Genomic DNA, 72,089 nt, shown 5'->3' with positions numbered 1-72,089 from the left:
CAATTTGAGATTTTAGCCAAAAATAAAATATATATATTTTTTAAATTATATTTATATATATATATGTATATATATGTATATATATATATATATATATATATATATATATATATATATATATATATATATATATAAAATAAAAAACATTTTTTAAATATATATATATATATATATATATATATATATAATAAAAAAATACAAAATGTATATATATGATTACAAAAAATAAAAAAAATATATATATATATGTATACACATACATACATACATATATATATATATATATATATAACAAAACATTTTTTAAATACATATATAATAAATAAAAAAAATATGTATAAATATGATTTTTTTTAATATATAATATATATACAGTTTATATATATATACACAGTATATATATAATAAAAAATGTTTTAAATATATATATATAATTTAAAAAAATATATATATATATATGATTTAAAAAAAAAAAAAATATATATATATATATATATATATATATATATATATATATATACATATATACATACACACTACCGTTCAAAAGTTTGGGGTCACCCAAACAATTTAGTGGAATAACCTTCATTTCTAAGAACAAGAATAGACTGTCGAGTTTCAGATGAAAGTTCTCTTTTTCTGGCCATTTTGAGCGTTTAATTGACCCCACAAATGTGATGCTCCAGAAACTCAATCTGCTCAAAGGAAGGTCAGTTTTGTGGCTTCTGTAACGAGCTAAAGTGTTTTCAGATATGTGAACATGATTGCACAAGGGTTTTCTAATCATCAATTAGCCTTCTGAGCCAATGAGCAAACACATTGTACCATTAGAACACTGGAGTGATAGTTGCTGGAAATGGGCCTCTATACACCTATGTAGATATTGCACCAAAAAGCAGACATTTGCAGCTAGAATAGTCATTTACCACATTAGCAATGTATAGAGTGTATTTCTTTAAAGTTAAGACTAGTTTAAAGTTATCTTCATTGAAAAGTACAGTGCTTTTCCTTCAAAAATAAGGACATTTCCATGTGACCCCAAACTTTTGAACAGTAGTGTGTATATATATATATATATATATATATATATATATATATATATATATATATATATATATATATATATATATATATATATATATATATATATATATATATATATATATATATATACACGATCATATATATATATATATATACACGATCATATATATATATATTTACATACATATACATATATATATTAGGGCTGCAACAACTAATGGATTATAAAAATAGTGATGATTAATTTAGTCATTGATTGGTTGCATCTCTGCTATGTGCATGCGGCTACATCTCATGGGGTGGCAGTAAGCCAGCCAATGATGTGTCATGTGCAGCTCACGTGACCACGCCGTCTCCTTTGCCTGGAAACATTCTAAAAACTGGCGTAGGAAAACAGTACCGATACGATTGTTCAGCAGAGAAACATCTTGAGGTTATTGCTTCAACGGAGAAAAGTGTACGAGCTAAGTCGTCAAAAGTGTGGGAACACTTCACTTTAAAGACTTCAAAGAAGAGCGTTTCCTGCAAAGTGTGCAGCATTGGACCTGGCCTGGCACGGAAGTACAACATTGGACCTGGCCTGGCACGGAAGTACAACATTGGACCTGGCCTGGCACGGAAGTACAACATCGCTTCGGGAGCACTTGAAGAGGAAACATGTTGGAGCCGTGGATGAAGAGAACTCACGCTACGTAACTTTTTAAGTCCATAGTCCGGGTACATTGATGCGATGAAATGTTAACATTGCAACACACGCCAATACGGCCGGGTTAACTTATAAAGTGCATTTTTAAAATTCCCGCCACACTTCCGGTTGAAAAACTCTTTTGGATATGATTTATGCGCGTGACGTCACAAAATCCACGGAAGTGGTTGGACCCCGTCGAACCCGATACAGAAACCTCTTGTTTTCTTCGACAAAATTCCACAGTATTCTGGACATCTGTGTTGGTGAATCTTTTGCAATTTGTTTAATGAACAATGGAGGCTGCAAAGAAGAACGTTGTAGGTGGGATCGATCGGTGTATTAGCGGCTAAGTACAATACTGTAATATCTGTGATATTTGCATTAGTGTACTGTGTCTTTAAGGGTTTGGGGAACGCGCATGCGTGAGTGAGTTGGCGGAGAACTTGAGTGTGTGTGAGCGTGAGTTGTGGCTAACAGCAGCTCGTGTATGTGTGCGCGTTACTTTTTGAACTACAACCAGTTACCGCTTGTTAATAAAGCGATTGAGCAGCGCATCCTCGTCTGTGTGACTCCTTCTCCACTGCGGGGCTAAGTACAATACTTACAGCAACACAACAAGGACTACTTACTACGCCTAGCCGATGCTTGCCGCCAAACCCACGGATGAAGTCCTTCGTCGCGCCGTTGATCGCTGGAACGCAGGTGAGCACGGCTGTTGATGGGAAGATGAGGGCTGGCTGGCGTAGGTGGAGCGCTAATGTTTTTAGCATAGTTCTGTGAGGTCCGGTTGCTTAGTTGCTAAATTAGCCTTAGCGTCGTTAGCAACAGCATTGTTAAGCCTTACCAGGCTGAGAATTTTTAACCGTGTAGTTACATGTCCACGGTTTAATAGTATTGTTGGTCTTCTGTCTATCCTTCCAGTCAGGGGTTTATTTATTTAGTTTCTATCTTCATTTGAGAACGATGCTATCACGCTAGCTCAGTAGCTAAGTGTGTCACCGATGTATTGTCGTGGAGATAAAAGTCACTTTAAATGTCCATTTCGCGTGCTCGACTCTCATTTTCAAGAGGATATAGTATCCGAGGTGGTTTAAAATACAAATCCGTGATCCACAATAGAAAAAGGAGAGAGTACATAGTTCTGTGAGGTCCGGTTGCTAAGTTGCTAAATTAGCCTTAGCGCCATTAGCAACAGCATAGTTAAGCCTTACCAGGCTGAGAATTTTTAACCGTGTAGTTACATGTACATGGTTTAATAGTATTGTTGATCTTCTGTCTATCCTTCCAGTCAGGGGTTTATTTCTTTTGTTTCTATCTTCATTTGAGAACGATGCTAGCACGCTAGCTCAGTAGCTAAGTGTGTCACCGATGTATTGTCATGGAGATAAAAGGCACTGAATGTCCATTTCGCGTGCTCGACTCTCATTTTCAAGAGGATATAGTATCCCAGGTGGTTTAAAATACAAATCCGTGATCCACAATAGAAAAAGGAGAGTGTGGAATCCAATGAGCCAGCTTGTACCTAAGTTACGGTCAGAGCGAAAAAAGATACGTCCATCACTGCCTCTCAAGTCATTCACTGTAACGTTCCTCATCTACGAATCTTTCATCCTCGCTCAAATTAATGGGGTAATCGTCACTTTCTCGCTCCGAATCTCTCTCGCTCCATTGTAAACAACGGGGAATTGTGAGGAATACTAGCTCCTGTGACGTCACGCTACTTCCGCTACAGGCAAGGCTTTTTTTTTATCAGCCAGCAAAAGTTGCGAACTTTATCGTCGATTTTCTCTACTAAATCCTTTCAGCAAAAATATGGCAATATCGCGAAATGATCAAGTATGACACAGAATGGATCTGCTATTCCCGTTTAAATAAATAAAAAAATCATTCCAGTAGGCCTTTCACTTTCAGAGTGTTAGGACCTTCTTGTAGAGTGCATGTGTCTGTGTTGTTTTGAGTGGCAACAAGCATTCATGAGTTCAGCTTTTTAGTGAGTAACGTTAACGTTATGCCTTTGTTGCAACGCGGGGCTGATAATGTGTCCCCGGCACATTTGACTCTGTTTTGAGAGAGAAAACGCACGCTTACCAATTCCGAAATAAACGTAACGGACAGAAATATCTCAGGTTGGTTTCATAATGGATCAATGTAGCCGGGCCGATAAAGCTATATAAATATATTTAGATTTGAGTGACGCTTTAGTATAACTAAACGTTATGAAGGTGCTGGAATATTTCATGCTATTATTCAGAGGCAGCCTGAAATGAATCCTTCATTATTCACAACAATATCTGATTCAGTTCTGATCTGATGAGTTACATTTCTGTGTTATTATTGGTGTATGCTGCATACCCAATGTCCATTTATTTCATTTAGCTTTTCTTTAAAGGCCTACTGAAATGATTTTTTTTTTATTTAAAGCAGATCCATTCTATGTGTCATACTTGATCGTTTTGCGATATTGCCATATTTTTGCTGAAAGGATTTAGTAGAGAACAACGACGATAAAGTTCGCAACTTTTGGTCGCTGATTAAAAAAGCCTTGCCTGTAGCGGAAGTAGCGTGACGTCACAGGTTGAAAGGCTCCTCACATTTCCCCGTTGTTTACACCAGCAGCGAGAGAGATTCGGACCGAGAGAGATTCGGACCGAGAAAGCGACGATTACCCCATTAATTTGAGCCAGGATGAAAGATTCGTGGATGAGGAACGTGAGAGTGAAGGACTAGAGTGCAGTGCAGGACGCATCTTTTTTCGCTCTGACCGTAACTTAGGTACAAGCTGGCTCATTGGATTCCACACTCTCTCCTTTTTCTATTGTGGATCACGGATTTGTATTTCAAACCACCTGGGATACTATATCCTCTTGAAAATGAGAGTCGAGAACGCGAAATGGACATTCGCAGTGACTTTTATCTCCACGACAATACATCGGCGAAGCTCTTTAGCTACGGAGCTAACGTGATAGCATCGGCCTTAACTGCGGATAGAAACAAAATAAATAAACCCCTGACTGGAAGGATAGACAGAAAATCAACAATACTATTAAACCGTGGACATGTAACTACACGGTTAATGCTTTCCAGCCTGGCGAAGCCTAGCAATGCTGTTGCTAACGACGCCATTGAAGCTAACTTAGCAACGGGACCTCACAGAGCTATGCCAAAAACATTAGCTATCTACGTACGCCAGCCAGCCTTCATCTGCTCATCAACACCCGTGCTCACCTGCGTTCCAGCGATCGACGGAGCGACGAAGGACTTCACCCGATCATCGACGCGATCGGCGGCTAGCGTCGGGTAGCGCGTCTGCTATCCAAGTCAAAGTCCTCCTGGTTGTGTTGCTGCAGCCAGCCACTAATACACCGATCCCACCTACAACTTTCTTCTTTGCAGTCTCCATTGTTCATTAAACAAATTGCACAAGATTCACCAACACAGATGTCCAGAATACTGTGGAATTTTGAGATGAAAACCGAGCTTTTTGTATTGGATACAATGTGTCCCAATACTTCCGTTTCAACGTTTGACGTCACCCGCATACGTCATGGTGCACTTTATAAAAAAACATTTTTGTATCATTTTCCTTGTTTTATTTGGCAAGTTGAAAGAACATGGTGCCAGTATGCTGGTTTTTCCCCCAATAAAATACTGGAAAGGATAGAAATGTAGTTTGTCTCTTTTATCCGATTATTAATCGATTAATCGAGATAACAATCAACAGATTAATCGATTATCAAATTAGTTGTTAGTTGCAGCCCTAAACTGGATAAATATAATTCACACACACAAATTAAGTCGTTATTGGGATGTTTCAAATGGCTGGAATAAGTATGAACAAACGTAACGAGAGTTGATAAAAGTAGAACAACTAAAAGGTTACTCGTAGTGTTGTTAGCATGTTGCTAACAGAGTAGCTCTATGCTAATGGAGTTAGCATCCAGCAGCTAACTGGATAAATATAATTCACACACACAAATTAAGTCATTATTGGGATGTTTCAAATGGCTGGAATAAGTATGAACAAACGTAACGAGAGTTGATAAAAAGTACAAAAACTAAAATAATAGTAGCATCCAGGCGTGTAGTTAGCATGTTGCTAACAGAGTAGCTCTATGCTAATGGAGTTAGCATCCAGCTAACTGGATAAATATAATTCTCACACACACAATAAGTCATTATTGGGATGTTTCAAATGGCTGGAATAAGTATGAACAAACGTAACGAGAGTTGATAAAAGTACAAAATCTAAAAAGGTTACTAGTAGTGTAGTTAGCATGTTGCTAAGAGAGTAGCTCTATGCTAATGGAGTTAGCATCCAGCAGCTAACTGGATAAATATAATTCACACACACAAATTAAGTCATTATTGGGATGTTTCAAATGGCTGGAATAAGTATGAACAAACGTAACGAGAGTTGATAAAAGTAGAACAACTAAAAATAATACTAGCATCCAGGCGTGTAGTTAGCATGTTGCTAAGAGAGTAGCTCCATGCTAATGGAGTTAGCATCCAGCAGCTAACTGGATGAATATAATTCACACACACAAATTAAGTCATTATTGGGATGTTTCAAATGGCTGGAATAAGTATGAACAAACGTAACGAGAGTTGATAAAAGTACAAAAACTAAAAGGTTACTCGTAGTGTTGTTAGCATGTTGCTAACAGAGTAGTTATATGCTAATGGAGTTAGCATCCAGCAGCTAACTGGATAAATATAATTCACACACACAATAAGTCATTATTGGGATGTTTCAAATGGCTGGAATAAGTATTAACAAACGTAACGAGAGTTTATAAAAGTAGAACTAAAAATAATAGTAGCATCCAGGCGTGTAGTTAGCATGTTGCTAAGAGAGTAGCTCCATGCTAATGGAGTTAGCATCCAGCAGCTAACTGGATAAATATAATTCACACACACAAATTAAGTCATTATTGGGATGTTTCAAATGGCTGGAATAAGTATTAACAAACGTAACGAGAGTTTATAAAAGTAGAACTAAAAATAATAGTAGCATCCAGGCGTGTAGTTAGCATGTTGCTAAGAGAGTAGCTCCATGCTAATGGAGTTAGCATCCAGCAGCTAACTGGATAAATATAATTCAAACGCACAAATTAAGTCATTATTGGGATGTTTCAAATGGCTGGAATAAGTATGAACAAACGTAACGAGAGTTGATGAAAGTAGAACAACTAAAAAGGTCACTAGTAGTGTAGTTAGCATGTTGCTAATGTAGTTAGCATGGTGGGTCAGGTGACAACAGTTAATACCAGCGATCCTCGTCAGCCACTCACACGGTGACGTGTCCGCAGCCTCGCACTACCACAGGGTCCGGGGCGTACTTGAGGAGTTGTTCCTCCGCGGCCCTGTCCTCGTCCTCCTCCTCTTCTTCCTCCTCCTCCTCTTCCTCGTAGATCTCGTCAAAGTCCTCCATCATCCCCGCGCTGCTCCGCGGGAGAGACACGGCGCCGCCCGGGGATGCAAGCCTGTCTGCCCCGACGGAGAAGGAGAAGGACAAGGCGCCAGGAGAGAAGAAAGCGAGGCGACCCAGCGATGGAAGTTCACATCTTCTTCAGCGGCGAACATTAACATCAACATCAACATCCGCAGGCAGGCGCCACATGACACCGGAAGCGCCACATGACACCGGAAGCGCCACATGACACCGGAAGCGCCACATGACACCGGAAGCGCCACATGACACCGGAAGCGCGGCATCACTTTGTGTTCCGCCGGGCAAATACCTCCTTCATCAACCCCCTGGCGCTGTTTTCTACTGTTTTTCTACTTATTTGGATTATTATTATTATTTATCAATAGCTTGTAAATGTTGCAATTTATAAATAAAAGTTTATAAGTTAAAAAAAAAAAAACATTGTCACGATAACAAACGAGAAACGTGCGTTGTTTTTGCACATCGACGAGCGACATATATAATTAATAGCAATTAAAGGACTAATTTACACTTTCATATTATAAAGTTCTTCATAAACGTCTGTGTTTAAAAAAAAAAATAAAAAAAAAGATTGGCCGGAAGTGATTTCACGAATAATAAATATTAAATATACACGGTTTTTAATTAGCCACAAAATACTAAATTCTGGATTTCTTTCATTTTATTTTTTTAAATAAAAATGCATTTCCTACGTTATCTGCTAACATTGCCTTTTTTGAATGGCTTGACTAAAATGTATTTAATATCCAATTAAAAAAACAAAAAAAATTGCATTTTTGTTCTTAATTTAATCAATGTATTATATAATTGGAGCACTATGAGATAATGCAACGCCTTATATTATATCTTGTTTACCTAGGGATTATTTTGAATTATTTTGAAAAGGCATGACCGGAAATTAGTTAGGACCTTTCAACGATAGACATATATATTTAACAACAATTAAAGGACTAATTTACACTTCCATATTAAAAGATTGGCCGGAAGTGATTTTACGGATAATAAATATTAAAAATATACACTGTTTTTTATTTGCCCCCAAAATACTAAAATCTGGATTTTTTTTTGGAATAAAAATGCATTTCCTACATTATCTGTGTGGGCCCAACCTTGCCTTTTTTGAATGATTTTTGTTCTTAATTTAATCAATAGATTATATAATTGGAGCACTATGAGATAATGCAACGCATTATATATTTTATTTACCCAGGGATTATTTTGAAAGGCATGACCGGAAATTAGTTAGGACCATTATTTAATCAGGAAGCTTGGCCGGAAATGACTTCACGAAAACTAATTAATAAAATATACACTGTTGTTTCTTAATTGCCCCTAAAATACTAAAATCTGGATTTTTTAAAATAAAATGCATTTTCTACATTATCTGCGTGAGCCCAACCTTGCCTTTTTGAATGGCCTGACTAGAAATAATTTAATATCCAAACAGTGCAGTATTAAACATTGCATTTTTGTTTTTAATTTACTCAACAGATTACATAATTAGAGCACTATGAGATAATGGAACGCCTTATATTCTATTTTATTTACCTATGGATTGTCTTATTTTGAAAGGCATGACCAGGAAATTAGTTTGGACATTTATTTAACCAGGAAGCAGACACATTGAAATTCAGAATCTTTTTACCGAGGGTGTCCTGGGATAATTACCTCTACTCTGTACAAAAAAAAAATACTAATTGTATTTTTGTTTTTGATTTAGTCAATATATAATAACATTGCAACAGTGTGAGAACATACAGCGACTTAGTAATTGTTTTGGTTAGGATTATCTTATTTTGAAAGGCCTGACTGGAAAATAGTTAGTGACCTTAATTTAACCAGGAAGTAGACCCGTTGAGATTCACAATCTTTTCCAAGAGGGTCCTTAAACATTTAAAAAATATATTATTTGTATTTTTGTTCTTAATTTTGTCAATATATAATAACATTGTAACTGTATGAAAAAATACAGTGCCTTGTTATGATTTTTCTATTATGATTATTTACGTATGGATTGTATTATTTTGTAAAAGGCCTGACCAGAAATAATTTAATATCCAAACGCTGCAATACAGCGCCTTGTTGTTTTGGTTATGCTTATTTACATATGAATTGTCTTATTTTGAAAGGCCTGACTGGAAAATAGCTAGTGATCTTAATTTAACCAGGAAGTAGACCCGTTGATATTCACAATCTTTTCCAGGAGGGTCCTTCAACATTTACCTGCACTCTGTACAAAATAATACTACTTGTATTTTTGTTCTTAATTTAGTCAACGTATAATAACATTGGAACTGTATGAAAAAATACAGTGCCTTGTTATAATTTTTCTATTATGATTATTTACCTATGAATTGTATTATTTTGAAAAAGGCCTGACTGAAAACGATTTAATTCTAAAATATTGTATCCAGAAATATTATATATATAAATATTATACCTTATTCTGTATCAGAAAATACACCGAAATGTCACTTTGTCGCGTACCAACGTGTCTTATTTTGAAATACATGTCCGGAAATGTTACCAGAACCGCGGAAGTAGGACGAGAACCGAATCATAAAGCACGGGTGGTGTAAGTACAGACATAAAAGTGTTTTTGTTGAACAATGTCGTTAAAATAGCTTATAGTCTGTTTGAGTATTAGCTGGCGATGATAACAAGAAACTATATGTTGTTACAGCCTTGGATAGGTTCTCAACCTTACGTCCGGGTGGACGGAAGTGCGGCCATAATTTGATTAAACTGTTGGATTTTCAAATTATGACGAGCCATTTAAAGACGATGCTGCAAGTATTCCGGGAGTTGGTTCCGGTGGTGACGAGCGGGACGTTCCTCATCATCCTCACGTCGTGTGCTGTGTTCGGCAGCGTGGACTACTTCCGCTTGGCTCCAGGGAGCCTGAGTGTGGGCTCCGGTGTTTTCCTCCAGGGCCAAGTTCACAGAGTCCTCACCTACCCCTTCTACCACAGGAGCCTCGGCCAGCTGCTCCTCAGCATCTGCACCATGCTGTTCCTGGGTGGCGGTCTGGAGAACGGCGTGGGGACTGTCCGCTTCCTGTTGGCGTGCGTCCTGATGTCCGCCGTCACTGGCTTGCTGTACGCCTTCCTGGATGTGCTGCGGGACAGCCAGGCGCCCACGGAGGGCTTGGTGCCCACGGCCCTGGCCTGCGTGGCCCTCACCACCGCCCGCACTAAAACGACCAAAGGGTACCTTTGTGGGGTCAGCGTCCCCGCCGTGGTCCTCCCATGGGTGCTGGTCCTCGTCACCGGCGTCCTGGTCCCTCACACCGTGCCGCCGTGCAGCATCGTGGCCGCCCTGGTGGGATGGAGCCACGGCAGGGGATGGTTCTCCCTGGTGGACATCTCCGAGTCCGGGGCGGCTCTCGTGGAGAAGAGCACACCTTTCCGCCTGTTGAGGGGCGTCGGCGTGGTTCTGTTTGTGCCGGCTTCCGCGGAGGAGAGGAGGAGAACTCTGCTCCCGCAGATAAACCCGCCGCCGGGCTCCTACCCGGTGCAGGCCTACGCACCTGTGACAAGTGCCACCACCGTGGCTGCTGGGAGCACAGACACCATGCATGAGGGGTGGAGGAACTCCCCCGGTGCGGTGGTCGGTCCAGGACATCTCCCAGCAGGCGGGGGACACGCTTTGCAGGAAAGCTGCGAACACAGCAGTCACGCTCTTCTTCAGTTCTAGTCACTTTTTTTGTGTGCACTATTGACATGATTGAACCATCTTCACCCTGATCAAAATGTCCCATCGGCAATCCATCCATTTTCTTCCGCTTATCCGAGGTCGGGTCGCGGGGGCAGCAGCCTAAGCAGGGAAGACCAGACTTCCCTCTCCCCAGCCACTTCGTCCAGCTCCTCCCGAGGGATCCAGAGGCGTTCCCAACAGGTGTAAAAGAAAGGGCATCTCTATCCTCCTTCAAAACCACACTAAAACATCTCCAGGCAACTTCAACCCTTGACTAACACCCCCCCCCCCCCCCCCACCTCCCCGGATTGTAAATAACCAAATGTAAATAATCTAATGTACATACTCAGGGCCGGCCCGTGGCATAGGCCGTGTAGGCAAATGCTAAGGGCGCCGTCCATCAGGGGGCGCCAAGCCAGTGCCACAAATGTTGGAGAAAAAAAAAAAAGTTGGTACTATTATTTCTAAATACAAAAAATAATCCCACGTTAATTAAAATGCAAAGTAAAGCTTATTTAATAGAAATATTATTTGTTACAACATTACGCCCCCATGCACGGTGCGCCCCCTCCCTTCCCGTATCATGACTCTTACCACATCAAAAAAATCAACACAAGATGTCAAAACGGCCAAAACTGTCAGGTGCCCAGGGAAGAAAAAAGAGAAGAGGAGGAGAAACGAGAAAAAGACAAGAGGTAGCAGGTAGGTAACGTTAGCCTACATTAAATAGTAACCTGGCTTTTTAGCATTAAGCTAATGTTACACGATTCGGCAATTGCTAATCAATAAATAGCTAGTTCTGTTTTAACGTCGGGTTAATATTGTGGAGGGGGGCTAAATTGTTATGGAAAATAATAATGTAACGTTAGGTAATTACAGTACTCTCACCTTACATTCCTCAGGGACATTTGTATGAGATCTTTTTAAGCAGGTGTTTTTTGTTGACATTGTTATTGCCTTCTGTTTAGCTAATGTTTGCCCTGCAGGTAATAGTCACTTTTCCACCCCTTTATATATTAGGTATAGTTGTAAGCCTAGTTGTTAAAGTGCACATCATTAATGTTAATTAAGCAATATCACATGAGAGGGAATGCTGTTTTTTTTAATTGGAGCACTGCTGTGATTCGGTTAAAGATAATCATAATGTAACATTCTCATATATGTTAATTTGCTTTAAGTAAAAAAAAAAGGTCAAAGACAAAGCTATTCGGTTTCTTGTGAGTATATACACTTCACTGCCGATGTGGGGGGGCGCCACCTAAAATCTTGCCTAGGGCGCCAGATTGGTTAGGGCCAGGCCTGTATATACTTGTTCTTATGCTTTCTGAGCTCACTATGTTGTCTGCTCGCTGTACATATCCTACCAAGTCACACCTACTGTTTCAATGTCCTTTTCACTGATGATGCAATTGTTGATGACTGAAGTGCTGATATCAACCAAACCCTCCTCATCCCACCCCCCGGATTGTAAATAAATTAAATAATTCAATGTATATACTCTGATGATTAACTTGTGTGATGACTGTATTATGATGATAGTATATATTTGTACCATTAAACAAGTTGAAAAACTTATTGCGGTGTTACCATTTAGTGGTCAATTGTACGGAATATGTACTGTACTGTGCAATCTACTAATAAAAGTTTCAATCAATCAATCAATCCCAGGCCAGCCATTCTTGTTCTTAGAAATGAAGGCTATTCCACAAAATTGTTTGGGTGACCCCAAACTTTTGAACGGTAGTGTATACTCCGAAAAATACGGTACATCTTTGAAAAAAACTGTAAAAATGTAAGAAAAAGGAGCAAAGATATAATTTAATGGAAACAATCTGAAATGTTTAAACTAATACTTAGTCATGTGTCTTTAAATATACACTACCGTTCAAAAGTTTGGGGTAACCCAAACAATTTAGTGGAATAGCCTTCATTTCTAAGAACAAGAATAGACTGTGGAGTTTCAGATGAAAGTTCTCTTTTTCTGGCCATTTTGAGCGTTTAATTGACCCCACAAATGTGATGCTCCAGAAACTCAATCTGCTCAAAGGAAGGTCAGTTGTGTAGCTTCTGTAACGAGCTAAAGTGTTTTCAGATGTGTGAACATGATTGCACAAGGGTTTTCTAATCATCAATTAGCCTTCTGAGCCAATGAGCAAACACATTGTACCATTAGAACACTGGAGTGATAGTTGCTGGAAATGGGCCTCTATACACCTATGTAGATATTGCACCAAAAAGCAGACATTTGCAGCTAGAATAGTCATTTACCACATTAGCAATGTATAGAGTGTATTTCTTTCAAGTTAAGACTAGTTTAAAGTTATCTTCATTGAAAAGTACAGTGCTTTTCCTTCCAAAATAAGGACATTTCAATGTGACCCCAAACTTTTGAACGGTAGTGTATACTTTTGTTTTTAGCATTATTTACAAAGAATATATCAAAATGGGCCCCTCCATATGTGACTTTTCAATGTTAGAAGCTTTTGAAATAAGAATAAACATTTTAAATAAACAAAATGTAGATATCTAAAGAATAACATACTAACTTATGAATTATTTAGTAATATGACAACAATAAACACTGTTAAATTAATATTTTTGTACATGCAGAATGTTTGAGACTAGGTTATGCAGTGACACAATCATGTTATTTTATTCTTACATGGGGGGAAAAAACATGTAAAAATTTAAGAAAAAAACAGCAAAAATAATCAATATGTAATGAGAAAAAGAGACTTTAATGTGTCTGCTAAAACTTAGACTTGTGTGTTTTCAAATAAAACCATATCTACCTTTAGAAAAACATAAAAAATGTTTAAAAAAAAATAAAAAAAAAAGGGGCGGGGAGATTTTCATTTAGTGAAAAAAGCTGAAATTTAAAACTAATAATAATATACTTAGTCACCTATAACACGACCAATGTTCCCTGTAATTGTTCATGTGTGTGAGAAAACACAAAAAGTCCCTGAGCATTGAGTGGAGGCCATGTGAGCAACATCAGACGTGGCTACACCAGCAGCACACCTGTCCCAAACCTGACTAAATAACAACTTCAATCTCCACCCATCCATCCATTTTATACCGCTTGTCCCTTTCGGGGTCGCGGGGGGTGCTGGAGCCTATCTCAGCTGCATTCGGGCGGAAGGCGGGGTTTACCCTGAACAAGTCCCCACCTCGTCGCAGGGCCAACACAGATAGACAGACAACATTCTCTTATTGTTATAATCAAATGACAGCAGTCATTTCTAATATAAGTGTTTAGGCCCACTTACAATGACAATAACAACAAATATTGCTTTTCATGAACTGTGTACTTGTATTGTTTGTCTGGGTGGAGGTCCTGCTTTGGAAATAATGTGTACCCCTTTCAGACATTGCATTTAGTTCCCATTCAAACATCCACATGTTGCACAATGAGATGTAAGCAGGGGATCATGTGTACATTCCTGCAACTTCCTGTTTGTAAAAAAATATATTTTTATTAGTATTTATTTAATATACTAACAGCATTTCATGATTAATATTTATAAATGAAGATTCCTAATAAATGACACTAGAACAAGCACACATTTGATTGGTAAATCATAGTGTAACGACCTGGAATGACACTTTATGTGTGGTGTTGGAGTTGTCCGACTTTTTGTGTGTCTGTAAACGCATCGCTGGCTAAGTGCCATATGTGCATGTGTTGGCGCAAGTGAGAAAGAGCGAGCGGCTGCTGTTGATATAACAAAGTTGCTTTTCTGTCTGGTTTGTACTGCAGAAAATGACCACTTTTGCTAGATATAATTTTTTTTTACTAATGTTTTGGTGATGTGTTTATGGCCGACAATAAAGAGTTTTGCTCAGTACAGTGATGGATGGAATTCATGTCCTCAAAGCGTCTCGACAGACGTTACAATATTTGAACAATGACGACGAAAACTGTTTTCTCTGTCATGTCCGTGTGTCGGAAATTGTTATGCGCTTATTTTTAGGGTTCGCATGTACAAAGGAACCTATTGAAATTGTAAGGTTGATTATTATTCCGCAGCTTTGCGCACTACTTTGCCCCCCTTAACATGCTTCAAAACTCACCAAATGTTATACACACATAGAAAAACTGGGACAGCACACTCTAGTAAAAAAAACAAACCCCAAAAATCAAAATTGCGCTCTAGCGCCCCCTAGGAAAAAAACAAAAACAAATTGCCTGTAACTCCCACTAGGAAGGTCGTAGAGACATGAAACAAAAACCTCACTTAGACCTACAATTCATAATTTCACATCCTTGGGCAAAAACCAACAGGAAGATGGCAATTTCCCCTTCAACACAAAAAATGACTAAAAACACTCATTTTTGCCTCTTTGAGCTGTAATTTGACCCCCTTAAAATACTTCAAAACTCACCAAAATTTTTACACACATTGGGACTGGTGGAAATTGCGATCTAAAAAAAACCGAACCCCAAAACTCAAAATTGTGCTCTAGCGCAATTTTTGAATAAAACAGACAAAACTGCTTCTCAGAGGAAAACACAGACAAAACTGCTTGTAACTTCCGGTAGGAACGTTTTAGAGACATGAAACAAAAATTTAGAGACATGAAACTTTAGAGACAAATTAGAGACAAAAAATTTAGAGACATGAAACAAAAACCTCTATGTAGGTCTCACTTAGACCTACATTTCATAGATTGACATCCTTCAGCAAAAATCAACAGGAAGTTTGATATCCCCCCTTCAAAACAAAATTTTTGTAAAAAGCGGTCACCAAACATCAAACATTATCTCCTCTGAGCGCGTTTGTCGTTTCGGCTTCAAACTACTACAGGAGAGAGATTGAACCCTTCTGATTGACGGATACTCAAAGAGTTTGGATAAGTGCTACGGTTTTGATTTTACGAGCCTTCAAAGAACCACTGTGCCGCAGCGCCTAGGAAAATAACACAGACACAACTTCCTCTAACTCCCAGTACGAATATCGTAGAGACATGAAACAAAAACCTCTATGTAGGTCTCACTCAGGACTACCACTGGACAAAAGTATTGGGACACTTAGGACTAGCACCAGCCAAATATGCCGCCCCGACCAACGCTGCTTGCAGCTGTAATTATTAATGTTTCTCTGCGGCCCGGTAGCAAATGCGCCACGGACCGGTGGTTGGGGACCACTGATATAAAGAATAAAATACTAACTTATTATTTAGTAAAATGACAACAATAATAAACACTGTTAAATTAGTTTGAGACTAGGTTACGCATCGACACAATCATGTTATTCTTACATGGGGGGAAAAACTAAGAAAAAAACAGTAAAAATAATCGGTATGTAATGATAAAACGTGGTTATATACTTAGTCAACTATAATACAAAGCTGACAATCTGTTTTTAGCATCTTTTTAAATAAAATAGCAGTACGGCCCTCGCATACTTTTGACTTTTCAGTGTGCGGCCCTTGGTGGAAAAAGTTTGGACACCCCTGAACTAAAGTATCGATATTTTGACTTGCGTATCGATATTAGGGCGTGTAGATGGATCTGCACTGGTTACTATGCTGGAATAGACGTACATAAATGGGACCATTTTAGTGACTCCTAGAGGAAGTCCAGCAAATAATTCCGAGGACTGACGACGTCAGCACTTTGGTTTAATTTGCAAAGACAAAGTCAACAGAACCACGCACGAGTCCCTTCAAAGTCAGTAATGGCCGCTGAGGTAGTGTCACCTGACTCACTCCTCCCAGGTGTCTCCGTAGCTGTTGGTCTTCACTGCAACAGAGGAAACAGGTTGAATGTCTTTGAAGGGAAAACCTTCCAGTGCAAGTCTGACTGACGTCCCACCGTTCTTGGTCGGTCTTTCCCACTCCTTCTCAGGCGGGGCTTTAAGGAGCGTCTCCGCCTTTTGAGTCAGCGTCACCTCGTAGTTCTCTCGGTTTTTGAGCCGCAGGTCTTCATAGAGGGTGGCCTTCCTCTTGGGGACGTCGTCCTCCATGTCGGTCTGGACTGCAGGGGTAAAGCAAAGACAATGACGACACTTTTTTGCTTGACATTAGGGTTGGACGGTATACCGCTACTAGTATAGTATACCCCTCCCTACTAGTATAGTATACCCCTACTAGTATAGTATACCGCTACTAGTATAGTAGACCGCTACTAGTATAGTGTCGCAGTACTAATGAATCAAACACACTACTATACTCTGTTTGAAAAGTACCGCTTCCCTATGACGGCGCGTCGTCACGTCACGTGGTGACATTGCTGGTTTTACCAGCAGAGGAGCATGTTGGGCAGCGCACACACACAGAGTACTTACAAGCAGACACAGTGTGTGGACACAAAAGGGAGAATGGACGCATTTTGGTGTAAAAAGTAAAGATAAAGGTGAAGTTATAACTAGGGATGACACTCGAAACCGGTTTTCCCGGTTGTTTGATAAGAAAAGAACCGAGTCCTCGGACTCGAATCCCTTTTTGAGAACCGGTACCCGTTATCGAGACCACTATAGTAAAGGAAAAGAGTTGATTCTTTATTCGAATCCCGTCCCGACCAGAAATGCTCCGTGGGACATCACAATAAATGACGTCACGTAGCTCAGTCATTAGGCGCAGATAGCGAAAGCAGGAAAACAATGGACGGGAAAAAGCGCTCCGAGGTGTAATAAAGTTCAAAACAAAAGCTATAATCCATCGAATAACTTTACTGAGAGATTTTAGCAGGGTAAAACACATGACCAACACTTTTACCACCAACCGGAAACATAGCAACCAGGCTAGCAACGCACCTCCTTTACGGCAGCTGTCGCAACGTTCTTAAAACAACCGCAGCACATACACATATATACAACACTGCAGCACATACATATATATACAACACATCTCCCTTTTTTAACTTTTGTTTTTCTTTCCTTGTAAACGTTACAAAATCACACTGTAGATGTGTTGTCTGTCTAATTATAAATAATGCAGACGAGGCGTGTTGGCTGAGTTCTTGACGTTTACTTTCACAGCGTGGCAACATGCAACACTTTTCGGGGCTACCGTGCATGCTCGTCACTCCCGTTGCATGCTGGGTAGTGTAGTTGTTATATTCTCTAGCTCATAACATTTTTCCCCCATAAAGAAATAATGTTAACTCAATAAAGTGTATTTCTTTTTTTAGCTTTAACTTTTCATTTATTAGCATTGTAACCACATTTGCAAAGAACTTTTCTCTTCATAGAATGTTCTTTCAATAAAGAAATAAAGTGCAAAAATGTCAAAGCATCATAACAAACAGTTATGTTCCAATAGCAGCAGAAGTGCACTTTTTGGAGAGCTGTATTATTTTCAGTTTTGTGCTCAAGGGACTGATTTTATTTAACACTATATTATTATTTATACACCTATAGTGATCACAGAGACAGCTTGTTTTTGTGTTACTGTATATATTTGTTTCTCTGAAAAATCCCACTTAATATACTTTGGGTAACAACAGTCAATATTTATTTATTTTATTTTATTTTTTTAGGTGGGTAACAGTCAATATTTATTTATTTATTAGATTTTATTTTTTTTATTATATAATAAAAGTGAGCTTTTGTTAAACCAAATATTGTGTGTTTTTTTCCATATACAACAACCTATCTGGACTCGATAAGAGAATCGATAAGGAATCGGTTCGATAAGAGGATTCGATAATAGGCTCGAACTCGATAATTCCTTATCAAACATCATCCCTAGTTATAACACCGAAACACCCTCAAGAAGAGCTGCTTTAAGACATCCGCAGTCGGCAGTGTTTTAGCTACTTCTAAATCACTAATCCTCGTCTCCATGGCGACAAATAAAGTCAGTTTCTTACAAGTAGCATTATCACTGCAGGACGAGGAATAGCTAAACATGCTTCACTACACACCGTAGGAGGATACAATAGCTCACCGGCGACACAATGTAAACAAACGCCATGGGTGGATCTACACCTGACATCCACTGTAATGATACCAAGAACAAGAGTGTATATAGTCGATACTATTATGAGTACATCGATATTTTTTAGCGTCACAAAAAATCTTTCTTTTAAAAAAAAAAAAATGTATATGTTTATAAAGTCAGTAAATATGTCCCTGGACACATGAGGACTTTGAATATGACCAATGTATGATCCTGTAACTACTTGGTATCGGATCCACACCTAAATGTGCGGTATCATCCAAAACTAATGTCAAGTATCAAAGAAGAGAAGAATAAGTGATTATTACATTTGAACAGAAGTGTAGATAGAACATGTTCCAGCAGATATTAACAGTAAATGAACAAGTAGATGAATAATCCATTTTTTACAGTTTGTCCCTCATGATGTGTACAAAATAATAGGTGTATAAATGACACAATATGTTACTGCATACGTCAGCAGACTAATTAGGAGTCTTTGTTTGTTTACTTACTACTAAAAGACAAGTTGTCTATTTTATTTAAGGACTAAATGACAATAATAAACATATGTTTCATGTACACTAACATCTTTTGTTACAATAAAGACAATAATGACATTTTTTGTCGTCCCCTTTATTTAGAAAAGTATCGACAAGTATCTGAATACATTTTGGTACCGGTACCAAAATGTATTTAGTTGAACTCTAGATGACTTTAAAAATTATATGTTGTTACTTGTTGTTAAACATATGTTTAATGTACCCTAAGAGTTTTTGTTAAAATAAAGACAATAATTATATTTTTTGTGGTCCCCTTTATTTAGAAAAGTACAGAGATACATTTTGGTACCGGTACCAAAATATTGGTAGGGGGACCACCCTAGTATGGTCTTTTCATACCCAGCCTGCGGTCTTGCCAGTAGGCAATGATCCTTTTCACAGGTTCACCTACGCAAACCTTGTTAGGATTTTGAATTCCTCTAATAGTCAAGTTTGATCACTTATTCAGACTGGGGCGATTTCTGAACTCAATCGCAAGATGGATCACATCATGGATTTTGATATTGACACATCTAGTCTCTGCATATTTTACTAGAATACCCTTATTAGCATTACATATACTGTATATAAATCAAGTACCTACTGTACTGTTTACTTGTAGAAATACCCTTTACAAAGCTAAAATATACCAAAACAACCACTTTGCTGCTGCCAAAAATTGATTTCAACTAATATTTTGATACTGACATCTCATCTCTGCATATTTTACTAGAAACCCTTATGGGCATTACATATATATAAATCAAATACCTGCTGTACTGTTTACTTGTTGAAATACCCTTTACAAAGCTAAGATATACCAAAACAACCACTTTGCTGCTGCCAAAAATTGATTTCAAGTAATATTTTGATACTGACACATCTCATCTCTGCATATTTTACTAGAATAGCCTTATGGACATTACATATATATATAAATCAAATACCCACTGTACCGTTTACTTGTTGAAATACCCTTTTTAGAACAAACATCTACCCAAATGGCCACTTTGTTGCTGCCAAAAATAGTTTTCAACTAATACTTTGATATTGACACATCTCATCTCTTGCCTTTATTTCTTTGTGGTGTACAGCCCTTTGTTTTTCAACTGTGGTTGTTTTTAAAGGGCTTTATAAATAAAGTTGGTATGGTATGGTATGGTATCTCTGCATATTTTACTAGAATACCCTTATTAGCATTACATATATATATATATACAAATCAAGTACCTGCTGTACTGTTTACTTGTAGAAATACCCTTTACAAAGCTAAGATATACCAAAACAACCACTTTGCTGCTGCCAAAAATTGATTTCAAGTAATATTTTGATACTGACACATCTCATCTCTGCATATTTTACTAGAATACCCTTATGGGCATTACATATATATATATATATATATATATATATATATATATATATATATATATATATATATATATATATATATATATATATATATATATATATAAATCAAGTACCTGCTGTACCGTTTACTTGTTGAAATACCCTTTTTAGAACAAATACCTACCCAAATGGCCACTTTGTTGCTGCCAAAAATAGATTTCAACTAATACTTTGATATTGACACATCTCATCTCTGCATATTTTACTAGAATACCCTTATTAGCATTACATATACTGTATATAAATCAAGTACCTACTGTACTGTTTACTTGTAGAAATACCCTTCACAAAGCTAAAATATACCAAAACAACCACTTTGCTGCTGCCAAAACATGATTTCAACTAATATTTTGATACTGACATCTCATCTCTGCATATTTTACTAGAAACCCTTATGGGCATTACATATGTATAAATCAAGTACCTGCTGTACTGTTTACTTGTTGAAATATCCTTTTTAGAACAAATACCTACCCAAATGGCCACTTTGTTGCTGCCAAAAATAGATTTCAACTAATACTTTGATATTGACACATCTTATCTCTGCATATTTTACTAGAATACCCTTATTAGCATTACATATATATATATATGTATATATATATATATATATATATATATATATATATATATATATAAATCAAGTACCTACTGTACTGTTTACTTGTAGAAATACCCTTTACAAAGCTAAGATATACCAAAACAACCACTTTGCTGCTGCCAAAAATTGATTTCAAGTAATATTTTGATACTGACACATCTCATCTCTGCATATTTTACTAGAATACCCTTATGGACATTACATATATATAAATCAAATACCCACTGTACCGTTTACTTGTTGAAATACCCTTTTTAGAACAAATATCTACCCAAATGGCCACTTTGTTGCTGCCAAAAATGTATTTCATGTAATACTTTGATATTGACACATCTCATCTCTGCATATTTTACGAGAATACCCTTATTAGCATTACATATATATATAAATCAAGTACCTACTGTACTGTTTACTTGTAGAAATACCCTTTACAAAGCTAAGATATACCAAAACAACCACTTTGCTGCTGCCAAAAATTGATTTCAAGTAATATTTTGATACTGACACATCTCATCTCTGCATATTTTACTAGAAACCCTTATGGGCATTACATATATATGAATCAAGTACCTGCTGTAGTGTTTACTTGTTGAAATACCCTTTTTAGAACAAATATCTACCCAAATGGCCACTTTGTTGCTGCCAAAAATAGATTTCAACTAATACTTTGATATTGACACATCTCATCTCTGCATATTTTACGAGAATACCCTTATTAGCATTACATATATATATATATATATATATAAATCAAGTACCTACTGTACTGTTTACTTGTAGAAATACCCTTTACAAAGCTAAGATATACCAAAACAACCACTTTGCTGCTGCCAAAAATTGATTTCAAGTAATATTTTGATACTGACACATCTCATCTCTGCATATTTTACTAGAATACCCTTATGGACATTACATATATATAAATCCAATACCCACTGTACCGTTTACTTGTTGAAATACCCTTTTTAGAACAAATATCTACCCAAATGGCCACTTTGTTGCTGCCAAAAATGTATTTCACGTAATATTTTGATATTGACACATCTCATCTCTGCATATTTTACTAGAATACCCTTATTAGCATTACATATATATATAAATCAAGTACCTACTGTACTGTTTACTTGTAGAAATACCCTTCACAAAGCTAAAATATACCAAAACAACCACTTTGCTGCTGCCAAAAATTGATTTCAAGTAATATTTTGATACTGACACATCTCATCTCTGCATATTTTACTAGAATACCCTTATGGACATTACATATATATATAAATCAAATACCCACTGTACCGTTTACTTGTTGAAATACCCTTTTTAGAACAAATATCTACCCAAGTGGCCACTTTGTTGCTGCCAAAAATGTATTTCATGTAATATTTTGATATTGACACATCTCATCTCTGCATATTTTACTAGAATACCCTTATTAGCATTACATATATATATGAATCAAGTACCTACTGTACTGTTTACTTGTAGAAATACCCTTTACAAAGCTAAGATATACCAAAACAACCACTTTGCTGCTGCCAAAACATGATTTCAACTAATATTTTGATACTGACATCTCATCTCTGCATATTTTACTAGAAACCCTTATGGGCATTACATATGTATAAATCAAGTACCTACTGTACTGTTTACTTGTTGAAATACCCTTTTTAGAACAAACATCTACCCAAATGGCCACTTTGTTGCTGTCAAAAATAGATTTCTACTAATACTTTGATATTGACACATCTCATCTCTGCATATTTTACTAGAATACCCTTATTAGCATTACATATATATATATATAAATCAAGTACCTACTGTACTGTTTACTTGTAGAAATACCCTTTACAAAGCTAAGATATACCAAAACAACCACTTTGCTGCTGCCAAAAATTGATTTCAAGTAATATTTTGATACTGACACATCTCATCTCTGCATATTTTACTAGAATACCCTTATGGACATTACATATATATAAATCAAATACCCACTGTACCGTTTACTTGTTGAAATACCCTTTTTAGAACAAATATCTACCCAAATGGCCACTTTGTTGCTGCCAAAAATAGTTTTCAACTAATACTTTGATATTGACACATCTCATCTCTTGCCTTTATTTCTTTGTGGTGTACAGCCCTTTGTTTTTCAACTGTGGTTGTTTTTAAAGGGCTTTATAAATAAAGTTGGTATGGTATCTCTGCATATTTTACTAGAATACCCTTATTAGCATTACATATATATATATATATACAAATCAAGTACCTGCTGTACTGTTTACTTGTACAAATACCCTTTACAAAGCTAAGATATACCAAAACAACCACTTTGCTGCTGCCAAAAATTTATTTCAAGTAATATTTTGATACTGACACATCTCATCTCTGCATATTTTACTAGAATACCCTTATGGGCATTACATATATATATATATATATATATATATATATATATATATATATATATATATATATATATATATATATATATATATAAATCAAGTACCTGCTGTACCGTTTACTTGTTGAGATACCCTTTTTAGAACAAATACCTACCCAAATGGCCACTTTGTTGCTGCCAAAAATAGATTTCAACTAATACTTTGATATTGACACATCTCATCTCTGCATATTTTACTAGAATACCCTTATTAGCATTACATATACTGTATATAAATCAAGTACCTACTGTACTGTTTACTTGTAGAAATACCCTTCACAAAGCTAAAATATACCAAAACAACCACTTTGCTGCTGCCAAAAATGATTTCAACTAATATTTTGATACTGACATCTCATCTCTGCATATTTTACTAGAAACCCTTATGGACATTACATATATATAAATCAAATACCCACTGTACCGTTTACTTGTTGAAATACCCTTTTTAGAACAAATATCTACCCAAATGGCCACTTTGTTGCTGCCAAAAATAGATTTCAACTAATACTTTGATATTGACACATCTCATCTCTGCATATTTTACTAGAATACCCTTATTAGCATTACATATATATATATAAATCAAGTACCTACTGTACTGTTTACTTGTAGAAATACCCTTTACAAAGCTAAGATATACCAAAACAACCACTTTGCTGCTGCCAAAAATTGATTTCAAGTAATATTTTGATATTGACACATCTCATCTCTGCATATTTTACTAGAATACCCTTATAGACATTACATATATATAAATCAAATACCCACTGTACCGTTTACTTGTTGAAATACCCTTTTTAGAACAAATATCTACCCAAATGGCCACTTTGTTGCTGCCAAAAATGTATTTCATGTAATATTTTGATATTGACACATCTCATCTCTGCATATTTTACTAGAATACCCTTATTAGCATTACATATATATATGAATCAAGTACCTACTGTACTGTTTACTTGTAGAAATACCCTTTACAAAGCTAAGATATACCAAAACAACCACTTTGCTGCTGCCAAAAATTGATTTCAAGTAATATTTTGATACTGACACATCTCATCTCTGCATATTTTACTAGAATACCCTTATGGACATTACATATATATATAAATCAAATACCCACTGTACCGTTTACTTGTTGAAATACCCTTTTTAGAACAAATATCTACCCAAGTGGCCACTTTGTTGCTGCCAAAAATGTATTTCATGTAATATTTTGATATTGACACATCTCATTTCTGCATATTTTACTAGAATACCCTTATTAGCATTACATATATATAAATCAAGTATCTACTGTACTATTTACTTGTTGAAATACCCTTTTTAGAACAAATATCTACCCAAGTGGCCTCTTTGTTGCTGCCAAAAATGTATAGATATGTATCACGTGCGCGCGAGATGCATATCTAAAAAATGTTCCCCCCCATGTCCCTTTAGGGGCTCCTTATCATACCGTCCCATCCCTACATCCTATAATTTTTTTAAAGTATTGATTTTGAATGGAGAATCCATTCTGAATTGAATCATTAGCTAATGATTCCCGGCCCTACTTCTCAAGAGCTGAAAAGTCCAATAAAAGAGGATAAATATTTGTTACCTGGCGCGTTGAAGTCCACACTCCTTCTTGGATATCCTCGCTCTGGTGTCTGGCCGGTGTCTTCTGCTGGCCGGAACATGGCGTCAAAGCTGGGGGTGTCGGGGTCGCTCATCTCTGACTGAGGACCGCCGGGACTAAGAAGGAGAATGGCAGAAGTGAGAGTGGAGGACACGGCGGTGTGGAATGTGGAGTGGGTGCACGCACGACTGTGGAAGCTGCAGCGACATCCGTCTCAAATGCTCTCCTATCGGAGAGTTGTCCAACTTCTTCAACTTCTCCCGACACGTCGGGATGTAGGACAACTGCCCCGCCACGGAGCCAAAAAGGATCCCAACTGGCACACACACACACACACACACACACACACACACACACATGCTGCCTTCACTGACCGCTGGGGAAAACCCCACTCGGAGCTTACCAAGTCACGTGGAAACACAATCAAATCCAATAAAGTGGGATTTGTTTTGGTTGTGATATAAAAAAAAAAGAAGCAAAGTTCACAAACTTACAGGCCACTTTGGGTAAAGCTCCAAACCTCGCAGATGCAGAGAGAATCCCTGAAGTATAAAAAAAACATATTTTAACGTGCGTTGGTGTTCCATGGACCATAAAACAATATCAACAATCAAAGTATTCGATACAACGTTACATTTTTTTTTTTCTATTATGTCGGAAGTATGGAAGCAAGGTTGGTTGCATGAACAAAGACACTCGCTCTCTAATAACGCAGGAAGTGATCCCTGACATGCTAACAGCCAATCAGGTGACAGTATCAACTATCACGTTTGGTTGATTCTTTGCATGGATGAGACACACTAACAGCCAATCAGGTGACAGTATCAACTATCACGTTTGGTTGATTCTTTGCATGGATGAGACACACTAACAGCCAATCAGGTGACAGTATCAACTATCACGTTTGGTTGATTCTTTGCATGGATGAGACACACTAACAGCCAATCAGGTGACAGTATCAACTATCACGTTTGGTTGATTCTTTGCATGGATGAGAAACACTAACAGCCAATCAGGTGACAGTATCAACCATCACGTTTGGTTGATTCTTTGCATGGATGAGACACCCTAACAGCCAATCAGGTGACAGTATCAACTATCACGTTTGGTTGATTCTTTGCATGGATGAGACACCCTAACAGCCAATCAGGTGACAGTATCAACTATCACCTTTGGTTGATTCTTTGCATGGATGAGACACCCTAACAGCCAATCAGGTGACAGTATCAACTATCACGTTTGGTTGATTCTTTGCATGGATGAGACACCCTAACAGCCAATCAGGTGACAGTATCAACTATCACGTTTGGTTGATTCTTTGCATGGCGTGAGACACACTAACAGCCAATCAGGTGACAGTATCAACTATCACGTTTGGTTGATTCTTTGCATGGATGAGACACACTAACAGCCAATCAGGTGACAGTATCAACTATCACGTTTGGTTGATTCTTTGCATGGATGAGACACCCTAACAGCCAATCAGGTGACAGTATCAACTATCACGTTTGGTTGATTCTTTGCATGGATGAGACACACTAACAGCCAATCAGGTGACAGTATCAACTATCACGTTTGGTTGATTCTTTGCATGGATGAGACACCCTAACAGCCAATCAGGTGACAGTATCAACTATCACGTTTGGTTGATTCTTTGCATGGCGTGAGACACACTAACAGCCAATCAGGTGACAGTATCAACTATCACGTTTGGTTGATTCTTTGCATGGATGAGACACACTAACAGCCAATCAGGTGACAGTATCAACTATCACGTTTGGTTGATTCTTTGCATGGATGAGACACCCTAACAGCCAATCAGGTGACAGTATCGACTATCACGTTTGGTTGATTCTTTGCATGGCGTGAGACACACTAACAGCCAATCAGGTGACAGTATCAACTATCACGTTTGGTTGATTCTTTGCATGGCGTGAGACACACTAACAGCCAATCAGGTGACAGTATCAACTATCACGTTTGGTTGATTCTTTGCATGGATGAGACACACTAACAGCCAATCAGGTGACAGTATCAACTATCACGTTTGGTTGATTCTTTGCATGGATGAGACACCCTAACAGCCAATCAGGTGACAGTATCGACTATCACGTTTGGTTGATTCTTTGCATGGATGAGACACCCTAACAGCCAATCAGGTGACAGTATCGACTATCTCGTTTGGTTGATTCTTTGCATGGATGAGACACACTAACAGCCAATCAGGTGACAGTATCGACTATCACGTTTGGTTGATTCTTTGCATGGATGAGACACACTAACAGCCAATCAGGTGACAGTATCAACTATCACGTTTGGTTGATTCTTTGCATGGATGAGACACACTAACAGCCAATCAGGTGACAGTATCAACTATCACGTTTGGTTGATTCTTTGCATGGATGAGACACCCTAACAGCCAATCAGGTGACAGTATCGACTATCACGTTTGGTTGATTCTTTGTATGGCGTGAGACAATCAGGTGACAGTATCACCTATATTCATATTCATAACATTCATGATTTTTCAGAGCTTCTTTTCCAATGTTGTTTACATTGAGTGTTTTCCATGCTTGTGTTGACATTTCCTTTCTGCCTTGATAGCTGATTATAATCACAGGAAGTTACATTTCAAATTAAATATATTTTTCTTCTGCTCCTTATCTTCCACAGGTTATAGAGCATAACCTGTATGTTCAATATCGATAATATAATAATAAAACTCAAATAATTACTGCATAAGAAAAAAATTATTTCCATAGTTAAATAAGAACAAGCACTAAACCTGCAGAAAATAGTTCTGATTTCTCTACGTTTACATTTTCACACTTTGCACTATTTTCTTACACTTCACGAAGCATTTCTTACATATTCCTTCTTTTTGCACCTTCATTTTAAAAACGTATTGTCTTGTTTACATTGAGTGTTCTCCATGCTTGTGTGGACTTCTTTCTGCCTTGATAGTTGAAGAGATTATAATCAGAGGAAGGTGGGATTAAAAAATGTTTACATTTCATATATTTTCGCCTGGTCCATATTTTCCATACGTCATAACAATATCAATAATATCGACCAATATAAAAAACTAATATTGTGATACATCCATATCGCCTCTACATTGTGTGTCTTTACCTTTGACAACAAGGCCATGACCCACGGCAGCGCCCAGCACAGCAAAGGGCAACTCTGCAAGAGAATGATCACAGAATAAGACATTTCTATGTCTACTTTCTCTAATGCAGCTGTACCTAATGCTATGGCCTTACGTCTGAACATTAAACTCTCCGACTGACATTCTTTCAGCACCCTTATCTCCTCCTCCGTGGGGTTGAGGATGCTGATGTCGGGTAGAGTGGGAGAGACCTGAGACGGCATTTAAGACAAATTAAAGTTGAACTTTATTTATGTCCTTCGGCTAGTAGTGCTTATTTAAGCTAGTATGCTAACTCGTTAGCTAACCTGTGCTCCTTGCTGCTGCGTCTCCTCGTTGAAACCCGCAGTAGTAGAAGACATGTCGTCCATAATAACAAAAATGCACGTTCGGTAGTCTTTAATTAATGCGCAAGAGGATAAATAACCCGTTATATTGAGGCTACTAGCGTGTGTGCCATTACTTGCGACAATGTCATCCAATCTGACGTGAACCGGAAATGAAAACGGGGCTTTAAATAGGCTAGCCGGAAATTTCAACAACAAAAGCCTGTACAAAGAAAAGCCTAATTAAACAAAAACAAATAGTATATGATCATTATCAATAAAAAAAAAAATGTGTGTGAATCATAAAAAGTAAAAATAATAAAAAATTAAAAAACCCTACTCTTTCGTTTGAAAGGTTTCAAAAATGTTACGGTTGCCCCCTAGCGACGCGATTGTTAAATGCAGTGCAACCGTTACGCAGCACGTTATCATAATACATTCATGTAAAAAGAAATAAAATAGCCGCAACATTTTTCATTTTTAATTATCATTGTAGGTTTCAAGTACACACTGTCACTATGATAGAGACAACAACGACTAAAAGAAACAAATAAATACATTTTAAATTATTTAGTTTTAATTTGGTGTTCGTGTTGCAAATACTGTTATTGTAAAAATATGAATAAAGTAACATGGAACATAAAAAAATGGTGGACATGATGGTGGAATTGGTGAAGAAATTCAAACAGCATGCAATGCGTATGAAAATTCAAAATATTAATGATAAAAAAATAGCGGGAAAATAAAATGACAATACACTGGGATGCGTACTATTCATTAGAGACAACTAAAATCAAGATTCATAGCACAAATGTACGTACTAGTTGTGGTTTATTTCATTAATTTCTTTATATAATATATTTACATACGTAGTTATTGAGTTGTTTTTCTTTAAAATGTGAAGATTTGTTTTTGCTCAGGTTTTTGTTTATGTTAAAGGAATGTATACATATATATATATATATGTATATATATATATATATATATATATATATATATATATATATATATATATATATATATATATATATATATATATATAGTGTGAATATTTTGTGGTGAACTTGGATATCACAGCTATGTGGTATTAATTATTATCAGTTAAAAAATAATAAAAAAATTAAATGTAAAAATACATTTAAATTGAAATAAAAATCAGTGCACATTTTAAAATAAACATTTTATATTAAAAAATATAATATAAATAAATATTAATGATAAAAAATAGTGGGGAAATAAAATCACAATACATAATGTACGTACTATTTGTGGTTTATTTTATTTATTTATTTAATATATGTACATACTTAGTTATTGAGTTGTAATAATATATATGTTGTTTTTCTTTAAAAATGCTAAGATTTGTTTTTGTTTAGTTTTTATTTTATTTTATGTTAAAGGAATATATATATATATATATATATATATATATATATATATATATATATATATATATATATATATATATATATATATATATATATATATATATTCAATATTTTGTGTTGAACTTAGATATCATAGCTGTGTGGTACAATTATCATCAGTTAAAAAATTAATAAATGAATACAAATAAAATGTAAAAATAAATTAGCATTTTAAAAAAAAAATCAGTGCACATTTTCAAATAAACATTTTATATTGAAAAAAGGTAAATTAGAACGAAAGCCACATTTTAAAAACCATGAATAAAGATGGGGGGGCGGGGGGGGGGGGGATCATTCCTTGCATCTAAAATTAATCTGGAAAGAAAACATGTTTGTAGCCTACCGAGGATGTCGTTGTGGCTTGTACAGCCCTTTGAGACACTTGTGATTTAGGGCTATATAAATAAACATTGATTGATTGATTGATTGATTGATATATGTACAAACATATAATTTAATTAGTTTGTTGGTTGAATAAAACTAAAACAGAAGATATAATTAGTATAGTTTAAATCAATATTTCAATATTGGTATTTCAACTCGTATAATACTCTGAATTATTATTTTCAATTATTTTAATCATATTTTTTAAGACATGGAAATGACATGTAGCAATAGCACAGTACAGCCTCTAAGTGTCGCTGTTACACTGTGTCCGACAGCCTATGGCCAACTCCATTTCGGGGTCGGTCCCCAACATGGCGCCCTGTCGTCACGTGAGAGTCTTTTGACCAATCAGAGTGAAAGTATGGCCAGACGATCTCCTAAATGATTGGTCTAGAGTCTATCACGTGATGACCGGGCGCCATGTTGGGGACAAACTCTCTCCGGTTTCCTAATGACAGCAGAAGTACTGATCACAAACAAATAAATACAGCTATTATGTAAAATCATAAAATACCATATTTTAACACAGAAAACATAAATAATAAAACACTACTTTCAAACGGAAACATTGCAAGGAATTGGGGCAAAAAAAAAAGCATTTACTGAACAGTCGCACAACAATACACAAGTTCAACACGAAAGGCCCAAGCTGTTGTTCACTTGCCTCACTTTGGACACCAATGCTAATATTGATTACTATGTTTTTATTTTTTACAAGTAAGTAAGTGATATTTCATTTACGTGTCTAAATTTAGCACACAGTGTTAACCAATGAGTAACTCTGTGGAGAAGATCAATAGTTTGTCACAATGATCAAACTAAGTGGAGCCTAGATGACACATTTCACATCCTGTCCGCACACACACACACAAACTAGGTGTACAACAATGTACACTAGATTGCAACACAACGTGCAGCAGAGATTACGGAGAGACTCGTCAAGGTTTGAGAGGTGTGTTCCTCTTATCTGTGAGAGGTGAAACCCTCTTAAAGATGCAAAAGGTTCCACCTGCCTCAACCTCCCTCACCTTTTCCACCACACCTGTGTGGGGGAAGCGTTTGTCCAACTGAAGGCCGCACTCTGAGAGCATGGATGCACTAAAGATACCTGAGGTGAGCATATACCCTTATTATTATTATTATTAAATATTATTATTAGCAACATTGTATGAATACAAACATGCCTTATTTCTGCAAGTACAATTATTTGTAAAACAAACTTGAAAAAAATGAATGATACAATTAAATATTATACTGTGCATGGAAAAAGTTGGGCAAAATGACAAATCCGTAACATTTATAAAAACTACCTACAATGTAAGTAATAATGAATAAACAGTCATGGGTTCCAATTTGTCCTACAACACTTCCTCAATCCATTTTCTGTTTCATCAGTAAGTGAAAATGACGACGTCAAATATTTAAACAGCAAGCAGATTAAAGATTACTCGGAGAGACTTTCCCCCACCCCAAAATCCATTCTGCTTCATTTCCGTGTGCTACTGAGTATTGTGGCGCTAGTGGAATTTTCCTGTGGCCATGACACCATGCGAGCAAATGATCAATACCTTGACATGTAGGAGGGGGAACTGTGCGTGACAGTGGAACAATTGTAGAGCGGTTTGGATATAAATATGAAGGCATGTACTAAATATTTAATCCTATTTAATTTAATAATTTTTTTTAATTGAGTAAAATTGTATTTAATTGTATCTAATTTGTATTATTTCAATTTAATTTAATTAATATAATTGTTTGTATATTATTTCAATTCATTTTATTTGAATTTTATTTAAAAAAAATCAATTTCGTTTTATTTTATTTGATTTATTTAATTTAATCTATTCTAATACATCTAATGTAATTTAATGTATTAATTAGGTTATTTATATATTTGTTTGTGTTTTTATTTATTTCATTTCATTTTTTCCCCCATTTTGTTTTATTTTATTTTATTCCATTTCATTTTTTTCATTTAATATTATTATATTTTAATTTATTTAATTTTATTATTACTGTTAATTTGGTCCAATTTTACTTTATTATTATTTTTAATCAAATTTAATATTGTATTATTTGATCTATTCATGTATGTGTTTGTTTGCTTGTTTATTTGTTTGCTTATTTATTTAATTTAATAAAAAACATATATATTTTTTTGTGTTCCATCCATCCATTTTCTACTGCTTGTCCCGTTCATTATTATTGTTAATTCATTGAAGTGCAGCTGGGATAGGCTCCAGCATCCCCGCGACACCGAGCGGTAGAAAATGGATGGATGTATTGAATTGTATTCATATTTTTAATCTAAATTAATTGAATTTAATTGATTGATCAATTTATGTGTTTATTTTTATTTACTTAATTTCATTTCATTTGATGTTTTTGTTATTTTTTCTGACGCTTTTCCCTCTTTTTTTCAGGCTGTGCAGCAAAAAGAAAATAATGAAAGCAAAGGTAAATTCCTGTGCAGACTGAAATAAGAGATGATATTTGACATTATTATTATTTGATATTACCATTCTCTTGTTTGTGGGTGAATAGAGCACAAGGGGAGTCCTGCACACTCCACCCTGGCTCTGATGGACGGGGAGCCAGAAGAAGAAGACCCCTGGGACCTTCCTGAGCTGCAGGACACGGGGGTGCCGTGGTCAGGTGAGACCTGTATTTTCCATCGATGGAAAGAGTGAACAATATTGACACGGTTCCAGCGAAAAACTGCTGCTGTGCGTTTAGTCAGGCGGGTGTGTCGCCCACAGCTGATATGGAATCACTAATTAATGGCGTGTGAATCATTAACATATTGATAAAACTTATCATTAATGACAGATAAAGAAGAGAACGGCACGTGAGCGTGGCTCAACCACCTGTATCGCCTTGTTTTCATTGCATTCCAGATTGTAATCATAAAATATGACATCATTATTACTGAATTATGATCAATTAAATAATTAGTCACAATGAAGACGCCTCTTTTTTAGATATGTTTATTGAGCACTGGGTGTGCAAACATGAAATGACTTACAGTATATAGTATGTACTGTAATACAAAAGCCAAAAGCAGAGAAGTTGTCACGTTGTGTAAATGGTAAATAAAAAGAGAATACAACAAATCCTTTACAACTTCTATTCAATTGAATAGACTGCAAAGACAAGATATTTCATGTTCACACTGAGAAACTTCTTTTTTTTGGGCAAATAATCATTAACTTAGAATCTAATGGCAGCAACACATTGCAAAAAAGTTTTCACAGAGGCATTTTTACCAGTGTGTTACATGGCCTTTCCTTTTAACAACACTCAGTAAAGGTTTGGGAACTGAGGAGACACATTTTTGAAGTGGAATTCTTTCCCATTCTTGCTTGATGTACAACTTAAGTTGTTCAACAGTCTCCCTTCTCATATTTTAGCCTCCACACATGTTCAATGTCTGGACTACAGGCAGGCCAGTCTAGTACCAGCACTCTTTTGCAATGAAGCCACGCTGTTGTAACACGTGGCTTGGCTTTGTCATGCTGAAATAAGCAGGGGCGTCCATGATAACGTTGCTTGGATGGCAACATATGTTGCTCCAAAACGTGTATGTACCTTTCAGCATTAATGGTGCCTTCACAGATGTGTAAGTTACCCATGTCTTGGGCACTAATACACCCCCATACCATCACAGATGCTGCCTTTTACACTTTGACCCTCGGGCCCAGCGAAGCAATTCTGGGTGTTGTTGATAAATGGCTTTGGCTTTCCATAGTATAGTTTTAACTTGCACTTACAGATGTAGCGACCAACTGTAGTTACTGACAGTGGGTTTTCTGAAGTGTTCCTGAGCCCATGTGGTGATATCCTTTACACACTAATGTGGCTTTTTGATGCAGTACCGCCTGAGGGATCGAAGGTCCGTAATATCATGGCTTACGTGCAGTGATTTCTCCAGATTCTCTGAACCTTTTGATGATATTACGGAGCGTAGATGGTGAAATCCCTAAATTCCTTGCAGTAGCTGCTTGAGAAATGTTGTTGTTCAACAATTTGTTGACAAAGTGGTGACCCTCGCCCCATCCTTGTTTGTGAATGACTGAGCATTTCATGGAAGCTGCTTTTATACCCAATCATGGCACCCACCTGTTCCCAATTAGCCCGTTCACCTGTGGGATGTTCCAAATAAGTCTTTGAAGAGCATTCCTCAACTTTCTCGGTCTTTTTTGCCACTTGTGCCAGCTTTTTTGAAACATGTTGCTGGCATCAAATTCCAAATGAGCTAATATTTGCAAAAAATAACAAAGTTTTCCAGTGTGAACATGAAATATCTTGTCTTTGCAGTCTATTCAATTGAATATAAGTTGAAAAGGATTTGTTGTATTCTCTTTTTATTTACCATTTACACAACGTGACAACTTTGCTGGTTTTGGGTTTTGTAATAAATTTGTATTATTTTTTACACTATCTTTGATTATTATGCTGAATTAAATTCTAATTTTAAGTGTCTTATAAAGCGCCAGCTAGAATTTAAGTACAAAACAACACTATTACTATTATTAGTAGGGATGTCCGATAATGGCTTTTTGCCGATATGCCGATATTGTCCAACTCTTTAATTACCGATACCGATATCAACCGATACCGATATCAACCGATATATACAGTCGTGGAATTAACACATTATTATGCCTAATTTGGACAACCAGGTATGGTGAAGATAAGGTACTTTTTAAAAAAACGAATCAAATAAAATAAGCTAAATAAATTAAAAACATTTTCTTGAATAAAAAAGAAAGTAAAACAATATAAAAACAGTTACATAGAAACTAGTAATTAATGAAAATTTGTAAAATTAACTGTTAAAGGTTAGTATTATTAGTGGAGCAGCAGCACGCACAATCAAGTGTGCTTACGGACTGTATCCCTTGCAGACTGTATTGATATATATTGATATATAATGTAGGAAGCAGAATATTAATAACAGAAAGAAACAACCCTTTTGTGTGAATGAGTGTAAATGGTGGGAGGGAGGTTTTTTGGGTTGGTGCACTAATTGTAAGTGTATCTTGTGTTTTTTATGTGGATTTAATTAAAAAAAAAAAAAAAAAAAAAAAAAAAAGATACTGATAATAAAAAAACCGATACCGATAATTTCCGATATTACATTTTAACGCATTTATCGGCCGATAATATCGGCAGACCGATATTATCGGACATCTCTAATTATTAGTGTTAATATTAGTATAAATAGTCGCACCATGCATTTATTTGTCAAGTCCCACCACAGACACATCCAGACAAATATGTCTGGTGCTATCTGGTCTGCCAGAGCGTAAGAAGACTCAGCAGGAGGGGTCGGTGTCGCCAACTTTGACGCTTATATCTAGACTTATTATTTTGATGAAATATAATTACCTTATTTTATTTCATCATTATTTAGGATTTATTAAATAGACTTATAGCCAAAAATGGAAAAACAAAGTGGGATTATTTGAGCACATTATTGAAGTGAAGAGACGTTTTAAAAAATTGTCCTGATTGTTAAAATATAAAATAAAGTACTAATTATCTTGAATGTACAAATAATGTGTTTGACCGTGTCAGCGCTGGACTGCAAGGGGAAGGTGCTGAGGGTGCTGGTGTCCCTGGTGAAGCTGCTGGTGCTGCTGGGCCTGCTCTACATGTTCATCTGCTCTCTGGACATCCTCAGCTCCGCCTTCCAGCTTGTGGGAGGCAAGGAACAAAACACAAATAAATAAAAACAACAACCATCATATACAAATAGAAGCTGAGATATGTGCCTCCACTGTGTCCCCCGCAGGCAAAGCGGCGGGGGACATTTTCCAGGACAACGCGGTCTTGTCCAACCCTCTGGCTGGTCTGGTCATCGGCGTCCTGGTGACTCTGCTGGTCCAGAGCTCGTCCACCTCGTCCTCCATCGTGGTCAGCATGGTCTCCTCCGGGCGTGAGTACCAAGACCGCACGTCAGTCCCAGCCAGGGCGCACTAAAATGCACGTTGATGCATCCCCATTTTAAGTCCATTCCATCAACACATCGATGCAACGTTGATTGTACGTACACGTCCTTTAAAAGTCACTTTGAAACAAGGTTGCGAAATAGTTGTATTTGTGAATTAAAGGCCTACTGAAAGCCACTACTAGCGACCACGCAGTCTGATAGTTTATATATCAATGATGAAATCTTAACATTGCAACACATGCCAATACGGCCGGGTTAACTTATAAAGTGACTTTTAAAACTTCCCGGGAAATATCCGGCTGAAACGTCGCGGTATGATGACGTATGCGCGTGACGAAGTCCGAGTAACGGAAGTTATGGTACCCCGTAGAATCCTATACAAAAAGCTCTGTTTTCATTTCATAATTCCACAGTATTTTGGACATCTTTTGCAATTTGTTTAATGAACAATGAAGGCTGCAAAGAAGACAGTTGTAGGTGGGATCAGTGTATTAGCAGCGGACTACAGCAACACAACCAGGAGGACTTTGTTGGAGCGCTAGCCGCGCTAGCCGGCGACCTCACCTTGACTTCCTACGTCTCCGGGCCGCCAAACGCATCGGGTGAAGTCCTTCGTCCTTCTGCCGATCGCTGGAACGCAGGTGAGCACGGGTGTTGATGAGTAGATGAGGGCTGGCTGGCGTAGGTGGAGAGCTAATGTTTTTAGCATTGCTCTGTGAGGTCCCGTTGCTAAGTTAGCTTCAATGGCGTCATTAGCACAGCATTGTTAACCTTCGCCAGCCTGGAAAGCATTAACCGTGTATTTACATGTCCACGGTTTAATAGTATTGTTGATTTTCTATCTATCCTTCCAGTCAGGGGTTTATTTTTTTGTTTCTATATGCAGTTAAAGCACAATGCTATCACGTTAGCTTGTAGCTAAAGCATTTCGCTGATGTATTGTCGTGGAGATAAAAGGCACTGAATGTTCATTTTGCGTGCTCGACTCTCATTTTCAAGAGGATATAGTATCCCAGGTGGTTTAAAATACAAATCCGTGATCCACAATAAAAAAAGGAGAGTGTGGAATCCAATGAGCCAGCTTGTACCTAAGTTACGGTCAGAGCGAAAAAAGATACGTCCATCACTGTCTCTCAAGTCCTTCACTGTAATGTTCCTCATCTACGAATCTTTCATCCTCGCTCAAATTAATGGGGTAATCGTCACTTTCTCGGTCCGAATCTCTCTCGCTCCATTGTAAACAACGGGGAATTGTGAGGAATACTAGCTCCTGTGACGTCACGCTACTTCCGCTACAGGCAAGGCTTTTTTTTTATCAGCGAGCAAAAGTTGCGAACTTTATCGTCGATTTTCTCTATTAAATCCTTTCAGCAAAAATATGACAATATCGCGAAATGATCAAGTATGACACATAGAATGGATCTGCTATTCCCGTTTAAATAAAAAAAAATCATTTCAGTAGGCCTTTAAGACGTTGGTGTTCAATGTCGGATCAACGTTGCTGGTTGGGAAATGATCAAATTTCAATGTCAAATCAACGTTACAACCTGACATTGAATAAATGTTGTTAAAAATCATGTTGATTCAACGTTGTATTTGTGTTGTAAAAATGAACAAAGACAGCACCACTTGAAGTAAATATTTTAGTGTTTAAAGACATGAAAACATCGTTAATAGAACATACATAACCCAATTATAATAATGAATCACTGTATATGGTTCAGTCCCAACAGTATTTAGTCACTAATATTTACATCTTGTGTTCATTTCACATCCACAGGTGTCACATTGATCAGTGTTATTATCTACACTTTATTTACAGTATTACCACATTACTTACCTAACATGAGCTTTCCATGCAAATTTATTTAACAAAATACCAAATGTAAACATTTCATTCTTTTCGCCAAAATAGGATATAAATTTATGAAAATAATTAAACGTGTTTAGCATTGTTTACTCATATTTGAAAATAGGAAATAATAATAATGTGAGGACACTGACATATTGCATGAAACAAGTGTGAAAATATTGACCTCCAAGATTGTTACACCACTGACAATAGTTTCAAGAGACTACGTAAGAACTTAATTGTTAGGGTTTGGTGAGGTGGATCCCAAGGATGCAGAGACGAATTTGTGTTTACAATTGTTCTTCCTTTTATTAGGCGGAAGCACAAGGTAGCAAAACAAAGGCGATGGTGGAAAACACAAAACACACCATGTAAAAAACTACTGAGAGGGAAAAAACACACAAAACTAAAAGCGCTAGACAAGGCTAGGAAAACTATACTTCAAGAAAGAAGTAAATAGACTGGATACAAAATAAAACGCTAGACAAGGCTAGGAATAATACGGGCCAACCTGAGATGAAAGGTACACGATGAACTAGTGAGTTCTTTTGGCACGACCAACAGGTTGCAAGCAATGGCAAAGTTCCGGCGCTCACCGGTTGTCAGCAGCCTGGTTAAATAGGTTGTTTTTAATTACAGTCAGGTGTGTGCTGCTGCCTTGCGTCAGCTGCACTCCATACTGTGAACGAGAGAGAGAGTGAACATGGAGTGCAGACAACAGAAATAGGCAAGGACATTTACAGATTACCACAGTACCCCCCCCTCAACGGACGCCTCCTGGCGACCTACCTGGCTTGTCTGGGAATCGAACGTAAAAGTCCTTGATCAAGTCCTTGTCAATTATAAGCGATCTAGAAATCCATGACCGTTCCTCTGGGCCGTACCCCTCCCAGTCCACCAGGTATTGGAAACCCCTTCCCCTTCTTCTCACATCCAAGATGGTGTTTACAGTAAATGCTGGGTGACCATCAACCAGCCTGGGTGGAGGAGGCGGTACCTCCGGAGGACTGAGCGGGCTGGATGAGACAGGCTTGATGCGGGACACGTGAAAAACAGGATGGCACTTGAGAGATCTAGGGAGATGGAGCTTGACTGCAACACGATTGATGATCTTGGCAATGGGGAATGGTCCAATGAACCTGGGAGCCAGTTTCCTAGATTCGGTGGCCAATGGTAGGTCCCGAGACGATAACCAGACCTTCTGTCCCAACAGGTAGTGTGGGGCTGGTGTGCGATGGCGGTTGGCTAAGAGTTGATTCCTGGCCGATGTTCTTCTTAACGCCGCCCTGGTGTTGCGCCAAGCCTGGTGAGCCCGATGTAGGTGTGCAGTAACAGATGGGACGTCGGCACTGGGTTGGGTAGAAGGAAAAACTGGTGGTTGGAACCCATAGGCGACGTGAAATGGAGACAGGCCGGTGGCGGAGCTAATGAGGGAATTGTGAGCGTATTCGATCCATGGGAGATTCTCAGACCAGGTCGAAGGTTGCTGATGACAAGTGCACCGGATGGCTGCCTCCAGGTCTTGGTTGGTCCGCTCGGTCTGTCCATTGCTCTGAGGGTGGTAGCCGGAGGACAGGCTAGGGGAGGCCCCCAGAGATTTGCAGAATGCCCTCCAGACGGCCGAGGAAAACTGTGGTCCTCTGTCGGATACCACATCAGTGGGGATGCCGTGCAGCCGGAAAACGTGGAGCACTAATAATTGGGCAGTTTCAAGAGCTGACGGCAGCTTGGGGAGGGCCACGAAGTGGGCCATCTTCGAGAACCGGTCCACAATGGTCAAGACAGTGTCATTACCCTCGGAGGGGGGTAGTCCTGTGACAAAGTCCACAGCTATGTGTGACCACGGGCGGGAGGGGATGGGTAATGGGTGTAACAGTCCTGCTGGAGCCTGGTGGGATGCCTTGTTCCGGGCGCAGATCCGACATGCTGCCACAAACGCCTTCGTATCTGCCAGAATGGATGGCCACCAAAAACGCTGGGAGAGGACAAAACTGGTGCGACGAATACCTGGATGGCAAGCGATCTTCGACCCATGTGCCCAATCCAGAACGCTGGAGCGGAGCCGAGGAACCACAAACAACCGGCCTGGTGGGCAGCCCCGAGGAGATGTGTCCGACTTCAGGGCCTCCAAGACTTGCCGCTCGATGTCCCACTGGAGTCCCCCAATGACGTGGGTATGGGGAACAATTGGTTCATGTGAAGAATTCTCAAAGGATGAAGAGTAGACACGGGACAGGGCATCGGGCTTCCCATTCTGAGAACCAGGTCGGAAAGTGATGATAAAGTTAAAACGGGTCAGAAATAGTTGCCACCTGGCCTGGCGGGGGTTCAGTCTCTGTGCGGTCCTTAAGTAGGACAGGTTCTTGTGGTCTGTGTAGATAATGAATGGTTGCTCCGCCCCTTCCAGCCAATGTCTCCACTCCTGAAGGGCCAAAATGACCGCCAGAAGCTCCCTGTTGCCAATGTCATAATTTCTCTCAGCAGGGGATAGGCGACGAGAGAAGAAAGCACAGGGGTGCAACTTCTGGTCGGTGGTAGATTTCTGGGAGAGTACGGCCCCTACACCTGAATCAGAAGCGTCCACCTCAACAAAAAATTGGAGAGAACGGTCAGGGTAACACAGAACAGGGGCAGAAGTAAACAACCTTTTCAGCCTCAAGAACGCGGAATTGGCTTCGGGTCCCCATTCAAACGGAACCTTAGTAGAGGTTAGCCTCGTAAGTGGCTCAGCGACGCGACTAAAATTACGAATAAATCGCCTATAAAAATTAGAGAAGCCCAAGAATCTCTGAAGGTGCTTCTTGGAAACTGGAGTGGGCCAATCTACTACTGCTTTTACCTTAGCGGGATCCGGTCTGAGTCTACCCTCCTCAATGATAAAACCTAAGAATGGAATGGAGGATGAGTGAAACTCGCATTTTTCCGCCTTGACGAACAGTTTGTTCTCGAGCAATCGTTGAAGGACTAACCGAACCTGCTGCACATGTTCGTCAAATGTAGATGAATAAATTAATATATCGTCCAAGTAAACAAAGAGAAAACGACCTGTCATGTCCCGAAAAATGTCATTAATGAAACCCTGAAAAACGCCAGGTGCATTAGTAAGTCCAAAAGGCATGACAAGATACTCAAAATGTCCGAGAGGAGTGTTGAATGCGGTCTTCCATTCATCCCCCTCTCGGATGCGAACAAGATGGTAAGCGTTACGTAGATCGAGTTTAGTAAAAAACCTCGCTGATTGTAATGGAGTAAAAGCTGAATCAAGGAGTGGTAGAGGATACTTATTCTTGATAGTAATCAGATTAAGAGTGCGGTAGTCTATACAAGGCCGTAGGGACTTGTCCTTCTTTTCGACAAAAAAAAATCCAGCGGCTACAGGTGCGGTCGAAGGGCGAATGAGGCCGGCAGCTATAGATGTGTTTATGTATTCTTCTAGTGCTTTGAGTTCGGTGTTAGACACCTTGTACATACGGGTCGATGGTAACGCCGCCCCGGCTAGCAAATCAATGCCACAATCGTAGGGTCGGTGGGGGGGAAGTGAGAGTGCTCTATCCTTGCTAAACACCGCCCTTAAGTCATGGTAGTGCTTGGGCACGTTTGTCAAGTCTATGTTCTCTATAACAGCGGTGGGTGGCGGTGTACGAGATCCTGCTGCGGAACGAAGACAATGTGTGTGGCAGGTTACACTCCAATTAATAATGGCCGAACGAGGCCAGTCTATGTGCGGGTTATGCTTATGTAACCAGGTTAACCCTAGAATGACGGGCGCGGACCGTGATGGCACAACAAGAAAAATTATTTTCTCACAATGATTTCCAGACAAGCGCAGGTTGAGTGGGAGTGTCTGGTGGGTTATGCTGGCTAATAGGCGCCCATCAAGAGAATACACCCTCTTGGGCACAAATAGTTTGACAACAGGAATCTTATGGAGTCTCATGAATTCAAAATCCAAAAAGTTATCATCTGCTCCTGAGTCAATGAGAGCGCAAATGTCTATTTGTTGGTTAGACCAAGAAAGAGTACCTTTTAGCTGCATTCTGCCTGCGGCCAACGAAGGAGAACGACGACCTCTGGTGGACGTGTCCTCTGGCGAGTGAGGGCGCACTCGTGGCCGTGCGGCGGGGCGCGGCAGTTCTTTGCAGCGGGAGATGAGATGATCAGCGGCCCCACAGTATAGGCAGAGTTGGAGGTGAACGCGACGTTCCCTCTCGGCGGCGGTGAGTCGGTGGCCTCCCAGTTGCATCGGCTCATCTATCTGCCATGAAGGGGGGTTGTCTTCGAGTTGCTCCGTCTTGCAGATGGCAGGTCTAGCAGGCGCTGATTGGCTGCAAGGTGGGGCTTGTCTTCCCCGTCGATCCCTCCTCTCCTCCAATAGGCGGAAGTCGATTTGCACCGCCAGCTCGATGAGATCATCCAGGTTCGTCGGGAGTGACAGCGGGATCATCATGTGACGAATCTCGTCCGCGAGACCCAGGAAGAAAGCGTCCAATAGTGCTGAGGGACCCCAGTCACAATCGGCCGCCATGGTGCGGAACTCGATCGCGTAATCCGCGACCCGTCGTGAACCCTGTTGCAGCCGGAAAAGGGATCTCGCTGCCTCTCTACCTGGGAGTCGTCGTTGGAAGATTTGCTTCAAGGATTTGGAAAAGTTCGCGTATGTGGAGCTGGAGGTGGTCTGACGGTTCCATTCGGCAGTCGCCCAGGTGCCAGCGCGGCCAGACAGGTGAGAGATCACAAACGCTACCTTAGCCCGCTCAGAGGTGAAAGCGGAAGCGTTTAGCTCAAAATGAAGTTCACACTGCGTCAGGAATTGTCTTACGTCTTCCTTTTCCCCGGAAAAACGTTCGGGTCGGGAAAGCCGTATGTTGCTAGTACTAGCGGGTTGTGTAGGCTGGGTGGATGCCTGGTCAGGCACGGTGGTCGAGGTGGGTACGACGGTGGCTAACAGCATGTTGATTCGCTCCAACATGGCGTCTTGGCGCTCCGACATCCCCTGTAGACCTCGGCTCAGGTGGTCAAGCTGGTCCCCCTGCTGGTTGATCCTTTGAGCCTGGCCTTGCAATGCTCTTTTCCAGGGGTCTGTCTCTGCGGGTTCCATAGTTTGGCCGGAACTTTCTGTTAGGGTTTGGTGAGGTGGATCCCAAGGATGCAGAGACGAATTTGTGTTTACAATTGTTCTTCCTTTTATTAGGCGGAAGCACAAGGTAGCAAAACAAAGGCGATGGTGGAAAACACAAAACACACCAAGTAAAAAACTACTGAGAGGGAAAAAACACACAAAACTAAAAGCGCTAGACAAGGCTAGGAAAACTATACTTCAAGAAAGAAGTAAATAGACTGGATACAAAATAAAACGCTAGACAAGGCTAGGAATAATACGGGCCAACCTGAGATGAAAGGTACACGATGAACTAGTGAGTTCTTTTGGCACGACCAACAGGTTGCAAGCAATGGCAAAGTTCCGGCGCTCACCGGTTGTCAGCAGCCTGGTTAAATAGGTTGTTTTTAATTACAGTCAGGTGTGTGCTGCTGCCTTGCGTCAGCTGCACTCCATACTGTGAACGAGAGAGAGAGTGAACATGGAGTGCAGACAACAGAAATAGGCAAGGACATTTACAGATTACCACATTAATATTACAAAATAGTATTAAATGCAAATTTATTTCAAATAAATTGTTAACTGGATTCAATAATGCGACTCTTTGAATTTCTGTAATTTCATAATATATTTTCACGTGGCTTTTTATTTTTTAGAAAAACCCATTTGTATTTCGCAAAGCAATAATTGGTTAATATTTAAAACAAACATGCATATTTCGCAAGCAAATATTTTTTAGCTTACCTCATTATTAACAATCCTGTCTGCAACTGAAGTGGGTGGATCTTTCCTCTCCATGTCTACGGCAGTTGTCGATGTAAACAAAGGATGAAGTCCGTAAGGCAGGGGTCACCAACCTTTTTGAAAGCAAGAGCTACTTCTTGGGTACTGATTAATGCGAAGGGCTACCAGTTTGATACACACTTAAATAAATTGCCAGAAATAGCCAATTTGCTCAATTTACCTTTAACTCTATGTTGTTATTAATAATTAATGATATTTACACTTAACTGAACGGTTTAAAAGAGGAGAAAACACGAAAAAAATGACAATTAAATTTTGAAACATAGTTTATCTTCAATTTCGACTCTTTAAAATTCAAAATTCAACCGAAAAAAAGAAGAGAAAAACTAGCTCATTCGAATCTTTCTGAAAAAATTAAAAAAATAATTTATGGAACATCATTAGTAATTTTTCCTGATTAAGATTAATTTTAAAATTTTGATGACATGTTTTAAATAGGTTAAAATCCAATCTACACTTTGTTAGAATATATAACAAATTGGACCAAGCTATATTTCTAACAGACAAATCATTATTTCTTGTAGATTTTCCAGAACAAAAATTTTAAAATAAATTCAAAAGACTTTGAAATAAGATTTAAATTTGATTCTACAGATTTTCTAGATTTGCCAGAATAATTTTTTTGAATTTTAATCATAATAAGTTTGAAGAAATATTTCACAAATATTCTTTGTCGAAAAAACAGAAGCTAAAATGAAGAATTAAATTAAAATGTATTTATTATTCTTTACAATAAAAAAAATAAATTTACTTGAACATTGATTTAAATAGTCAGGAAAGAAGAGGAAGGAATTCAAAAGGTAAAAATGTATATGTGTTTAAAAATCCTAAAATAATTTTTTCTCTAAAATTGTCTTTCTGAAAGTTATAAGAAGCAAAGTAAAAAAATGAATGAATGTATTTAAACAAGTGAAGACCAAGTCTTTAAAATATTTTCTTGGATTTTCAAATTCTATTTGAGTTTTGTCTCTCTTAGAATTAAAAATGTCGGGCAAAGCGAGACCAGCTTGCTAGTAAATAAATAAAATTTAAAAAATAGAGGTAGCTCACTGGTAAGTGCTGCTATTTGAGCTATTTTTAGAACAGGCCAGCGGGCTACTCATCTGGTCCTTACGGGCTACCTGGTGCCCGCGGGCACAGCGTTGGTGACCCCTGCCGTAAGGTTTGCTCACTTTCGGTTGACATCCAAAAGTACCAGCTAGTGAAAAGTTAGTTTTCCTTGCTTCAAGTTGTTTCATATGTTTTTGGCGTTTCGCATGTACTTCCAAAGCCTTGAAACCTCGTGATCCATAGTCAATATTATCATGACACCACGTGCACAAAACATTTCCGGGACGATCGATTTTCCGAATAAAATCACCGAACAAAGTCGTAACTTCCTTCTTCCCAACAGTATCAGTGATTTCCCTTTCCATCCAGTCCCATCCAAACTTATTTTTGACAAGTTTATCAATTTCTTTTACTCGTAAAGCGTCTTTTCTCTTGAGAACCGACATCGTTTACATATGGAAAATGGCGGTATGATGACGTTATTAACGTCATCATTCATAACAGATGTCCTGATTGGTCACAAGGAACATATCGACCAATCAACTACGGCGTAATATAAACTACGTCTCGAATCTTGATTTAGGGTCGGAAAAAAAAACGGAAAAACGGGAGATAATTTTTTTTTTCTTCCCGAGATTAAAAAAGACGGAATTCCGACTTTAGACGGAAAAATCACATGCCTGGTTGAAGAATATTGGTTGGAGAGTGACCAAATTTCAACGTCACAACCTGACATTGATTAAACGTCGTCAACAAGCATGTTGTTTCAACGTTGTATTTGTGTTGTAGAATATCGGTTGGGAAATGACCAAAATTCAATGTCAAATCAATGTCAACATTGATTAAACGTTGTCAAAAAGCATGTTGTTTCAACGTTGTAGAATATTGTTTGGGAAATGACCAAAATTCAATTTCAAATCCACGTCAGAACCCAACATTGATTAAACGTTGTTACATAGTATGATGTTTGAATGTTGTATTTGTGTTGGAGAATATTGGTTGGGAAATGACCAAAATTCAATGTCAAATCAACGTCAGAAACCAACATTGATTAAACGTTGTCAACAAGCATGTTGTTTCAATGTTATGTTTGTGTTGTAGAATATTGGTTGGGAAATGACCAAAATTCAATGTCAAATCAACGTCAGAACCCAACATTGATTAAACGTTGTCACATAGTATGTTGTTTCAACGTTGTATTTGTGTTGGAGAATATTGGTTGGGAAATGACCAAAATTCAATGTCAAATCAACGTCAGAAACCAACATTGATTAAACGTTGTCACATAGTATGATGTTTGAATGTTGTATTTGTGTTGGAGAATATTGGTTGGAAAATGACCAAAATTCAATGTCAAATCAACGTCAGAACCCAACATTGATTAAACATTGTCACATAGTATGTTGTTTCAACGTTGTATTTGTGTTGGAGAATATTGGTTGGGAAAAAACAAAATTCAGTGGTCAAATCAACGTCACAACCTGACATTGATTAAACGTTGTCACATAGTATGATGTTTGAATGTTGTATTTGTGTTGGAGAATATTGGTTGGGAAATGACCAAAATTCAATGTCAAATCAACGTCAGAACCCAGCATTCATTAAACGTTGTCAAAAAGCATGTTGTTTCGATGTTATGTTTGAGTTGTAGAATATTGGTTGGAAAATAACCAAAATTCAATGTCAAATCAACGTCAGAACCCAACATTGATTAAACGTCACATAGTATGTTGTTTCAACGTTGTATTTGTGTTGTAGAATATTGGTTGGGAAAAAACAAAATTCAATGGTCAAATCAACGTCACAACCTGACATTGATTAAACGTCGTCAAAAAGCATGTTGTTTCAACGTTGTATTTGTGTTGCAGAATATTGGTTGGAAAATAACCAAAATTCAATGTCAAATCAACGTCAGAACCCAACATTGATTAAACATTGTCACATAGTATGTTGTTTCAACGTTGTATTTGTGTTGGAGAATATTGGTTGGGAAAAAACAAAATTCAATGGTCAAATCAACGTCACAACCTGACATTGATTAAACGTTGTCAAAAAGCATGTTGTTTCAACGTTGTATTTGTGTTGTAGAATATAGAGTGGGAAATGACCAAAATTCAACGTCACAACCTAACATTGATTAAACGTCGTCAAAAAGCATGTTGTTTCAACGTTGTATTTGTGTTGGAGAATATTGGTTGGGAAATGACCAAATTTCAATGTCAAATCAACGTCAGAACCCGACATTGATTAAACGTCGTCAAAAAGCATGTTGTTTCAACGTTGTATTTGTGTTGTAGAATATTGGCTGGGAAATGACCAAAATTCAACGTCACAACCTGACATTGATTAAACGTCGTCAAAAAGCATGTTGTTTCAACGTTGTATTTGTGTTGTAGAATATTGGTTGGGACATGACCAAAATTCAACGTCACAACCTGACATTGATTAAACGTCGTCAAAAAGCATGTTGTTTCAACGTTATGTTTGAGTTGCTCAACGTCAGGACATAATTCAACAAGTTGTCAACGTTGTTTCAGTGTCTTGTGCCTGCTGGAATATTACTACACAAATATTTATTTATTATATATATTTTTTTTTACGTACAATGTAAAAGATCAGTTGCCAACATTTTTTTTTACAGCATATAAGTGAAAAATGGAAAAGCAGTAGCACCGTTTTTACTGTAAAATCTACAGTTGTTTTTACGGTGTATTCCTGTAAATGATACCACAGTTCTGGTTTTATTTACGGTAAAGTTTTGCCCGCTTAGTAAGCATTTTTCTAGCGTAAAAATCCTTTTTGAAGTGCACAACTTGATGGATAACTCACAGTATTTACTTTGATTTGAAGCAAAACATGTTGGGCACATAATATTAGATCATGTAACTCGGGTCTACAAACTCAGGTCTTGATCAGAGTTGGTACAAAGGAGGATGATGATGACACTGAAGGGCTGCATTGGTCATACCCAGTGGTAGTGGGCGGAGCCAGGCGGCGAGAACAGCCCAATCACCCATCAGACTGTCATTACTGCACTTTAGATGATCAGGGGCCGTACTTATCAAGCTTCTTAGAGTGCCATTTTACACTTAAGTCCTGAGAATTTGCGAAATTTAGTCCTACTCTCAAACTTAAGAATAAAAGCTTTTTATCAACGTTCTTAAGTCTAAGAATCACTCCTACTCTCCACGATATTTAAGAGACCTTCAGAGGTGTCTTAAGTGGTTAGGAGTTGCCAGCAGGGGATGGCACTGAGGCGGGAGAGACGTGCGCCAACGTTCAGGGAACGGAACAATGTTTTGTTTTTTTTGATGACGAGCAGCTGATCAAACGGTATCGTTTAGACAGAGCGGATATTATTTTTGTCACAGATTTAATACTTTTCGATTCCTTGTTGATTTCTGCATGTGTCTGCAGTGGGCTAGTATATATAGAGCCACCCACACCAGTTTCAAATTAGTTGCCTAATTAATGAATTGGAAAGAAAATGTTATGACAGTAGCGTATGTGTGTGGCCGTGAGGTGAGTGACGTCAGTGAGTGTGTGGGCGAGAGAAGAGAGGGAGCGGTAGCGTGAGTGCCGGCGGGGACTAGTTTGTTTTGTATTATTTTGTAGTTTATTGTCAAAATATACACTCCCATTGTCCACTTAAATATTTCCAAGATATTTCTTTATTCTTAGACAACGGATTCCCTTCCGTGATTGGTCATTTCTATGGACACAGAAATGACGTCACCTAAAATTGCGTTTACGGCACATAGTAATGTCGTAATTCAGCTCTGAGTGTGACACTTAAGATTCAGTCCTACACTTCGCTGAAAGTGTGAGTAAGACGCTTGATAACTAACTTTTAAGTGCAGCTTTCAGCCAAGAATTTATTTACTCTTAAGTCAACTCTTAGCAGACTTTTTAAGAGTCATTCTGAGAAGCTTGATAAGTACGGCCCCAGATCTCCTTCCAAACTGATTCAGGGGTTTTAGGTCGGGGTCTGAACATGACTCAACACCAGTATCGCCCCCTTGTGGTGGAAAGCTATAACTGTCACAACTTCCTTCCACATGTTCCGATCTTCCTGAAATGTTTTGATGGTGGGTCATCTATTTATTGTGTGAATGTCAAATCATTCACGGATTACCTGGAATTACCAGGAATTTCCCCTCATTGAAAATGAACGGGCAATATCCAAACCTCTCCATATCCCACATTTCTCATTCGATTCAAACCGTCCCAGCATCCACACAAGCATGTCAGTTCCGCTCTCGGCTCGCAGGCATCGCTCATTCACACACAATTCCTTCTGGGATTGCAAATTCTAGTTATACCAAATAATACCTTGTGAGAATCGATTCTGTATCGAATCATCACCCCAGGAATTGGAATTGGATGAAATCGTTAGGTGCCGAAAGATTATAACTAGAGATGTCCGATAATATCGGCCTGCCGATATTATCGGCCGATATATGCGTTAAAATGTAATATCGGAAATTATCGGTATCGGTTTTTTTGTTATCGGTATTGGGTTTTTAAAAAAATTTTTTAAAATTAAATCCACATAAAAAACACAAGATACACTTACAATTAGTGCACCAACCCAAAAAACCTCCCTTCCCCATTTACACTCATTCACACAAAAGGGTTGTTTCTTTCTGTTATTAATATTCTGCTTCCTACATTATATATCAATATATATCAATACAGTCTGCAAGGGATACAGTCCGTAAGCACACATGATTGTGCGTGCTGCTGCTCCACTAATAGTACTAACCTTTAACAGTTAATTTTACTAATTTCCATTCATTACCAGTTTCTATGTAACTGTTTTTATATTGTTGTACTTTCTTTTTTATTCAAGAAAATGTTTTTAATTTATTTATCTTATTTTACTAATTTTTAAAAAAAGTACCTTATCTTCACCATACCTGGTTGTGCAAATTAGGCATAATAATTAGGGATGTCCGATAATGGCTTTTTGCCGATATCCGATATTGTCCAACTATTTAATTACCGATACCGATATCAACCGATATCGATATCAACCGATATATGCAGTCGTGGAATTAACACATTATTATGCCGAATTTGGACAACCAGGTATGGTGAAGATAAGGTACTTTTTAAAATGTTTTGTAAAATAAGATAAATAAATTAAAAACATTTTCTTGAATAAAAAAGAAAGTAAAACAATATAAAAACAGTTGCATAGAAACTAGTAATGAATGAAAATTAGTAAAATGAAGTGTTAAAGGTTAGTACTATTAGTGGAGCAGCAGCACGCACAATCATGTGTGCTTACGGACTGTATCCCTTGCAGACTGTATTGATATATATTGATATATAATGTAGGAAGCAGAATATTAATAACAGAAAGAAACAACCCTTTTGTGTGAATGAGGGAGGGAGGTTTTTTGGGTTGGTGCACTAATTGTAAGTGTATCTTGTGTTTTTTATGTTGATTTAATTAAAAAAACCAAAAAAAAACCCTGATACAGATAATAAAAAAACCGATACCGATAATTTCCGATATTACATTTTAACACATATATCGGCCGATAATATCGGCAGGCCGATATTATCGGACATCTCTAATAATAATGGGTTAATTCCACGACTGCATATATCGGTTGATATCGGTATCGGTTGATATCGGTATCGGTAATTAAAGACTTGGACAATATCGGAATATCGGCAAAAAGCCATTATCGGACATCCCTAATTATAACCCCTGGTAACAACACACACACACACACACACACACACACACACACACACACACACACACACACACACACACACACACACACACACACACACACACACACACACACACACACACACACACACACACACACACACACACACACACACACACACACACACACACACACACACACACACACACACACACACACACACACACACAGATTCTTGTATTTCTGACCTTCTTGAGACCTGAGAAAAATGCCTCCCTCTTTAGGACCAGCCTTTCTAGATATATAAAGAAGTGTATTTACAACATTAATAATATATACTGTACATACTATGCAAATATAAAAAAGGTAAGCTTTTAGTTAATTATTATTATTTATTTTTTTTGTTTGTGATTGGTTTTTAATCTTCATTATTTACTTCAAGTTATTACAGTATGTCTCTATATACATTTTTTTTTTTTTTAAATTGATTTTGGCCAGAGGGGGAGCATTTCAATTTTTTACACACACTTGTTATTTCATATGTTGACCAGACGGGGCGCACGTCACATTTTTACACACACTTGTTATTTCATATGTGGACCAGAGGGGGAGCACTTCAACTTTTTACAGACACTTGTCATTTCATATGTTGACCAGAGGGGGAGCACTTTTAAAAGCGACACACAGTTAATGTGTAAAATCCCTCCTTTTTGGGAGCACCCTCATTTTGACAGATGTCACCACAAATGAGAAATTGTCTATTAGATGCAATGTTATTGAACATTTGTGCAATATTATGATAAAAGTTGGAATTTTACTCAATAACAGTCGCAATTTTACAAGAAAAGCTTGAAATTTTGGCAATGTTTTGAAAAGAGTCGTAATTTTACTCGACAAAAGTCACAATTTTATAAGAAAATTAAAAATGTTGGCAATATTATCCACCCATCCATTTTCTACCGCATGTCCATGACAAAAGTCATAGTTTGACTTACTAAAAAAAAATTCACTATTTTACAAGGACAACAAAAAAAACAACATTGTGATAAAAGTCTGAATTTTATATGACCAATGTCACCATTTTGCATTTAAAAAGTAATCATTTTACGTAAAAAAAGTAATCATTTTACGAGAAAATATTACAATGTTACAGAAACAGAAAGAAAATTAAAAATTGTTCCCAATTTATAAGAAAAAGTTGACACACTGTGAGAAAAATACTGCTTTTAGTTCAATGATTAAAAAAATAATAAAGTAATCTTCATTATTTACCTCAGGTTATTATAGTATCTCTCGCTCTCTCTCTCTCTCTCATATATATATATATATATATATATATATATATATATATATATATATATATATATATATATATATATATATATATATATATATATATATATACACTACCGTTCAAAAGTTTGGGGTCACCCAAACAATTTAGTGGAATAGCCTTCATTTCTAAGAACAAGAATAGACTGTCTAGTTTCAGATGAAAGTTCTCTTTTTCTGGCCATTTTGAGCGTTTAATTGACCCCACAAATGTGATGCTCCAGAAACTCAATCTGCTCAAAGGAAGGTCAGTTTTGTAGCTTCTGTAAGGAGCTAAAGTGTTTTCAGATGTGTGAACATGATTGCACAAGGGTTTTCTAATCATCAATTAGCCTTCTGAGCCAATGAGCAAACACATTGTACCATTAGAACACTGGAGTGATAGTTGCTGGAAATGGGCCTCTGTAGATATTGCGCCAAAAAGCAGACATTTGCAGCTAGAATAGTCATTTACCACATTAGCAATGTATAGAGTGTATTTCTTTCAAGTTAAGACTAGTTTAAAGTTATCTTCATTGAAAAGTACAGTGCTTTTCCTTCAAAAATAAGGACATTTACATGTGACCCCAAACTTTTGAACGGTAGTGTATACATATATTATTATTATATATATATATTTTAAATTAATTTTGGCCAAAGCGGGCACATTTCAATTTCCTACACACACTTGTTATTTCATATGTTGACCAGAGGGGGAGCACTTTTAAAAGCGACACACAGTCAATGTGAACAATCCCTCCTTTTTGGGAGCACCCTCATGTTGACAGATGTCACCACAAATGAGACATTGTCTATTAGATGCAATGTTATTGATTTATGTCATCACTTGTTCACACCTCCTCATATGGAAGATACTTTTCCTTCTTCATGTCTCAAGAAGGGCAGAAATACAAAAACGAACACACACACACACACACACTGAATGATAAGGAAAATGTCCTACTGTGTGCAGTGCTGACGGTGCAGCTGGCAGTGCCCATCATCATGGGCACCAACATCGGCACCTCGGTCACCAACACGCTGGTTGCCATGACGCAGGCCGGGGACCGCAGCGTCTTCCGCAGGTAAGCGCGAGGCCACTGTTTATTGCGGCGGCAAGCAGACACGGTCGTTCCTATCTTGCTGGCAATGTACTGTGTACTGTGGCTACCAACAGAGAGGTCAAAGTTCAGCTGTTATCTGTGACAGGGCCTTCGCGGGCGCCACGGTGCACGACTTCTTCAACTGGCTGTCGGTGCTGGTGCTGCTGCCCCTGGAGGTGGCCACCGGGTACTTGTACGAGGTCACCAAGATCATCATCGACTCCTTCCAAATCCAGAGCGGCGAGCCCCCCGAGCTGTTGAACGTCATCACGGACCCCCTCACAGACGCCATCATTGAGGTACAAGTCGACGCCCAGAGGAACCTGGAATATTACAATCTCTTTTAGACAACCTCAAGTATTCCCAGCTCTCGTTACAACATCCCAGCAGGCACGAGACATTGAAACTACGTTGAGAAGTCATTGAATTACGTCCTGATGTTGAGTAACTCAAACATAACGTTGAAACAACGTGCTTTTTGGCGACGTTTAAACAATGTCAGGTTGTGACGTTGATTTGACATTGAAATTTGGTCAATTCCTAACCAATATTCTACAATTAAACGTTGAAACAACATGCTTTTTGACAACATTTAAACAATGTCAGGTTGTGACGTTGATTTGACCTAGAAATTTGGTCAATTCCTAACCAATATTCTACAATTAAACATTGAAACAACATGCTTTTTGACAACCTATCTTCAATGTCAGGTTGTGACGTTCATTTGACATTGAAATTGGTCAATTCCTAACCAATATTCTACAATTAAACGTTGAAACAACATGCTTTTTGACAACATTTAAACAATGTCAGGTTGTGACGTTGATTTGACCTAGAAATTTGATCATTTCCCAACCAATATTCTACAATTAAACGTTGAAACAACATGCTTTTTGACAACAATTAAACAATGTCAGGTTGTGACGTTGATTTGACCTAGAAATTTGGTCAATTCCTAACCAATATTCTACAATCAAACGTTGAAACAACATGCTTTTTGACAACATTTAAACAATGTCAGGTTGTGACGTTGATTTGACCTAGAAATTTGGTCAATTCCTAACCAATATTCTACAATTAAACGTTGAAACAACATGCTTTTTGACAACATTTAAACAATGTCAGGTTGTGACGTTGATTTGACCTAGAAATTTGGTCAATTCCTAACCAATATTCTACAATTAAACATTGAAACAACATGCTTTTTGGCAACATTTAAACAATGTCAGGTTGTGACGTTGATTTGACATTGAAATGTGGTCATTTCCCAACCAACAACGTGCGTCCAACGTTAAGACATCAACGTTGTCTCAATCTACAAATTCAACAATTTTGCAACGTTGATTCAAAGTCACTTTTAAAGGACATGTACGTATAATCAACGTTGTATCAATGTCTTGGGGTTAGCGGGGGGGTGTATATTGTAGTGTCCCGGAAGAGTTAGTGCTGCAAGGGGTTCTGGGTATTCGTTCTGTTGTGTTTATGTTGTGTTACGGTGCGGATGTTCTCCCGAAATGTGTTTGTCATTCTTGTTTGGTGTGGGTTCACAGTGTGGCGCATATATGTAACAGTGTTAAACTTGTTTATACGGCCACCCTCAGTGTGACCTGTATGGCTGTTGACCAAAAATGCCTTGCATTCACTTGTGTGTGTGAAAAGCCGTAGATATTATGTGAGTGGGCCGGCACGCAAAGGCAGTGCCTTTAAGGTTTGTTGGCACTCTGTACTTCTCAACTACGTCCGTGTACACAGCGGCGTTTTAAAGAGTCATACATTTTACTTTTTGAAACCGATACCGATAGTTTTGAGACCGATACCGATAATTTCCGATATTATATTTTAAAGCATTTATCGGCCGATAGTATCGGCAGTCTGATATTATCAGACATCTCTAATGAGGTTACAATTGTTGAACATTCTTGGCTAGCAGGTTATAGTTAGCGATGTGCATCATTTTATATGTTTGCAAATGCAACCAAATCACTGAATTATAATTTTTTTGATCCAATATATATATATATATATATATATATATATATATATATATGTATATATATATGTGTATATATATATATACAGTATGTGTATATATATATGTATATGTGTGTATATATACTGTATCTATGTATATACACACACACACACACACACATATGTATAGATATATACATACATATATGTGTGTATATAAATACATACATATATACACATACATACGTACAGTATATACATACAAACACACATATATACATATATATATATATATATATACATACATATATATATATATATATACACACATATATATATACACTACCGTGTGGAATAGCCTTCATTTCTAAGAACAAGAATAGACTGTGGAGTTTCAGATGAAAGTTCTCTTTTTCTGGCCATTTTGAGCGTTTAATTGACCCCACAAATGTGATGCTCCAGAAACTCAATCTGCTCAAAGGAAGATCAGTTTTGTAGCTTCTGTAACGAGCTAAACTGTTTTCAGACGTGTGAACATCTAATCTAATCATCAATTAGCCTTCTGAGCCAATGAGCAAACACATTGTACCATTAGAACACTGGAGTGATAGTTGCTGGAAATGGGCCTCTATACACCTATGTAGATATTGCACCAAAAAGCAGACATTTGCAGCTAGAATAGTCATTTACCACATTAGCAATGTATAGAGTGTATTTCTTTCAAGTTAAGACTAGTTTAAAGTTATCTTCATTGAAAAGTACAGTGCTTTTCCTTCAAAATAAGGACATTTACATGTGACCCCAAACTTTTGAACGGTAGTGTATATATATATATATATATATATGTGTATATATATATATGTGTGTGTATATGTGTATATGTATGTATATACAGTATATAGTCACTTTACATGTCGCTGGCTAAATGTTTTAGGCCCCCGAAGTCAAAGGTTTTGACACCCCTGGTGTATACCCTGTGGGATACATTGTGGGGGTCACTTATCCTGCATATGTTTCTGTAGAAACAAAACTCACTCCTGCATGTAATTGTTGTGTTTTGCAGCTGGACAAGTCTGTCTTAAGTGAAATAGCCACCGGGGACCCGGCAGCGCGGAACAAGAGTCTGATCAAGAAGTGGTGCCAGACCTTCACCAACATGGTAGAGCACACCACACACACACACACCACACACACACACACACACACACACACCACCACACACACACACACACACACACACACACACACACACACACACACACACACACACACACACACACACACACACACACACACACACACACACACACACACACACACACACACACACACACACGCGCGCACACGTGATCGTCGCAGCCTCCTAAAAGGTATGGCTGACTTTCAGAGCACAGTCAACGTGACCGTCCCCGGGCCTGACAACTGCACCTCCCAGTCCGCCTGCTGGTCCGAGGGCAACATGACCGTCACGCTGAAGAACATCTCCAGGACGTACGGCGTCAAGAAGTGTGAGCGAGTCGGCACAAAGGTGTTGCCGTGTCATTTCTTGTCCTGCTTGACGTGCCCGCCCGTCGCCAGGTGAGCACCTGTTTGTGGACGTGCAGCTGTCCGACCTGGCGGTGGGTCTGATCCTTCTGGCGCTTTCTCTGCTGGTGCTCTGCTCCTGCCTGCTGCTCATCGTCAAGCTGCTCAACTCCATGCTCAAGGGTCAAGTGGCGTCAATCATCAAGAAGATCCTCAACACAAGTGTGTGCGGACGCAAAGATGGCCGACGCACTCGCTCTTTGGAACTAAGTGTGTGTGTGTTTACAGATTTCCCCTTCCCGTTTGGGTGGGTCACAGGTTACATCGCCATCTTAGTCGGAGCCGGAATGACATTCATCGTGCAGAGCAGCTCGGTTTTTACCTCCGCTATCACTCCACTTGTTGGTGAGAATTCATCCCTTCATCCACATACATTATTAATTATATATCACTAATTATATCTCCATTATATTCACATACATACTGTGGAACCTCCATTCATCAACCTCCTCTAAATGTTATAATGAAGGCAACACATGATGTAAGTGTCTATATTAGCCTACTATCAAAATGACTGTAAAAGTCTTAAATAAGTGTTATGATGAAGACAACACATGATGTAAGTGTCTATATTAGCCTACTATCAAAATGACTGTAAAAGTCTTAAATAAGTGTTATGATGAAGGCAACACATGATGTAAGTGTCTATATTAGCCTACTATCAAAATACCTTTAAAAGTCTTATATAAGTGTTATAATGAAGGCAACACATGATGTGTCTATATTAGCTATATTAGCCTACTATCAAAATGACTTTAAAAGTCTTATATAAGTGTTATAATGAAGACAACACATGATGTAAGTGTCTATATTAGCTATATTAGCCTACTATCAAAATGACTTTAAAAGTCTTATATAAGTGTTATAATGAAGACAACACATGATGTAAGTGTCTATATTAGCTATATTAGCCTACTATCAAAATGACTATAAAAGTCTTATATAAGTGTTATAATGAAGACAACACATGATGTAAGTGTCTATATTAGCCTACTATCAAAATGACTTTAAAAGTCTTATATAAGTGTTATAATGAAGACAACACATGATGTAAGTGTCTATATTAGCTATATTAGCCTACTATCAAAATGACTTTAAAAGTCTTATATAAGTGTTATAATGAAGGCAACACATGATGTAAGTGTCTATATTAGCTATATTAGCCTACTATCAAAATGACTTTAAAAGTCTTATATAAGTGTTATAATGAAGACAACACATGATGTAAGTGTCTATATTAGCTATATTAGCCTACTATCAAAATGACTTTAAAAGTCTTATATAAGTGTTATAATGAAGACAACACATGATGTAAGTGTCTATATTAGCCTACTATCAAAATGACTTTAAAAGTCTTATATAAGTGTTATAATGAAAACAACACATGATGTAAGTGTCTATATTAGCTATATTAGCCTACTATCAAAATGACTTTAAAAGCCTTATATAAGTGTTATAATTAAGACAACACATGATGTAAGTGTCTATATTAGCTATATTAGCCTACTATCAAAATGACTTTAAAAGTCTTATATAAGTGTTATAATGAAGACAACACATGATGTAAGTGTCTATATTAGCTATATTAGCCTACTATCAAAAATACTTTAAAAGTCTTATATAAGTGTTGTAATGAAGACAACACATGATGTAAGTGTCTATATTAGCCTACTATCAAAATGACTTTAAAATATGCAAAAAAACAAATGCATATAAAGTAAAAATAAAAAAATTATATATATATATATATATACACACATATATATATATACATATATATATATATATGTGTGTGTGTGTCTATATATGTACATATGTGCGTTAAATTTAATATGTATATATATATATATATATATATATATATATATATATATATATATATATATATATATATATATATATATAATGAATATAATTGTATATTATGAGTATGTGAAAGTGTGACTCCTACATTGTTTACTTCCGTGACAACCTCCTTAAAGTTTTGTAATCAATCAGAAATACCGAGCAGCTAAAATGTGCCAAACAAGAGTGTATTTCCCATCATGCATTGCGTGGGATTTAAATGGGTGTCATTTTGAATGTTGTGTTGTGCGTGGACATTTTCATTTGCTTAATACCCACAAAGTTTAGTGAGCGGGTTGTGTTACGTGTGACCGTGTGCGTTGGCTTTCTGTGTTGGTTGTTTTGCGCCACGAGTGGGGTAAGTTTGTTCGGATTGGGTCGTGCATAAAAGTGGTCGTTACGCTGAATGACTTGCGTTGTCCACAAGATGGGGGCCCAAAATTGCAAGCGGTTGTACTGTCAGACATGTGAAGCGAAGACGGAGTCACCCCGTGGGTTCGATTCCCTAAGCCACAGTTTGGCCACGCTGCGGTTTGAGCCGTAGTGACGAGTTCCTCGGATGCAGGCATCGGCGTGATCAGCATCCAGAGGGCCTACCCGCTGTCCCTGGGCTCCAACATCGGCACCACCACCACCGCCATCCTGGCAGCCATGGCCAGCCCGGGAGAAACCCTGGACAACGCCCTGCAGGTCAAAGTTCACCGCCGGCACGCGTTTGGCGATTTGCTTCCGGGCTCCTAACGTGTTTCCTGCAGATCGCTCTGGTGCACTTCCTGTTCAACATCTCCGGCATCATCCTGTGGTACCCCATCCCCTTCACCCGCCTGCCCATCCGCCTGGCCAAGGCCTTGGGCAACATCACCGCCTCCTACCGCTGGTTCGCCGGCGTCTACATCCTGTTCTGCTTCTTCATCCTGCCGCTCCTGGTCTTCAGCCTGTCGCTGGCCGGCTGGCCCGTGCTGGCGGGCGTGGCCTGTCCGCTGCTGGCGCTGCTGCTCGCCGTGCTGCTGGTCAACGTGCTGCAGAAAAGGAAGCCCGGGTGTCTGCCCGCCTGCCTGCGGACCTGGGACTTCCTCCCGCTCTGGGCGCACTCCCTGGAGCCCTGGGACCGGCTGGTGGGCGTGGTCGCCGCCAAATGCTGCTGCTGCTGCAAATGCTGCCAAGCCGACGACGGCGGGGCGCCGGAGCACCCGCGGGCGTACGATAACCCCGCCATGTGTGGCGAGAAAGCGGAAGAAGGCGACGTGAGCGTTCTGAAAATGACCAAACTTTGAGGCTGCGTTGTTGCGCAACGTGTTATTTATGTCCTCTCCACATCCTTTCAAGCAGGGGTGTCCAAACTTTTTCCTCCGAAAAATCAAAACACGCGGCGGCCATTTTGATTGTTTTCATTTTCAAAACCAATACAACATATAGATTTTTTTAAAAAAATCTTTTAGGGCTCGCCTCAATTTTGGCCCCGGGAACCCGAAAGTCATAAAAATGTTAAAAATAATTTCGGTTTTAACACTTACGTCACCATTCTGGAGACCGATGAGCTTTGTCCGCAGGTTTGATGACTTTGGTGACACTAAAAAGACAAACAATACAGTCAATATGTGATGCACATAAACGATGTAATGCTACCTTACAAGGCATGAAGAAGGATATCAAATATCAATTTGTACGACTGACGCCATCTTGAATGACATCGTCGCTAATGAGTAAGACAAAGAACTCTTTTCACAATCACAAATCGTGAGTTTAGCTCGCAATAGTTCGGACAAAAACAAAGTTACAAAGTTCAACTTTCAATACATACCGGCAAAGCAACCTTAAACAAGAAGATATATGCAGTATTTTTTTTCCAAAAAGAACCGCCGTGAAGTACGTGCCGGCACCGGAAGTCTCTCTGCGTGGCCGATGCCACTTCCGGTCAATAAAGTTGGATTCATATTACCCGCCCTGACCACATGATGGCGACATAAACACATGTAACGATGTTCATTAAAAGCCTGACACACTTTAACAAGACTTTACAACTTTTAGTTGCAACAAAACAAATATAAATGTTCTTCTTTTTTAATATTCAACTTCCGGTCGATAAAGTTTGATTCAAAAGACACTTTTAAGAGATGTATTACCTGCCCCTGACCACATGATGGCGACATAAACACATGTAACGATGTTCATTAAAAGCCTGACACACTTTAACAAGACTTTACAACTTTTAGTTGCAACAAAGCAAATATAAATGTTTTTCTTTTTTAATATTCAACTTCCGGTCGATAAAGTTTGATTCAAAAGACACTTTTAAGAGATGTATTATAAATAAATAATAAATAAATAAATTACCGTTAAGAGATGTATTACCTGCCCCTGACCACATGATGGCGACATAAACACATGTAACGATGTTCATTAAAAGCATGACACACTTCAACAAGAATTTACAACTTTTAGTTGCAACAAAACAAATATAAATGTTCTTCTTTTTTAATATTCAACGCTTGAATCTCTAGATTAGTGGTTCTCAAACTTTTTTCACCAAGTGCCACTTAATGATGAAATACAGTATCCTAGTAGGCCTAAGTATTCATTAAAAACAAGCCAGAGTTTTTTTTGTGTGTAACATTACACACAGTTTGAACAGTAACACTGTATTTGAATGTGGGAAAATACAAGTGATACATTATGATATTTAATTATGCGATTCTCTGGTGTACCACTAGATGGAGCCCGCGTACAAACTATGGTACTGGTACCACAGTTTGACAATAACCTCTCTAAATCAACTTCGAGTCAGTCAATATAAAAAGTTATTATTAATAATTATTTGTATGCCCTTTTTGGCAAAACCCATGTTTTATGGCAAAAACACAAAATATGCAGTATTTTCCCCAAAAAATATTGTGAGTGTAAAAATAGCTTAAAATAGGAAAATCATTTATAATTGATTTTATTTGGTTATTTTTAAACAATGACAGTTAAAAGAAATTTATTGGGTGTCCAAAATGGCTGCAATCATTTTTTTATTTTTTTTTACTTTTAACGCTTAAATCTCTAGATCATCTTCCCATCTACGTGTTGACTAAATGTTGTTATTGTTATTTTCATTTTCACTTTTTGTCAAAGAAAACTTTGTTTTTTTATATCACAAAATACTTCAAAGTGGAATATTTGATGTGAAGTCACTTCAATGGGCCAATAATTCATAGCAACATTCATTTTGATGCATTATTATTTTTTTGAACAGTGAGTTTGAAAAATCAGCAATACATTATTTATCATCTATACCTTGATTATACATCTTTAAACGGGTTTTCACTTGTGTTTATTGCATTTTTTTGTCAAAGAAAACTTAGTTGTTTATATGGCAAACACAAAATGTGCAATATTCTCACTTAAAAATACTTCAAAGTGGAATATTTGATTTGATTGGGAACATTTAACAGGTCAATTAATCATAACAACATTAAATTTGATTCAATATTATAGCAATGCCAGCTTTAAGGAAAACATTAGAGTCAACATTTCACCTGTTTGCTCCTTTATTCCACTTTCTTTTACGTTTAAAAACATATTTCAGAATGTGCATTGGCCCCCAGGCCACACTTTGGACACCCCTGATATTTGGATAGAAAATGGACAACATTTGATAACTAATCACAGAGGAGAGTCTCCACAATGACAGACCATATCTACATTAGCAACATTGTCATCAACCTTCATCACTTGGATCTCATAGATTTTGTTCACTGTAAAAAAAAAACCTCAACAATAACACATCATTCTAAGGTGTATCCATCATTTTGTAACGATAACAACCAGTAATTATATTCAAAGAATATATTGTTTGTCAAGAGATGAATGTACATCTAAATAAACTGTTTTAACTGTCGCTGACACACTCATTAGCATTAAAGCTACACACACGCACACACACACACACACACACACACACACACACACACACACACACACACACACGCACACACACACATTTATATAATCATATATTAAAGGTAGGTCTGGGCGATATGGCCTGAAAATAAAATCCCAGACTTTATTCACAAAAAATTGGATTTACGATTTGTTTCCTACTTTGTAAAGAAACCATTGTTAAAACTTGTATTGAATCAAAAACTTGAAATGAGACTGCAGCTTACTCTCAGCACAATTCTGATTTGTATCAAGTTGTTCTTTTTACATATAAATTGCACTTTTTATGGAATCATTTTCAAAGGAATAAATAAAGAGCTATCCTTGAATAAGATACTGGTGTGAATGTAACTTTCATGCAATAAACTATCTCCAACTTTGAGATCAATAAAGTGCAAACTTCTGTCTTGAGTGAAAAATGTAGTAATATACATCCGCCCATTTTCTACCGCTTGTCCCTTATTATACGCTGTATCCTCATAAATAATGAAGTAAAACATTGAGAGGATTAAAGTTTGTAGATCAAGTAAACAACCTTTTTCATTCACACATGTTGGCGACATGGTATCATCATACATGGTATCATCATACATGGTATCATCATACATAGTATCATCATGCATGGTATCATCATACAATGATGTCATCATTCATGTTATCATCATGCATGGTATCATCATACATGACATCATCATGCATGATATCATACATTATTATTATCATACATAGTATCATCATACATGGTATCATCATACATAGTATCATCATGCATGGTATCATCATGCATGGTATCATCATACAAGACATCATCATGCATGATATCATACAGGGTATCGTCATGCATGGAATCATCATGCATGATATCATCATACATGGTCTCATCATGCATGGTATCATCATTCATGGTATCATTATACATGACACCATCATGCATGATATCATACAGGGTATTACCATACATGGTATTGTCATGCATGGTACAACCATACATGGTATCATCATACATAGTATCATCATACATGGTATCATCATGCATGGTATCATCATACATGATATCATCATTCATGTTATCATCATGCATGGTATCATCATACATGACATCATCATGCATTATATCATACATTATTATCATCATACATAGTACCAACATACATAGTATCATCAAACATGGTATCATCATACATAGTATCATCATTCATGGTATCATTATACATGACACCATCATGCATGATATCATACAGGGTATTACCAACATGGTCTCGTCATGCATGGTATCATCATTCATGGTATCATCATGCATGATATTATCATGCATGATATCATACAGGGTATTACCATACATGGTATTGTCATGCATGGTATCATCATGCATGGTATAATCATACATGGTATCGTCATACATGATATCACCATACATGGTCTCGTCATGCATGTATCATCATTCATGGTATCATCATACATGATATCATCATGCATGATATCATCATACATGATATCATCATGCATGATATCATACAGGGTATTATCATACATGGTATTGTCATGCATGGTATCATCATGCATGGTATAAATTACATGTATCATCTTAAATGATATCGTCACACATTACATCATCATGCATGATGTCATACAGGGTATCATCATACATGGTATTGTCATGTATGGTATCAGCATGCATGGTATCATCATGCATGATATAATCATACATAGTATCATCATACATGATATCATCATGCATGTATCATCATACATGACGTCATCATACATGATATCATCATACATGGTATCATCATGCATGGTATCATCATACATGCCATCATAATGCATGATATCATACAGGGCATCATCATACATAGTATTGCCATACATGGTATCATCACGCATGATATAATCATACATGGTATCATCATACATGATATCATCATACATGGTATCATCATACATGATATCATCATACATGGTCTCGTCATGCATGTATCATCATTCATGGTATCATCATACATGATACCATCATGCATGATATCAGACAGGGTATTATCATACACTGTATTGTCATGCATGGTATCATCATGCATGGTATAAATTACATGTATCATCATACATGATATCGTCACACATTACATCATCATGCATGATGTCATACAGGGTATCATCATACATGGTATTGTCATGTATATATCATCATGCATGGTATCATCATGCATGATATAATCATACATAGTATCATCATACATGATATCATCATTCATGGTATCGTCATGCATGGTATCATCATACATGACATCATCATACACGATATCATCATACAAAGTATCATCATGCATGGTATCATCATACATGATATCATACAGGGCATCATCATACATGGTATCGTCACGCATGATATAATCATACATGGTATCATCATATATGATATTATCACACATTATTTCATTATACATGGTACCATAATACATGGTATCATCATACATGGTATCATCATACAATGGTATCATCATGCATGGTATCATACATGCCATCATAATGCATGATATCATACAGAGCATCATCATACATAGCATTGCCATACATGGTATCATCACGCATGATATAATCATACATGATATCATCATACATGGTATCATCATGCATGGTATCGTCATGCATGGTATCATCATACATACCATCATAATGCATGAAATCATACAGGGCATCATCATACATGGTATTGTCATGCATGGTATCATCACGCATAATATAATCATACATGGTATCATCATATATGATATCACACATTTTATCATAATACATGGTATCATCATACATGGTATCATAATACATGGTATCATCATACATGGTATCATCACACATGGTATCATAATACATGGTATCATCATACATGGTATCATCATACATGTATCATAATACATGTATCATCATGCATGGTATCATCATACATGGTATCATCATACATGGTATAATCATAAATGGTATCATCATACATGTATCATAATACATGGTATCATCATACATGGTATCATAACACATGGTATCATCATACATGGTATCATCATAAATGGTATCATCATACATGTATCATAATACATGGTATCATCATACATGGTATCATAATACATGGTATCATCATACATGGTATCATCATACATGGTATCATCATACATGGTATCATCATAAATGGTATCATCATACATGGTCACAATAATACATGGTATCATCATAAATGGTATCATCATACATGGTATCATAATACATGGTAGAGTAGTATTACCTGCACTCTGTCCGCCTCCTAAATGTATTGACATTAAAAAAACAAGTTAAAACATGTCTTCACGTAGATAAATGATAGTAACATGAAGATAAATATTACAACTATAATCTTAACTGTTTGTTTATGTATCTTTAATATAATATTTCCAAAATTTAAATTTTTTTTTTTTAATATTAAGAATATGTTATCATCATTATATTATTATTAGTACAATTGATGACTTGTCACTTAGAGACATTTTATTGTATTTAATTTCATATATTTTTGTTATATTTATCAAACAATTAAATTATTGTTGAATGCCTTCCTGAATTGGAGGAGTTTTTTTTTTTAAAACAAATACATCAGTCTTGAAAATTAACATTAGAATATTACTCATATCAGAAAAAAAACAACTTAAATTGAGACATTTTTGTCCAAGTAGGCAAATAAAGAATATTATTTGTATTTTCTTAATATTGGATCAATATAACATAGTTCCTGTAAGTCATTGATGGTGTAATTGAAGTCCTAAATGGGCCAGGCAGTATTATTAGTCATTGTTGGACATTGCCTGGAAATGTCGTTCCAGCGCTATCATCTTATTAATAGGTGGTAAAAAAAAAAGAACTGGATCAACTTCAGCCTTCTTACTGATATCAGAGTTAATAATTATTTGTGGCGCCTGATGTTAGTCAGGCGTGTATGTGAGAAACACTGACATCTGGTGGCGAGAAAGAGCACAGCAGAGCAAAGTTGGACAAACAAAATAATTTATTTCTTTGAAATCCAGAGGCGACGTGTGGTTACGTCCGCTGCAGTTTGTCCGTGGGCACACATTTCACAGCCCGGAGCTGACCACAGAAGAAGAAATACGGCGCTACAATCGTGACGATACATTGGTAGCACCAGGAAGGGTTAATTTCGACGTCTCTGGGGGTCCTTGGAGAGGTCCTAAAAGCGCTGGCTTGTGCAAAGATCCGCGACCTCCGGCTGGATTGCGACTGAAAGAGAGGCCTGCTTAGAAGGGAGGCGGCCCGTAGTAGGCGGTGTAGGCCGCCACGATGCCCTGGGTCTCGGCCAGCTCGTCGCAGCCCGTGTTCAGCTCGCACACCTCTCTCAGTCTGCGTGGGGACAAGAGGGACACGTCGCGTTACCTCGCTGCTCTTCTGGTCCGGTCGGGAAGGCGTCTCACCTCTCCATCTGGTACAGGGAGAGGACTCCTGAGGCCTGGCGTTTTCTCCTCAGCAAGACCGCAGCCAGGTCCCGCTTCATGATCACGTGGGAGTCTGCGGACCGGAGCAAAGTCCTTGCTGTCTCTGGTACAACCGGTTTGGGAGGAAAAGGTGCGGGCGGTTTACCTTCGGTATTGGCTGACTCGGATGAGGATGACGAGGAGGAGGAGGAGGAGGAGGAGGACGAGGAAGAATCCGATGCGGAGTCTGAGTTGGAGTCTGAATCCGAATCCGAATCAGAGGAGTCTGAGGATGAGTTGGATACTGAGGAGTCGCCGTTGTCTCCGGCATCTGCGGCGTCTCCGAGGTCCTCAGCTACGGCGTTGTCGTCGGCGTGGTCGCCGTCCTGCTCGGCCTGGACTTGGTACTCAACCACTGGTGGGAGGACAGACAAGGCAAAGGGACGAGAAGGAGGTTCCTTCAAGGAGACCTTGGCAGATGTTTCTCACCTCCCGTGGACCAGCAGACCGAGAGCAGAGCGCAGAGGGCGAGGATGACCAGAGTCTTCATGGCGTCTTAGGCGAGATCTTCTCTGTGGGCTCGGGGCGAGACGGTGGATTGTTCTGCTCCTGCCGTCCAGCCGCGAGGTCCGTTATATACTCTTGTCAGCCGGTGAGGGGTCTTCTGATTGGCTCGCTCTTGTCAAGGGGGACGGCCACAGAAACTCCTACACGCTCTTGGCACTCGGTCCGAGAATCCGCTCAGCCCCCAAAAATGTTCTTGGCCTCCTTCTTCTGTGCTGTCTGGTTACATAATCACGTTCCTCCCAGGACGCAGCCATCAATCATTGTTCTGGCTTCTCCTACGTCACTGCCCCGAGTGGCCCGACGAGGTTCCTCAGCCGAGTAAAGAGACCAGGGACTTCAGCTTGCCGTTGATGTTTTTGGACGACACTAAACTGTATCATCAGTCTAGCAGGTTTGGTTAAATAATCATTGTTGAATGAAATGGAATCATCAAACTGTGTCATTTGGGGCACAGGTGTCAAACTCAAGGCCCCGGGGGCCAGATCTGGTCCGACACATGGTTTTATGTGGCCCGCCAAATAACGTGAGTCCACTTCACTTTTCTCACTAAACATGTTTTCATTTGGACGTAAAAATCACATCTAGGCCTACTGCATTTTTTAATTGTTTTATTTTAATAAGATCTGATCATGCAACAAACATTATATTAATGTATATTATTATTATTATATTAACATATAGTCCAAAACTTTTTTTGTCTAAAATAAAATAAAATAAAATAATTTGCATGTTACCCTGGTTCATGATTTCAAAGCAAGTTATCATTGGGTTTAAAATATAAATAATACATGCATAAGCAATTATGTAATCATTAGGGCTGTCAAAAAAAATCTGATTAATCACCATTTTGAAAGTGATTAATCATGATTAATCACAATTTTGAATGTGGATTAATCATGATTAATAGAAATTTTGTATACAGATTATTCATAATTAATCACATGGATTATTCCTGATTAATCACAATTTTGAATGTGGATTAATCATGATTAATCCAAATTTTGAATGCGGATTAGTCATGATTAATCACAATCTTGAATTTGGATTAATCATCATTAATCAGGATTTCAAATGCACATTAATCATCATTAATCACAATTTTGAATTTGGATTAATCATGATTAATCACAGGTAATTACTCGCTTGTATAAATTCAAATAAAAAAACAACAACATTCGGACAGAGATGCAATTTTATTGTCAGAATATCATACAAAATCTTGTAAAAATGTTTTACTTGAATAAACGTAATTTTTCCTTACTAAATGTATTTGTACTTTTTTACATAAAAAATGCACATAGGCCTACTTTAATATTATCTGATGATGCAACAAACATATTGAGATAAAGTGCTCCAAAAAAATTGCTTTACATCCAAATCGAGATTTTGATTTATTCTGATAAATGAATTGATTTATTATATATATATATATATATATGTATATATATATATATATATATATATATATATATATATATATATATATATATATATATATATATATATATATATATATATATATATATATATATATATATTATTACGGCAACTAACGATTAATTTGATGATCGATTAATCTGTCGATTATTACTTCGATTAATCGATTAATAATCGGATAAAAGAGACAAACTATATTTCTATCCTTTCCAGTATTTTATTGAAAAAACACAGCATACTGGCACCATACCTATTTTGATTGTTTCTCAGCTGTTTGTACATGTTGCAGTTTATAAATAAAGGTTTATTTAAAAAAAAAAAAAATTTTTTTTTTTTTTTTTTTTTAAAGCCTCTGCGCATGCGCATAGCATAGATCCAACGAATCAATGACTAAATTAATCGGCAACTATTTTTATAATCGATTTTAATCGATTAGTTGTTGCAGCCCTAATATATATATATATATATATATATATATATATATATATATATATATATGTATATACATACGTATATATATATGTGTGTGTATATATATATATATATATATATATATATATATATATATATATATATATATATATATATATATATATATACATATATATATATATATATGTGTGTATGTATATATATACATGTGTATGTATATACATATACATACACATACACATATATATGTATGTATATATATGCATGTATATATGTAAAAAAAATGTATGTATATATATATATATATATATATATATATATATATATATATATATATATATATATATATATATATATATATATATATATATATATATATATATATATATATATATATATATATATATATATGTGTGTGTGTGTGTGTGTGTGTGTGTGTGTGTGTGTGCATATACACATTAATAACATTGGGTGCCAGTTCTATGATTAACTACATTCCTCCATACCATAGATAAAAAGTAGGGATGTCTAATAATGGCTTTTTGCCGATATCCGATATTCCGATATTGTCCAACTCTTAATTACCGATACCAATATCAACCGATACCGATATATACAGTCGTGGAATTAACACATTATTACGCCTAATTTGGACAACCAGGTATGGTGAAGATAAGACAGCAGCTTTATTATTGTCCATTCTTTAACATGTACAAGACACATAAGAACTGAAATTACATTTTGGGCACAGTCCCACTAAGAGCAGACATACGATACAGGGGGACAAGACGGGACCGCCAACGGATCAGCCACTTACGGCGCTCCTTAAAAAAGGTGGGAAAAAGGTGACATTGGGAAAGGGGGGAGAGTAAAAAAACTATCAGTCTAAGGCTGGACCCTCAGGAGGGGTCCAGACTGAGTCCGAGGAAAAAACCTCACATAGCATGGCACACATAAACATGGTACATGTAATCACAACTACTCGCACAGAGGGGGGGGATTTGGGGCCCTGGAGGCCGGCTGCCGCTATAAAGCACTACTCAGCCCCCACAACCCCGGAGGAATTAAGCAGTGGTGAAGGCGTTGATTTGGGGAGGGGCGGGTGCGTGCGTGCATGTATGCCCAATTAACTTGGGTGAGATGTTGAAATGTTTTTGTGGACTGGGGCTGATCTCAAAAGTTCGACACCAGGTGCTTGTTGAAAAAAAGGAAGGTCAAAAGCGTCCATCTTTGAGGAGTCCTCGGGGGAGTTCTTCAGAACGGCCTGTTCCTGATAGCATCAAGGCCATACGAGGGAGTCAAATCGTAGATTCAGATGTTTTTCTTCGAGCAGTCCAAACAATGACTTGCCTGCTCTGTGTCCGTGTGCTGGCTCTCTCAATTCCAATTTAATTATTCTTTCTTGGCAAACTTCATCCAAAATGATATCCATTTTGCGATGCAAATCAGAAATCGCTCCAGTCTGTGTTCCAACAGCCCGACCCAATCCTTCCATTGCGTTGAACAGCCTTTGGGCCCCCTGAGTGGCTGCCATCGTCTTACCAATTTGACGACACACCAGAACAATGCCCAGCGATCACGGTTTCAAATAGGTAGATGTCTTCCACGTCCTCGATGGAACGGACTGAGAGACACATGAGTCTCCATTTATCCCAGGAATCTCTCACGTTATTACTATTAGTGGACGCACAACCATGTGTGCTTACGGACTGTATCCCTTGCAGACTGTATTGATATATATTGATATATAATGTAGGAAGGGAGGTTTTTTGGGTTGGTGTACTAATTGTAAGTGTATCTTGTGTTTTTTATGTTGATTTAATAAATAAAAATAAAAAAAATATATAAATAAAAAAAAACGATACTGATAATAAAAAAAACGATACCGATAATTTCCGATATTACATTTTAAAGCATTTATCGGCCGATAATATCGGCCGGCCGATATTATCGGACATCTCTAGTTATTACTATTAGTGGACCAGCAGCACGCACAACCATGTGTGCTTACGGACTGTATCCCTTGCAGACTGTATTGATATATATTGATATATAATGTAGGAAGGGAGGTTTTTTGGGTTGGTGTACTAATTGTAAGTGTATCTTGTGTTTTTTATGTTGATTTAATAAAAAACTAACAAAAAAAAACACAGATACTGATAATAAAAAAAAAACGATACCGATAATTTCCGATATTACATTTTAAAGCATTTATCGGCCGATAATATCGGCAGGCCGGAATGATCGGACATCTCTAATAAAAAGCTCTGAGAAATGTTTATGTTACTTAAAAGAAAACTGCTTTTGTTAAATACAATTTTATCCAAACATTTAATAAATTCAAATACAAGAAGTATCCC

General features: G+C 37.6%; 5 protein-coding genes and 1 long non-coding RNA gene across 7 annotated transcripts in view; 2 read left to right on the top strand and 4 right to left on the bottom strand.

Annotated features, from left to right (window-relative positions):
- The window catches only part of chic2 (cysteine-rich hydrophobic domain 2), a 13,743-nt gene extending 6,361 nt beyond the window's left edge, over window positions 1-7,382 (bottom strand). Inside the window, exon 1 of the mRNA XM_062027327.1 lies at window positions 7,027-7,382. Coding sequence (XP_061883311.1) covers window positions 7,027-7,169 — 143 coding nt within the window. The 5' untranslated portion in view covers window positions 7,170-7,382. The remainder of the gene's footprint in view (window positions 1-7,026) is intronic.
- Window positions 7,383-9,709: 2,327 nt separating this feature from the next.
- Window positions 9,710-12,547, top strand: rhbdd2 (rhomboid domain containing 2). The gene is made up of 2 exons (XM_062027324.1): window positions 9,710-9,762; window positions 9,871-12,547. The coding sequence occupies exon 2, from the start codon at window positions 9,951-9,953 to the stop codon at window positions 10,881-10,883; it is 933 nt and encodes a 310-aa protein (XP_061883308.1). The 5' UTR covers window positions 9,710-9,762; window positions 9,871-9,950; the 3' UTR covers window positions 10,884-12,547.
- Window positions 12,548-16,490: 3,943 nt separating this feature from the next.
- LOC133634223 (OCIA domain-containing protein 1-like) lies at window positions 16,491-29,042 on the bottom strand. Its single transcript, XM_062027325.1, has 8 exons — window positions 28,835-29,042; window positions 28,642-28,738; window positions 28,508-28,561; window positions 25,870-25,917; window positions 25,562-25,691; window positions 25,358-25,491; window positions 16,705-16,866; window positions 16,491-16,632 (listed from the first exon to the last, which is right to left on the bottom strand). Exons 1-8 carry the CDS (start codon window positions 28,895-28,897, stop codon window positions 16,595-16,597), a joined length of 726 nt encoding a protein of 241 aa, XP_061883309.1. The 5' UTR covers window positions 28,898-29,042; the 3' UTR covers window positions 16,491-16,594.
- Window positions 29,043-31,529: 2,487 nt separating this feature from the next.
- slc34a2a (solute carrier family 34 member 2a) lies at window positions 31,530-63,021 on the top strand. The gene is made up of 13 exons (XM_062027323.1): window positions 31,530-31,779; window positions 33,090-33,123; window positions 33,211-33,321; window positions 36,247-36,375; window positions 36,464-36,607; window positions 53,401-53,512; window positions 53,637-53,829; window positions 56,565-56,660; window positions 56,889-57,009; window positions 57,080-57,247; window positions 57,314-57,430; window positions 59,496-59,620; window positions 59,686-63,021. Exons 1-13 carry the CDS (start codon window positions 31,756-31,758, stop codon window positions 60,202-60,204), a joined length of 1,893 nt encoding a protein of 630 aa, XP_061883307.1. The 5' UTR covers window positions 31,530-31,755; the 3' UTR covers window positions 60,205-63,021.
- Window positions 35,044-60,859, bottom strand: LOC133634221 (uncharacterized). The gene is made up of 4 exons (XR_009821914.1): window positions 60,732-60,859; window positions 60,445-60,500; window positions 53,392-53,853; window positions 35,044-36,647 (listed from the first exon to the last, which is right to left on the bottom strand). It is a non-coding gene; the product is annotated as an uncharacterized LOC133634221 (long non-coding RNA).
- A 3,833-nt stretch (window positions 63,022-66,854) lies between the features above and the next one.
- bglapl (bone gamma-carboxyglutamate (gla) protein, like) lies at window positions 66,855-67,919 on the bottom strand. Of its 2 annotated transcripts, XM_062027321.1 has the most exons (4): window positions 67,783-67,919; window positions 67,460-67,708; window positions 67,294-67,387; window positions 66,855-67,222 (listed from the first exon to the last, which is right to left on the bottom strand). In XM_062027321.1, exons 1-4 carry the CDS (start codon window positions 67,841-67,843, stop codon window positions 67,120-67,122), a joined length of 507 nt encoding a protein of 168 aa, XP_061883305.1. In that variant the 5' UTR covers window positions 67,844-67,919; the 3' UTR covers window positions 66,855-67,119. The 2 variants fall into 2 exon arrangements, with proteins under 2 accessions (XP_061883305.1, XP_061883304.1); XM_062027320.1 differs by having other exon boundaries at window positions 67,294-67,708.
- Between the last annotated feature and the right edge of the window lie 4,170 nt (window positions 67,920-72,089).

Source organism: Entelurus aequoreus, linkage group LG18 (genome assembly GCF_033978785.1).
Source record: "Entelurus aequoreus isolate RoL-2023_Sb linkage group LG18, RoL_Eaeq_v1.1, whole genome shotgun sequence".
NCBI lineage: Eukaryota > Metazoa > Chordata > Actinopteri > Syngnathiformes > Syngnathidae > Entelurus > Entelurus aequoreus.
The sequence above is the reverse complement of the archived record's forward strand: the minus strand, read 5'-3'. Positions and strand labels throughout refer to the sequence as shown.

Coding starts and splice junctions, on each gene's coding strand:
- rhbdd2 (XM_062027324.1), top strand. CDS start 9,951: ATGACGAGCCATTTAAAGACGATGCTGCAAGTATTCCGGGAGTTGGTT.
- LOC133634223 (XM_062027325.1), bottom strand. CDS start 28,897: ATGGACGACATGTCTTCTACTACTGCGGGTTTCAACGAGGAGACGCAG. Junction 28,562..28,641: donor GGAGAGTTTAATGTTCAGAC/GTAAGGCCATAG, acceptor ATTCTCTTGCAG/AGTTGCCCTTTGCTGTGCTG. Junction 25,918..28,507: donor TCATGGCCTTGTTGTCAAAG/GTAAAGACACAC, acceptor TTTATACTTCAG/GGATTCTCTCTGCATCTGCG.
- slc34a2a (XM_062027323.1), top strand. CDS start 31,756: ATGGATGCACTAAAGATACCTGAG. Junction 33,322..36,246: donor CACGGGGGTGCCGTGGTCAG/GTGAGACCTGTA, acceptor TGACCGTGTCAG/CGCTGGACTGCAAGGGGAAG. Junction 53,830..56,564: donor TCACAGACGCCATCATTGAG/GTACAAGTCGAC, acceptor TGTGTTTTGCAG/CTGGACAAGTCTGTCTTAAG.
- bglapl (XM_062027320.1), bottom strand. CDS start 67,843: ATGAAGACTCTGGTCATCCTCGCCCTCTGCGCTCTGCTCTCGGTCTGC. Junction 67,709..67,782: donor GGTCTGCTGGTCCACGGGAG/GTGAGAAACATC, acceptor TCCTCCCACCAG/TGGTTGAGTACCAAGTCCAG. Junction 67,223..67,293: donor TCCCTGTACCAGATGGAGAG/GTGAGACGCCTT, acceptor GTCCCCACGCAG/ACTGAGAGAGGTGTGCGAGC.